At 52.6% G+C, this 69,693-nt stretch overlaps 3 protein-coding genes across 3 annotated transcripts in view; 2 read left to right on the top strand and 1 right to left on the bottom strand.

The window, feature by feature from the left end:
* LOC117436915 (E3 ubiquitin-protein ligase RBBP6-like) overlaps window positions 1–1,178 on the bottom strand; it is a 1,224-nt gene extending 46 nt beyond the window's left edge. Inside the window, exons 1-2 of the mRNA XM_034068989.1 lie at window positions 1,013–1,178; window positions 1–55 (exon numbers count right to left, since the gene is read on the bottom strand). The exon at window positions 1–55 is cut by the window's left edge and continues 46 nt beyond it. Of these exons, the coding sequence (XP_033924880.1) occupies window positions 1–55; window positions 1,013–1,178 (221 nt within the window). The remainder of the gene's footprint in view (window positions 56–1,012) is intronic.
* Window positions 1,179–27,346: 26,168 nt separating this feature from the next.
* On the top strand, window positions 27,347–53,744 carry LOC117436914 (hydrocephalus-inducing protein homolog). Its single transcript, XM_034068988.1, has 21 exons — window positions 27,347–27,362; window positions 31,298–31,518; window positions 33,181–33,300; window positions 33,909–34,043; window positions 34,593–34,792; window positions 35,274–35,398; window positions 36,869–37,070; window positions 38,565–38,736; window positions 43,608–43,707; window positions 44,789–44,907; window positions 45,274–45,426; window positions 46,318–46,360; window positions 46,921–46,958; window positions 47,284–47,461; window positions 47,944–48,074; window positions 49,703–49,862; window positions 50,711–50,838; window positions 50,926–51,117; window positions 51,513–51,662; window positions 52,378–52,493; window positions 53,735–53,744. The coding sequence occupies exons 2-21, from the start codon at window positions 31,312–31,314 to the stop codon at window positions 53,742–53,744; spliced, it is 2,679 nt and encodes an 892-aa protein (XP_033924879.1). The 5' UTR covers window positions 27,347–27,362; window positions 31,298–31,311.
* Window positions 53,745–54,524: 780 nt separating this feature from the next.
* On the top strand, window positions 54,525–62,397 carry LOC117436913 (hydrocephalus-inducing protein-like). The gene is made up of 9 exons (XM_034068987.1): window positions 54,525–54,553; window positions 55,251–55,463; window positions 56,814–56,977; window positions 57,235–57,385; window positions 57,632–57,862; window positions 58,479–58,703; window positions 59,169–59,320; window positions 59,414–59,623; window positions 62,229–62,397. The coding sequence occupies exons 2-9, from the start codon at window positions 55,437–55,439 to the stop codon at window positions 62,395–62,397; spliced, it is 1,329 nt and encodes a 442-aa protein (XP_033924878.1). The 5' UTR covers window positions 54,525–54,553; window positions 55,251–55,436.
* Window positions 62,398–69,693: the final 7,296 nt, after the last annotated feature.

Below are 69,693 nucleotides of genomic sequence, written 5' to 3'. Positions count from 1 at the left end.
ATTCTTTTAACGATTACCAATGAGTTTTTAGGAATCAGGGCATCTTCTGTGTATTCTGAAATTAACAGAAATACAGAAAAAGATATTCAAAAGGGCATGTATTAGTACATCATGAACTACACAGCACTTCAGAGAAGGCCTTTACAGGTACAGAAGCCAAATCTTATATGTAACATCGTGCTTTCATTGTCTGAACACACTAACAGTACCTTTCAAGGCATTTTCAGGTTTGATAACCAAACACCACCAGCTAAATCTTTTTCCTTTCTTAAAAACAGTTTGAATGCCAACAGCAAAATGGTCTCAGAGGTCACTACAGGACAGCCAGCTAATACAAGGGTTGCATTCCTGAACTAACTGAAGTTGCTTTTGCTTCTATTAGGCTACAAAACCAATAGATCTCTGGAGATACACAAACCACTCCAAAGTCTCATCTGCTCAGTGCTTTACATGTGCTTGATCAAGTCTGACGCTAAGACTAGATCCAACCACACCTAGGCTCTCTCAGGAGTTTAGAAAGCCAGGGGGTGGGTGCACTCTGAACTTTGTGTCTCAGTGGGAGGGTCTCCTCTCTTTCATCTTCGGTTTCTATGCACATCATTTTAGCTTGATTCTACCTTGATTTTCTTTTTCTGCATTCCATTAGACATAAACCATTGACCAAGCCTGAGACTAAGGCTAGATCTAGCTTCACCTAGGCTCCCCTCAGGGGTTTAGAAAGCTCAGGGCTCTATTCTGGACACTGTAAATCAGTGTGCACATTTGACAAACTGGTGTAGCCAGCAGGATGCCAAATCAGATTTCATTACACCACCCCACTTAGTCCCTGGCACTGCTTACCCTCTTGGTGCTCCTGCCACCTGGTGGGATGGGCCCAGGCTCACTCATGCTATGTGGGGATGAGCCATCAAAGGCAGAATGCAGCTTCTGCTGGCTGCGGCCATCATGGGGTGCTCTGCAACGTCACCAGCCAGGACATGCCCAAAGCCCTGCACCTGCTGCGCACACGTACCTTCTTTGGTCTGGGCATTGCTGATCTGCAGATCACAGTTGGCTGCCTTCAGCTTCTCCTTGCGCATGATCTTGCACTTGAGGTCGCAAAGGGAGATGTCGAAGCCACTGAAGGTGACCGTATCATAGTCCAGCTTGGAGAAGAACTTGTAGTGGATGCAAGACATGGTCGGGGCCAGGCAGTGCCTGCTCCACTACCGTGTCTAGCTCGGCAAATGACAGATAGAGGCCTTGCAGCCTCTATGAAGGTGAGGGCACGTGGCAAAGCCCACCGAGGGCGCTGGGGTGAGCAGCACGGGCTGAGCTTGTGCTGGCCAACAGCGTTCAGAGGCTGCAGCACTCTGCCACAGCCAGGCCCTGAGATATCAGGCAGCCTCGGCTGACAGAGCCTCACGCCTCCATCCTGGCTTAGTGAGGCCCTGGCTTTGCCACCTTAACTACTGCAGGCTATGGCGCTCAGCAAGCGAGCTGTGCCGTGATGTCGGCACCAGCCCCAGTCCTCCTCAGAGCCCAGAGGAGGAGAGCTCCCTGAAGCCCCAGCTTGGCCTCAGTGTCCTCTCCCGCATGCAGCACTCTGAGGATCGACCAACCAACCTCTATGGCGACTCAAGCACCTCTGCCCCAGCCTTCACCAGGTGCCACAACACAGTGCACCCGGGTGACCCAGCGCATTGTGACAAAAGGCTTGTATCCCGTGCAGTTCCGAGCACCCCAAAGGGGGGGGACCCATCACACCTGGGCCTGTCACTGCCCTGAGCTGCTCCTGTCCCTGCTGTCTCCCCAGCCTGACCTCACACAGTGACCATCCTCTCATCCCCCGGCTCTCACAACAGTGACACTCCCGTCAACATCCAGCCAGGGTGAAACATCCCGAGGGGGACGCAGCCCCTCTGTGGTGCTCGGCTGCCCGTGCCACAGAGCCAGCAAAGGGAGGGGACAGAACAAGCTGTTTGAGGGCATCTTAAAGAATCACAGACTTCAGTCAAAGCAGCCAATGACCATTTATGTTTATTGCCATTAACCAATGGATTTTCCCAGTGTCACACATCCACAGTTGCTTCAACTCTGGAGAAAAGGACTAAAAAGAAACAGATGTGCCACCAGCATTGGGAGAGGCTCCACCTTAGAATCAGTATCTCTTCTGAGCCCCTCACTCCCAACTACTGACAACCTGTTGCAGCCCTCTGGCAGAATGTAGCTCTAAACAGCTTTTGTATCACACTTAGGGGTTGCAAAACTAGAACAAGCTACTGCAAATACCTGAAGGCAATTAGAAAACGCCATTCCTGAAAGCACAAACAGCATTACAGCTCTACAGGAAGAAACCAAATGATTATCACAAATGGTAATATGGGGCCAATTAGCTCTAGATCACCTTTGAGAACTACCGGACAGAGTACACGCATTACAGATTATGTGCATTGCTGACTAACAGCCACTGGGGGTTTTATGTGAATCAGTACCACAAAAACAAAACTGACAAAAACAAGAGAAAGACTCATTAAAAATATGACATGAAGTAAGGCAGGGATTTCCACTAAATCTATTTGGGTGGCAAACTTCCTGACTCCCAGACAAAGGTAGAGGACTGTGAACTAAAAGGCGCTGAGTTGTCATACTCCCTCTCTTGTTCTGCTTTCTAATGATGTATGCCTGTTCTCACTGTTGTGTGACCTTATGAACTCAACTGAGGCCTTGAACAGTGAACAGTACAGTGTGACCCTGATGGTCAAAAGAAAAGGAGGGACTGACAGGAAAATCTCTTTCCCTAACTATTGTAGCAATTGGTCTTTAGAGTATGAAGCTGTACGAACTTTCTTCAAGTCCATATAGTTGACACTGTAAACTGCATAGCTGTGGTTCAGTCAGCACAACTAAAGAACACCAGCTCACTGCAAGGGGGAGAAGAGCAGCCCCAGCTCTGAAGAAGAAAGGATACCTCTGAACTACCCAGAACAGAGCAGCAGCCCAGCCCCTCTGACATCTCACTGAAACTCTCCCCTCACCTTGCAGCAGAGATAAGGTACGGCAGCAAGACCAGCTGCAGGGATGTCTTGCTCAAGAAAGAAGCAGATGGATGACAATGCCACACAATTAGAGCTGCTCTGCAAAACAGCACTATATGTGTGTGTTGAGTAGGCACTGCACAAATCACTGAACACTTGAAAGGTGTAACAATCATGTGTAAGAATCAGCCTGTTTAGTCTAGAGAAGAGGAGACTGAGAAGGGATTGTCATTAATGCACAGAAATATCTGAAAGACAGGTGACAAGAGGATGGTGCCAGACTCTTTTCAGTGCTACCCAGTGACAGGATGAGGAGCAATGGCCATGAACTAAAGCACAACAAGTTTCATCTCAACATCAGGAAGAACTTCTTTACACTGAGGGTGTCAGAACACTGGAACAGGCTGCACAGGAGGGCTGAGGAGTCCCCTCTGCGCAGACATTCCAAAACCACCCAGACACATTCCCGTGTAACTTGCTCTGGGTGGCCCTGCCTTGGCAAGGGGTTCAACTGGAAAATCTCCAGACTTCACTTCCAACCCTAACAATTCCATGACTCTGTAAAACCACATTCCTATGCCCCAGTTTCACTGGTACACCTCATGGCCATGAACAGAGAATTACTCTCAAAATTCCATATTTTGTGTCCTAGCCTCTCTCCTTGAATAGCACATGCCAGCTCAAGAATTTTAGACTCTTACTCCTCTCCCCATTCTGAAAGGCGTCCTCCAAGGCATTGCCCCTGGCGAGGCCCACAGAAGCCTTCTGTTCATGGGGGGACACTTAACCTCCATCATTGCACTGTCCTCCCAGGAAATGATCGCTCAGGAAGGACTCTCACTGAAAACACAACTTGAATAGGACTGCTGTGGGATGTGGGTCAGGTTGGCTATGGGGACTGGACAAGCCATTCTGTGGTGAACCAGAGACAGCGGGGGAAGTCCAGGGTAGCCAGCTGCCAGTGCTGGGGCTCAGCAGCCTGCAGGACACACACACACATTCCCAGCTGCTCACCAGTGCTGCTGACAGACATCAGGGGTTCTTGAGTTGCCACTGCTGGTCAGAAGGCTACATGCAGCAAAACATCTGCCTGCGTGATGAGGCCTAAAGCAGAAACACACAGTTAACAAAAGCATCCCCATGCACAAGGGAACCCTCTGGCTTCTCCCCCAAAAAAATCAACTGCATCCTCAGATGCATCATTTAAGGAGACAGAGGCTTCAGCAACAAGCCCAAGAACTTCTGACTTGTGCACCTGGCCACCTATTTTCAGTGCATGTTGCAAATGCTCTAAGGCAGCTCACTACCCCCATCCAGGTTTTAGAAAACTGTGCAACTACAAACCTCCTCCACTTACACCCTGAGCCACAGAAAAGCCCACAGAGGGCAACGGGAATGTGCTAACACCCTGATTAAGACATTCACTGCGCACTGTGCTGCTCCAGGTGTTGCACTGGCATGAAAGGGCACATTGTACTGTGGGACAGGAAGGCAAGGGGCAAAAGGTAACACCAAACTCCTTAAACAAGCAATGCTACCACAGTCTCTGCATCCTGCAGAGTCTTTTCTGAGATCTCAAAGAAACAGCCATGCTAATATGCCTCGTGGGACAGTGTGCACAAACAGCCTCTACCGGAGCACAAAACGGGATCCTTACTGGGCTCTCACTGAAGTCCCCACATCTCCAGGCTGGTGGGATATCGCCAGCACATCCGCACCTTTGATGTTCGGGGTCTACTACAAAGATGGTTTCCATTCTGTCACATCCTCTGAGCTTTAACAGCCAGCAGAGCTGCTTCACCTAGGGTCTGGGTACCACCCACACACATCACCTGCAGTCCAGCAGTACTGAAAAGACCCTGATGGCCTGTGTTAACACACTGGCACACAGCTGGGATGTAAATACCACCAAACCATCTCTCAGTTGCAACAGAGTACCAAATTTAGAAAAATTAGCCTTACTTCTGGTGAAGTTTCCCTTACAGACAGCTCATCTTCTTTGTGTATAAACTATAGTAAAGAACTGTTCACCAGAAGGTGAAGACAGGCACGCTATAGGAACAAGTTACTCTCAAAATACTCTTTCAACCACTTTTCCATTTGCTTACCAAAGTTCACAGAACACTGGAAAACAACAAAAAAGCAGGGCTCTCTCTCCCATTTGACAGAGCCCATTCTACCACACGTTCAGTCCAACTCCCTTGTGAACCCCAGAATAACAAACAAAGTCTTTCAAGTTTCTGGAAAGGGAGGAAGAGCTTTGAAGTGGCAAGACCAGAGAACATCCATGAAAGCACCAGCACACAAGTACACATCCTTATCACAGACCACCTGCCCCATTACCAAAGTGAGTGATGCTGTCAGTGTGCTTGCAGATCAGGGTCCCATGATCATCAGCACCAACAAAGTCAGTTGGAATTGGAAACGGGAAGAAAACCAGATGCAATTGGTCCGATTTCATTCAAGCTCAGGTACGTTCCATTTCACATTGACTGTGATTCACAGCAGGTCCCAGGCAACCCTCCAGATCCCAATGCCACCCCTGGGCAGGGGACAGAGAGGGAAAGATGAGGAAAGGGAGCAGGACACTGATTCTCCAAGAAAAACAAAGGCAGCAGGACAGGAAGGCAGGACAAAGGCAAAGACAGGCAAAAATAAGAGATGGGGAGCAGGACAGAGCTGGAGGTAAGAAAGCCAGGGCTGGGCAGGAGGACAGAGAGATGGAAGGAAAAAACCACACTGTGCTGCGACTGAGAAATAAGAGTGACAGAGAGCAGGACAGGGTAGTGGTGGTGGGGAGCCCTAAGAGGAAGTATGACAGAAAAATGGGGGGGACAGGGCAAAGACAGGGAGCAGGACAGAAACAGAGAGAAAATGAGAGGGATGGAGCAGGGCAGAGGTGGAGAAAGAAGGGAAAGAAGAGGAAGGCAGCAGAACTAAGGGAAAGAGAGAAAAGAGCAGGGACAGAATGCAAGACAAAGTGATGGAACAGAAAATCCTGATGGGCTTCAGGCTCAAGATGAAGGAATGAAAATAATGGGCACAGCAGGCCAGAATGACAGAGAGAGAAGCAAGAGAGAGCAGGGCAGCACTGGAGGACAAAACCAACTGTTGGGCATCAGGTCAGGAGAGGGAGAAAGACAAATTCCAGAGCCAGAGTGAAAGAAGGCACAGCCAGCTGGACAGAGAGGCTGAGCAGGAAAGGATGGGACAGGAAATGGGACAGAGAAAGAAAGAAAGAAAGACAGGAAAAAGGGAAAGAAGGACATGAGAATAATAAAAGAGTTGGGATCTGCAGAGATGGAGAAAGAAGCAGCAGGGAAAGAAGAAGAGAGGCAAACAGTGGGAGAGGGAGCAGGGCAGAGAGAAGTAAGGACTACTGGATTGACAGAGATCATCAAAAGACGTGGTGGGTAGAGGAAATGTGAGTGGGCAAAAAACAAATAGGGGCAGGGAGAGCTTGCTAGCAACACCAAACTGTGTGGTTCGGTCGATACACTGGAGGGAAGGAATGCCATCCAGAGGGACCCTGACACGCCTGAGAGGTGGCCAATGCCAACCTCATGAAGTTCAACCAAGCCAAATGCAAGCTCCTACACCTGCGTCAGAGCAATCCCAGCAATCCCAGCTACAGGTTGGGCAGAGAAGAGACTCAGAGCAGCCCTGTCCAGAAGGACTTGAGGCTGTCAGTCAATGAGAAAATGAACATGAGTGTGTGCTCACAGCCCAGAAAGCAACCGTGTCCTGGGCTGCATCCAAAGGAGCGTGACCAGCAGGGCGAAGGAGGTGATCCTGCCCCTCTGCTCTGCTTTCTGAGACCCCACTTGCAGCACTGGGTGCAGTTCTGGTGTTCCCAACATAAAAAGGACATGGAGCTGTTGGAACAAGTCCAGAGCAGGACACGAGAACGATCAGGGGCTGGAGCAGCTCCTGTATGGAGACAGGCTGAGAACACTGGGGTCTTCAGCCTGGAGAAGAGAAGGCTGCATGGAGACCTCAGAGCAGCTTCCAGTGTCTGAAGGGGGCCTATAAGGATGTGGGAGAGCAACTCTTCATCAGGGACCAGAGTGACAGGATAAGGGGTGATGGGTTCAAACCGAAACAGGGGAAGTTTAGGTTAGATATAGGGAAGAAGTTCTTCCCTGTGAGGGCGGTGAGGCGCTGGCACAGGCTGCCAAAGGAACTTGGGAATGCTCCATCCCTGGCAGTGTTCAAGGCCAGCCTGGACCGAGCCTTGGGTGACATGGTTTAATGTGAGGTGTTCCTGCCCATGGCACAGGCTTGGAACTGGATGATCTGAACGTCCTTTCCAACCCTAACTATTCTAGGATTCTAAAACCAGAGCAACAAACAAGACTAACAACTAAGAGAAAGAGAAGTGCAGGAGCAAGGAGCAGCTCAGAGGGATGGAGAAAGAAAGAGAAACATCAGAAGCCCTGCAGAGTGACGGAGGAAGGGTCTGGGAGCAGCAGACACAGCCAGAGAGAGGAGAAGTAGGCAGGGAGAAAGACAGAGACGGTGGGATACAGAATGAGCTGCAAGCAGGAGAAGGGGCTGGTAGAGAGACAGAGAAAGAAGGACTTGGAGAAGAGAGGGACGTGGAGGACAGCACAGGAATAGAAGAGAGGTCTGGGGAAGGGAGACAATGACAGCAAGGGGAAAGGGAGCGGGAGCTTGGAGAGATGAGAGGCAGACACGGCCCCAAGGGCCGGGCACTCACCACAGCTCCCGCTCTCCGTCCTGCCAGGGAACCTCTTCAGCCCAGGCCCTTCTTTCTCTGCCTCTCTGTGCTCTCCCCTTTCCTCCTGTGCAGGCCCAGGGCCAGCTGCAGGCCGCAGGCCGGGCTGGGGCAGCTCTCGGCGCTCTGGCAGTCGGGGTGCCCGGTGCCTGTGCCCACAGCGGGGCTGTCTCCATCTCCACAGGGGCTCGCTCACCTCAGCGCTGGCCCCGGCCCTCCCCTCAGCACAACCTGCAAGCCCCAGCACCAACATGGCCGCCGGCAGCCCCAGCACTACAGCTCCCAGCATGCCCCGGGGCGCTCCTCCTGCTGCCAGGCCCTGCTGGGCCACCGTCCCCTGGCCATAGGCCAGAGGGAGCAGGAGAAGGGCAGGAGCCGGAGAGGTGAGGAGCTCACCTGTGGGCTGGGGCTGTGCTGGGGTTGGTCCATGTCCCGTCTGCTTCTGCCCCACTTGTCAGCACAACCAAACATCTGCTTGTGTCCCTGACCAGTAGAGCTGAGCATCTGCTTTTGTGTCTTACCAGTAGAGCTGAGCATCTGCTTTTGTCCCTCACCAGTAGAGCTGAGCATCTGCTTTTGTCCCTTACCAGTAGAGCTGAGCATCTGCTTTTGTGTCTTACCAGTAGAGCTGAGCATCTGCTTTTGTCCCTCATCAGTAGTCGATGCCTTGGCATGTTAAGTACTCAAGAAAGACAATACTTTTATTTAAGCAAAGGAATTCCTTTAACCCCCTGTCGTGGTTTAAACCAAGTCCCCCAACTCCCAGAGGGTTAGGAAGGAAAATCCAAGGAATGTTGCCCCCACGGATTGAGATAAGAACGGTTTAATAGCTAAGGCCTAACACAATAATAATGATACAGCCAATAACAAGTGAAAAGAATACAACACCTCACCAGCCACCAACCCATAACTCACTCCACCCTGCCCGGCCGAGCACCGCGTGCTCCCTCCTCCATTTTCTCTCGAGCTCCATCCCTCCTGCTCTCTCTCTCCCAGCTGCATCCTGGCCATCACGTGCTATGGTATGGAATACCTCATTGGCTAGCCTGGGTCAGGTGTCCTGTCTCTCCTTCCTCCCGACCTCCCCTCCTCCACCTGGCTGGAAAAAGCCTTGAACAAAAACACCCCCAAAACATGCTGCTATCACCAACTGTTCCCAGCCCAGAAGTCAAAACACAGAACTGCACCAGATACAAGAAGGAAACATGACTGCCATGGCTGAACCCATGACATTATCCACCCCTTATTCCATACCATTCACGCCATGCCCAGATCCCACATTTCCAATACACCATCACTCTTAAGTCCACCCCTCGATCATGAGACATCTCTATGTTGCATCTCTGGAATGATGGCCTGAAGTATCTGGGCCCACCAGGCTCAAAATCATTCACCATCCCCTTCAGCAGTTCTACAGCTTGCTGCTGGGGACTCCATACAGCTGCCTTCCACTTCCAATGCTTCCAAAGCACTGGAGGGGCCCAGTGGATCAGATACTTGGCCATACTGTCCCACATGCCCTGCCACTCATGACTGTCCAGCCTTGGGAACAGTCTCCTGCTGCTCCTATGTGCTTGTCTAACCTTAGACAAGACCCAAACCTGACTCTGCTTAACTTTTGCGACTGGGGCTGATGTAGCTGCCCTGCTTGCCAGTTCTCCCACCACCAGCTTCTCTTCTCCTGAGTCCGGATCTTCCTCCTCTGCCTTGCTGGGAAATGCTGCGTGGTCTCCTGTATCCTGCTGGGGCTCGGCGGGTGACTTCCGGGGAATATTCTCGGCCGCTGTGGGGTTCAGAACGGCCGCAGGACTCGGTTCCTCCACTGCCTTGCTGGGAAGTGCTGTGTGGTCTCCTGCATCCTGCTGGGGGTCGGCGGGTGACTTCCGGGGGACACTCTCGGCCATCGGGGGGCTGGGAACGGCCACGGGACTCACCTCCCCCGCTGCCTGATCCCGCTGCTCAGCTACCGCCCTGCTCCACTCCTCCCCCGCCTGCTCCCGCTGCTCTGCCACAGCCGTTTGGCTCCCCGTGCCGCTCTCCCTGGCAGCCTCAGCTGCCGGCAGCTCCCGGGGCCGCTCCTTCCCGGCTTCACGCAGCCTCACGCAGATGGAGGTGAGGACAAGGACAAGGACGGCAAAGAGCAGCGGGACGGCCTGGTACAAGTCCAAGTCCACGGCCGTGTCCATCCCCCCCTGCTGCCGGAGCCCCACCGTATTACAAGTCTTCGACACAAAGTACAGTGAAACAAAAGCTTTAGCCCAAGCCCCATGATCGACAAGCACAAACACATCCAATCCATACACAAAGTACCCGGCAAAATCCCGAAACCACGAGATCCAGAGAAAAACCTCTAAGAGCCAATAAATCAGCATTGTGACAAGGGACCATAAATCCGCTCAGATCTGTTCTTATCTCAAACCCTCGGGCCCCACGTTGGGCACCAAAAATGTCGTGGTTTAAAGCAAGTCCCCCAACTCCCGGAGAGTTAGGAAGGAGAATCCAAAGAATGTAGCCCCCACGGGTTGAGATAAGAACGGTTTGATAGCTAAGGCATAACACAAAATCACTACTGACATTACTGTTGGGGGTCGAGCATGGGCGCTTGAACAGGCCTACAGCAAGCTGTGAGAAAGTGAACTTATGACCCCAGGTTAAAAGAGGAAGAAGTGTCAAGATCAGCAAAACAGGAACGCAATAACAGGATGCCAGTAATTGCAGAAGCATGATGTAACGCTAAGCTGAAGCGAAGGTGTGAAACCAATCAGGAGAGGTAAAGGGGAGCGTGTATCCCTCGTGGGCAAAGCGAAGCAGCCAATCAAGTAATGCGTGATCGCGTGTAAGACATTATATTAAGAGCAGCCTTGTAATCAATAAAGGGAGCATTTTGTGAACCTACATCGTGTCGGTGTTTTCTCCCCTCCACCTGGCCGCGGCACAGGGTGTATCACACAGGGTATATCACACTGGGTGTATCACACTGGGTGTATCACACTGGGTGTATCACAGTGGGTGTATCACACTGGGTATATCACACTGGGCATATCACACTGGGTATATCACACTGGGTGTATCACACTGGGTATATCACACTGGGTATATCACACTGGTTATATCACACTGGGTGTATCACACTGGGTATATCACACTGGGTGTATCACACTGGGTATATCACACTGGGCATATCACACTGGGTATATCACACTGGATATATCACACTGGGTGTATCACACTGGGTGTATCACAGTGGGAATATCACACTGGGTATATCACACTGGGTATATCACACTGGATGTATCACACTGGGTGTATCACACTGGGTGTATCACAGTGGGAATATCACACTGGGTATATCACACTGGGTGTATCACACTGGTTATATCACACTGGGCATATCACAATGGGTATATCACACTGGGCATATCACACTGGGTATATCACACTAGGTGTATCACACTGGGTATATCACACTGGGTATATCATATCACACTGGGTGTATCACACTGGGTGTATTACACTGGGTGTATCAAACTGGGTATATCACACTGGGTGTATCACACTGGGTGTATCACACTGGGTATATCATATCACACTGGGTGTATCACACTGGGTGTATGACACTGGGTGTATCACACTGGGTATATCACACTGGGTGTATCACACTGGGTGTATCTCACTGGGTATATCACAATGGGCGTATCACACTGGGTATATCACACTGGGTGTATCACACTGGGTATATCACACTGGGTATATCATATCACACTGGGTGTATCACAATGGGTATATCACACTGGGTGTATCACACTGGGTGTATCACACTGGGTATATCACACTGGGCATATCACACAGGGTATATCACACTGGATATATCAAACTGGGTGTATCACACTGGGTGTATCACAGTGGGAATATCACACTGGGTATATCACACTGGGTGTATCACACTGGTTATATCACACTGGGCATATCACACTGGGTGTATCAGACTGGGTGTATCAAACTGGGTATATCACACTGGGTGTATCACACTGGGTGTATCACACTTGGTATATCATATCACACTGGGTATATCACACTGGGTGTATCACACTGGGTGTATCACACTGGGTGTATCACACTGGGTTTATCACACTGGGCGTATCACACTGGGTGTATCACACTGGGTATATCACACTGGGTATATCATATCACACTGGGTGTATCACACTGGGTATATCACACTGGGTGTATCACACTGGGTATATCACACTGGGCATATCACACAGGGTATATCACACTGGATATATCAAACTGGGTGTATCACACTGGGTGTATCACAGTGGGAATATCACACTGGGTATATCACACTGGGTGTATCACACTGGTTATATCACACTGGGCATATCACACTGGGTGTATCAGACTGGGTGTATCAAACTGGGTATATCACACTGGGTGTATCACACTGGGTGTATCACACTGGGTGTATCACACTGGGTTTATCACACTGGGCGTATCACACTGGGTGTATCACACTGGGTATATCACACTGGGTGTATCACACTGGGTTTATCACACTGGGTATATCACACTGGGTGTATCACACTGGGTGTATCACACTGGGTATATCACACAGGGTATATCAGACTGTGTGTATCACACTGAGTATATCACACTGGGTATATCACACTGTGTATATCACACTGGGTGTATCAAACTGGGTATATCACACTGGGTGTATCATACTGGGTGTATCAAACTGGGTGTATCACACTGGGTGTATCACAGTGGGAATATCACACTGGGTATATCACACTGGGTGTATCACACTGGTTATATCACACTGGGCATATCACACTGGGTATATCACACTGGGTGTATCACACTGGGTGTATCAAACTGGGTATATCACACTGGGTGTATCACACTGGGTGTATCACACTTGGTATATCATATCACACTGGGTATATCACACTGCGTATATCACACTGGGTATATCACACTGGGTGTATCACACTGGGTATATCACACTGGGTGTATCACACTGGGTGTATCACACTGGGTGTATAACACTGGGTTTATCACACTGGGTGTATAACACTGGGTTTATCACACTGGGTATATCACACTGGGTGTATCACACTGGGTATATCACACTGGTTATATCACACTGGGTGTATCACACTGGGTTTATCACACTGGGTATATCACACTGGGTGTATCACACTGGGTGTATCACACTGGGTATATCACACAGGGTATATCAGACTGTGTATATCACACTGGGTGTATCAAACTGGGTATATCACACTGGGTGTATCATACTGGGTGTATCAAACTGGGTGTATCACACTGGGTGTATCACAGTGGGAATATCACACTGGGTATATCACACTGGGTATATCACACTGGGTGTACCACACTGGGTATATCGCACTGGGTATATCGCACTGGGTGTATCACACTGGGTGTATCACAGTGGGAATATCACACTGGGTATATCACACTGGGTGTATCACACTGGTTATATCACACTGGGCATATCACACTGGGTATATCACACTGGGTGTATCACACTGGGTGTATCACACTTGGTATATCATATCACACTGGGTATATCACACTGCGTATATCACACTGGGTATATCACACTGGGTGTATCACACTGGGTATATCACACTGGGTGTATCACACTGGGTGTATCACACTGGGTGTATAACACTGGGTTTATCACACTGGGTATATCACACTGGGTGTATCACACTGGGTATATCACACTGGTTATATCACACTGGGTGTATCACACTGGGTTTATCACACTGGGTATATCACACTGGGTGTATCACACTGGGTGTATCACACTGGGTATATCACACAGGGTATATCAGACTGTGTATATCACACTGGGTGTATCAAACTGGGTATATCACACTGGGTGTATCATACTGGGTGTATCAAACTGGGTGTATCACACTGGGTGTATCACAGTGGGAATATCACACTGGGTATATCACACTGGGTATATCACACTGGGTGTACCACACTGGGTATATCGCACTGGGTATATCGCACTGGGTGTATCACACTGGGTATATCACACTGTGTATATAACACTGGGTGTATCAAACAGGGTATATCACACTGGGTGTATCACACTGGGTGTATCAAACTGGGTGTATCACCCTGGGTGTATCACACTTGGTATATAATATCACACAGGGTATATCACACTGGGTATATCACACTAGGTATATCACACCATAGAGATACCATAGAGACATTATAGAGATACCATACTGACACCATAGAGACATCATACAGGCATTGTAGAGGTACCAGAGAGACACCATAGAGATACCATAGAGACACCATAGAGAGATACCATAGAGACACAATACAGACGCCATAGAGACACCATAGATATACAATAGTGACACCCTAGAGACCCCATAGAGACCCCATAGAGAGACCATAGAGACAACATAGAGACACCATAGAGACACCATAGAGATAACATAGAGACACCATAGCGATACCAGAATGACACCATATAGACACCATATAGGCACAATAGAGACACCATAGAGACACCATAGAGATACCATAGAGACACCATAGACGTAACATAGAGACAACATAGAGAGATACCATAGAGACACCATAGAGAGATGCCATAGTGACACCATAGAGATACCATAGAGACACCATAGAGATACCCTAGAGATACCATAGAGAGATACCATAGAGACACCATAGAGATACCATAGGGATACCCTAGAGATACCATAGAGAGATACCATAGAAACACCATAGAGATACCATAGAGACACAATAGAGACACCATAGAGATACCACATAGGCACCATGGAGACACCATTGTCACACCATAGAGGCACCATAGAGGCACCATAGAGGCACCATAGAGACACCATAGAGACACAATAGAGATACAATAGAGACAGCATAGAGGCACCATAGAGACACCATAAAGGTACAATAGAGACACCATAGAGATACAATAGTGACACCATAGAGGCACCGTAGAGGCACCATAGAGACAACATAGAGACACCAGAGAGGCAGAATAGAGACACCATAGAAACACCATAGAGACACCATAGAGATACTATAGTGACACCATAGACGTACCATAGATGAACCATAGAGGCACCAGAGAGACACCATAGAGGCATTATAGAGATACCATAGAGACACCACACAGGCACCACAGAGACACCATAGAGGCACCATAGAGGCACCATAGATACACCATAGAGGCACCATAGAGACACCATAGAGACACCATAGAGACGCCATAGAGACACCATAGAGATACCATAGAGACACCGTAGAGACATAGAGATACCATAGAGACACCATAGAGATACCATAGAGACATCATAGAGAGATACCATAGAGACACCATAGAGAGATACCATACTGACACCATAGAGATACCATAGAGAGACCATAGTGTTACCATAGAGACCCCATAGAAACACCATAGAGACACCATACAGACCCCATAGAGACACCATAAAGACCCCATAGAGACACCATAGAGACACTAGAGACACCATAGAGATACCATAGAGACACCATAGAGGCACCATAGAGATACCATAGAGACAGCATAGAGACACCATAGAGGCACCATAGAGACACCATAGAGATACCATAGAGATACCAAAGACATACCATAGTGACATCATAGAGAGATACCATAGAGACACCATAGAGATATCATAGAGACGCTGTAGAGGCACCATAGAGACACCATAGAGACGCCTTGGAGACACCATAGATATACAATAGTGACACCATAGAGATACCATAGAGATACCATAGAGACACCATAAAGACACCATAGAGATACCATAGAGACACCATAGAGGCAACATAGAGATAGCATAGAGGAACCATAGAGATACATAAGAGATACATTTGAGACACCATAGAGATAACATAGAGACATCATAGAGAGATACCATAGAGACACCATAGTGATTCCATAGAGACATCATAGAGAGATACCATAGAGACACCATAGAGACACCATAGGGGCACCATAGAGACACAATAGAGACACAATAGAGTCACTATAGAGGCACCATAGAGGCACCATAGAGACACCATAGACACACCATAGAGATACTATAGAGACACAATAGAGGCACCATAGAGACACCATAGAGGCACCATAGACACACCATAGAGATACCATAGAGACACCATAGAGACATCAGAGACCCCATAGAGACACCATAAAGACCCCATAGAGAGCCCATAGCGACACCATAAATACCCCATAGAGACACCATAGGGATACCATTGAGGCACCAGAGAGACACCATAGAGATACCTTAGAGACACATTAGAGATACCATAGAGACATCATAGAGATAACATAGAGACACCATAGGGGCGCCATAGAGATACCATAGAGACAGCATAGAGATACCATAGAGACACAATATGGACACCATAGAGATACCATAGATGCACCATAGAGGCACCATAGAGATACCATAGAGACACGATAGAGACACCATAGAGGTACCATAGGGGCAGCATACAAATACCATAGTGACACCATAGAGGCACCATATACGAACCATAGAGGCACAATAGAGACAGCATAGAGACACCATAGAGATACCATAGAGACACCATAGAGACATAGGGACACCATACAGACACCACAGAGATACAATAGAGAAACAATAGAGATAGCACAGAGACATCATAGAGAGATACAATAGAGACACCATAGAGATACCATAGAGAGACGATAGAGGCACCATAGATATACAATAGTGATACCATAGAGACCCCATAGAGACCCCATAGAGACACCACAGAGACACTATAGAGATACCATAGAGACACTATAGAGATACCATATAGACCCCATAGAGATACCATACTGACACGATAGAGACATCATAGAGGCACCACAGAGGCACCAGAGAGACACCATAGAGATACCATAGAGACACCATAGAGAGATACCATAGAGACACAATACAGACGCCATAGAGACACCATAGGTATACAATAGTGACACCATAGAGACCACATAGAGACCCCATAGAGAGACCATAGACACAACATAGATACCATAGAGACACCATAGAGATACCATAGAGACACCATAGAGGCACCATAGACACCCCATAGAGGCACTATAGAGACACCATAGAGATACTATAGAAAGACCATAAAGACCCCATAGACACCCTGTAGAGACACCATAAAGACCTCATAGAGACTCCATAGAGACACCATAGAGACACCATAGAGATTCCATAGAGATACCATAGAGGCACCATAGAGACGCCATAGAGATACCATAGAGACACCGTAGAGATACCATAGTGACATCATAGAGAGATACCATAGGGACACCATAGAGATACCATAGAGACGCCGTAGAGGCACCATAGAGACACCATAGAGACACCATTGAGACACCATAGAGATACCATAGAGACACCATAGAGACACCATTGAGACACCATAGAGATACCATAGAGGCACCATAGAGACACCATAGACATAACATAGAGACACCATAGAGATACCATAGAGACACCATAGAGGCACCATAGGGGCACCATAGAGGCACCATAGGGGCACCATAGAGACACCATAGAGATACCGTAGAGGCACCATAGAGACACCATAGACATAACATAGAGACACCATAGAGATACCATAGAGACACCATAGAGAGATACCATAGAGACACCATAGAGAGATAACATAGAGACACCATAGAGATAGCATAGAGACACCATAGAGAGATACCATAGACACACCATAGAGACACCATAGAGACGCCATAGAGGCACCATGGAGACACCATAGAGATACCATAGAGACCCCATAGAGACACAATAGTGATACCATAGAGACACCACAGAGGCACCATAGAGGCACTATAGAGACACCATAGAAGCACCATAGACATAGCATAGAGGCACCATAGAGAGATAACATAGAAACACCATAGAGATACCATACTGACACCATAGAGACATCATAGAGGCACTGTAGAGGCACCAGAGAGACACCATAGAGATACCATAGAGACACCATAGACAGATTCCATAGAGACACCATAGAGATACCATTGTGACACCATAGAGACACCATAGAGACACCTGTCATGGTTTGAGCATGTTTTGAGAGTGTTTTTGTTCAAGGTTTTTTCCAGCCAGGTGGAGGAGGGGCGGCCGGAGGAAGGAGAGACAGGACACCTCACCCAGGCTAGCCAATGAGGTATTCCATACCATAGCACGTGATGCCCAGGATGCATACTGGGAGACAGAAGGCTGGAGGGGGAGCTCTGGAGGAAAATGGAGGAGGGAGCACATGGTGCTTGGCCGGGCAGGGTGGGTGAGTTTTGGGTTGGTGGCTGGTGGGGTGTTGTATTCTTTTCACTTGCTGTTTGCTGTATCATTATTATTTGTAGTAGTAATGGCAGTAGGGGTTTTGTGTTATGCCTTAGCAATTAAACCGTTCTTATCTCAATCCGTGGGGGCTATATTCCTTGGATTTTCCTTCCTAACTCTCCGGGAGTTGGGGGACTTGGTTTAAACCACGACATTTTTGGTGCCCAACGTGGGGCCCGAGGGTTTGAGATAAGAACAGATCTGAGCGGATTTATGGTCCCTTGTCACAATGCTGATTTATTGGCTCTTAGAGGTTTTTCTCTGGATCTCGCTGTTTCGGGATTTTGCCGGGTACTTTGTGTATGGATTGGATGTGTTTGTGTTTGTCGATCATGGGGCTTGGGCTAAAGCTTTTGTTTCACTGTACTTTGTGTCGGAGGCTTGTAATACGGTGGGGCTCCGGCAGCAGGGGGGATGGACGTGGCCGTGGACTTGGACTTGTACCAGGCCGTCCCGCTGCTCTTCGCCGTCCTTGTCCTTATCCTCGTTGTCGTCTGTGTGAGGCTGCGTGAAGCCGGGAAGGAGCGGCCCCGGGAGCTGCCGGCAGCTGAGGCTGCCAGGGAGAGCGGCACGGGGAGCCAAACGGCTGTGGCAGCGGGAGCAGGCGGGGGAGGAGCGGAGCAGGGCGGTAGCTGAGCAGCGGGATCAGGCAGCGGGGGAGGTGAGTCCCGTGGCCGTTCCCGACCTCCTGACGGCCGAGAGTGTCCCCCGGAAGTCACCCGCCGACCCCCAGCAGGATGCAGGAGACCACACAGCACTTCCCAGCAAGGCAGTGGAGGAACCGAGTCCTGCGGCCGTTCTGAACCCCGCAGCGGCCGAGAATATTCCCCGGAAGTCACCCGCCGAGCCCCAGCAGGATACAGGAGACCAGGCAGCACTTCCCAGCAAGGCAGAGGAGGAAGATCCAGACTCGGGAGAAGAGAAGCTGGTGGTGGGAGAGCTGGCAAGCAGGGCAGCTACATCAGCCCCGGTCCTAAAAGTTAAGCAGAGTCAGGTTTGGGTCTTGTCTAAGGTTAGACAAGCACATAGGAGCAGCAGGAGACTGTCCCCAAGGCTGGACAGTCATGAGTGGCAGGGCATGTGGGACAGTATGGCCAAGTATCTGATCCACTGGGCCCCTCCAGTGCTTTGGAAGCATTGGAAGTGGAAGGCAGCTGTATGGAGTCCCCAGCAGCAAGCTGTAGAACTGCTGAAGGGGATGGTGAATGATTTTGAGCCTGGTGGGCCCAGATACTTCAGGCCATCATTCCAGAGATGCAACATAGAGATGTCTCATGATCGAGGGGTGGACTTAAGAGTGATGGTGTATTGGAAATGTGGGATCTGGGCATGGCGTGAATGGTATGGAATAAGGGGTGGATAATGTCATGGGTTCAGCCATGGCAGTCATGTTTCCTTCTTGTATCTGGTGCAGTTCTGTGTTTTGACTTCTGGGCTGGGAACAGTTGGTGATAGCAGCATGTTTTGGGGGTGTTTTTGTTCAAGGCTTTTTCCAGCCAGGTGGAGGAGGGGAGGTCGGGAGGAAGGAGAGACAGGACACCTGACCCAGGCTAGCCAATGAGGTATTCCATACCATAGCACGTGATGGCCAGGATGCAGCTGGGAGAGAGAGAGCAGGAGGGATGGAGCTTGAGAGAAAATGGAGGAGGGAGCACACGGTGCTCGGCCGGGCAGGGTGGAGTGAGTTATGGGTTGGTGGCTGGTGAGGTGTTGTATTCTTTTCACTTGTTATTGGCTGTATCATTATTATTGTGTTAGGCCTTAGCTATTAAACCGTTCTTATCTCAATCCGTGGGGGCTACATTCCTTGGATTTTCCTTCCTAACTCTCCGGGAGTTGGGGGACTTGGTTTAAACCACGACAGGGGGTTAAAGGAATTCCTTTGCTTAAATAAAAGTATTGTCTTTCTTAAGTACTTAACATGCCAAGGCATCGACTACTGATGAGGGACAAAAGCAGATGCTCAGCTCTACTGGTAAGACACAAAAGCAGATGCTCAGCTCTACTGGTAAGACACAAAAGCAGATGCTCAGCTCTACTGGTAAGACACAAAAGCAGATGCTCAGCTCTACTGGTGAGGGATAAAAGCAGATGCTCAGCTCTACTGGTAAGACACAAAAGCAGATGCTCAGTTCTACTGGTGAGGGACAAAAGCAGATGCTCAGCTCTGCTGGTAAGGGACACAAGCAGCTGTTTGGTTGTGCTGACAAGTGGGGCAGAAGCAGACGGGACATGGACCAACCCCAGCACAGCCCCAGCCCACAGGTGAGCTCCTCACCTCTCCGGCTCCTGCCCTTCTCCTGCTCCCTCTGGCCTATGGCCAGGGGACGGTGGCCCAGCAGGGCCTGGCAGCAGGAGGAGCGCCCCGGGGCATGCTGGGAGCTGTAGTGCTGGGGCTGCCGGCGGCCATGTTGGTGCTGGGGCTTGCAGGTTGTGCTGAGGGGAGGGCCGGGGCCAGCGCTGAGGTGAGCGAGCCCCTGTGGAGATGGAGACAGCCCCGCTGTGGGCACAGGCACCGGGCACCCCGACTGCCAGAGCGCCGAGAGCTGCCCCAGCCCGGCCTGCGGCCTGCAGCTGGCCCTGGGCCTGCACAGGAGGAAAGGGGAGAGCACAGAGAGGCAGAGAAAGAAGGGCCTGGGCTGAAGAGGTTCCCTGGCAGGACGGAGAGCGGGAGCTGTGGTGAGTGCCCGGCCCTTGGGGCCGTGTCTGCCTCTCATCTCTCCAAGCTCCCTGCTCCCTTTCCCCTTGCTCTCATTGTCTCCCTTCCCCAGACCTCTCTTCTATTCCTGTGCTGTCCTCCACGTCCCTCTCTTCTCCAAGTCCTTCTTTCTCTGTCTCTCTACCAGCCCCTTCTCCTGCTTGCAGCTCATTCTGTATCCCACCGTCTCTGTCTTTCTCCCTGCCTACTTCTCCTCTCTCTGGCTGTGTCTGCTGCTCCCAGACCCTTCCTCCGTCACTCTGCAGGGCTTCTGATGTTTCTCTTTCTTTCTCCATCCCTCTGAGCTGCTCCTTGCTCCTGCACTTCTCTTTCTCTTAGTTGTTAGTCTTGTTTGTTGCTCTGGTTTTAGAATCCTAGAATAGTTAGGGTTGGAAAGGACGTTCAGATCATCCAGTTCCAAGCCTGTGCCATGGGCAGGAACACCTCACATTAAACCATGTCACCCAAGGCTCGGTCCAGGCTGGCCTTGAACACTGCCAGGGATGGAGCATTCCCAAGTTCCTTTGGCAGCCTGTGCCAGCGCCTCACCGCCCTCACAGGGAAGAACTTCTTCCTTATATCTCACCTAAACTTCCCCTATTTCAGCTTGAACCCATCACCCCTTATCCTGTCACTCTGGTCCCTGATGAAGAGTTGCTCTCCCACATCCTTATAGGCCCCTTCAGACACTGGAAGCTGCTCTGAGGTCTCCATGCAGCCTTCTCTTCTCCAGGCTGAAGACCCCAGTGTTCTCAGCCTGTCTCCATACAGGAGCTGCTCCAGCCCCTGATCGTTCTCGTGTCCTGCTCTGGACTTGTTCCAACAGCTCCGTGTTCTTTTTATGTTGGGAACACCAGAACTGCACCCAGTGCTGCAAGTGGGGTCTCAGAAGAGCAGAGCAGAGGGGCAGGATCACCTCCTTCGCCCTGCTGGTCACACTCCTTTTGGTGCAGCCCAGGACACGGTTGCTTTCTGGGCTGTGAGCACACACTCATGTTCATTTTCTCATTGACTGACAGCCTCAAGTCCTTCTGGACAGGGCTGCTCTGAGTCTCCTCTCTGCCCAACCTGTAGCTGGGATTGCTGGGATTGCTCTGACGCAGGTGTAGGAGCTTGCATTTGGCTTGGTTGAACTTCATGAGGTTGGCATTGGCCACCTCTCAGGCGTGTCAGGGTCCCTCTGGATGGCATTCCTTCCCTCCAGCATATCGACCGAACCACACAGTTTGGTGTTGCTAGCAAGCTCTCCCTGACCCTATTTGTTTTTTACCCACTCACCTTTCCTCTACCCACCACGTCTTTTGATGATCTCTGTCAATCCCGTAGTCCTTACTTCTCTCTGCCCTGCTCCCTCTCCCACTGTTTGCCTCTCTTCCTCTTTCCCTGCTGCTTCTTTCTCCATCTCTGTGCAGATCCCTACCCTTTTATTCTTCTCATGTCCTTCCTTCCTTCCTTCCTTCCTTCCTTCCTTCCTTCCTTCCTTCCTTCCTTCCTTCCTTCCTCCCTCCCTCCCTCCCTCCCTCCCTCCCTCCCTTCCTCCCTTTCTTTCTCCCTTTCTTTCTCCCTTTCTTTCTCCCTTTCTTTCTCTCTTTCTTTCTCTCTTTCTCTCTTTCTTTCTCTCTTTCTCCCTCTCTCCCTTTCTTTCTTTCTTTCTCCCTTTCTCTCTTTCTCCCTTTCTTTCTCTCTTTCTCCCCTTTCTCCCTTTCTTTCTCTCTTTCTCCCTTTCTCCCTTTCTTTCTTTCTCCCTTTCTCCCCTTTCTCCCCTTTCTCCCCTTTCCCCCCCTCCTTCCCTCCTTCCCTCCTTTCCCTTCCTTCCCTCCTTTCCCTTCCTTCCCTCCTTTCCCTTCCTTCCTTTTCCTTCCTTACTTCCTTCCTTTTCCTTCCTTCCTTTTCCTTCCTGGAAAGCAGCAGCTGGGTGTGATAAGGCTTGAAGTAGCTGAAGGTACTATTGGATTGTGTTTTCCCAGTGAGGTTCAGGCCCTGATGCAGCTGACAGAAATGTGGCAGGCCTGGCCATTGAGCAGCTAATGCAGTGCCTGCCCTCGGCTGCCCGGCAGCAGAGAGGGGCATGAACAATTGGCCCCTGCGCCCAGAGCCGAAGAGCCAGGAGGGGATACTTCCTGATGTGTAGGCCTTCCTTTTGCACATGAAGGCCAGCACGGGCAAGTGGGGTGCCAGGAGGAGCTGTGCTTCAGTGCCCATCACTTCTGAAGCAGCTCGAAGCCCTTCAGAGGCTGCCAGGATCTCTTTTTCAGGGGATATAACCAGCCTTGGATCCTGTGTATCCCCGACTCCAAAAGCCGAGGGGTCGACCTGGAGTCTGCGCTGGAGCTTTCTGCCAGAGGCTCCAGGTAAGCCCATTCTCCCCAGTGTGGTGCAGAGCACATTTCACATCTTGCCCAGTGCGCACTGCCCAAGGGCATGAACTATCTCCTGGTTCATTTGTTCAGAGGCTGTTGTTGCTCAGGGCCCCATCTGCAATTGTTCTTCCTTGGCTCACTTGCTGCAGTTTACAATCAGACTGTAATGTGGGTTGTGCACGGGACCTGTGGGGCTCCTGAAGGGTGAGTGGGTCCTGCTGAGCACTCCTGGACTCTCCAATCAATGCATCAGCTCATGGATGGCAATCGGGGAGTCTGGGTTGGTGCCATCTTGCCACCGGTGCACTGCTGTGGTAGTGATTGGCACTTGTTGTTCTTCTCCCTTCAGCAGCCCCAGCACAGAAGGATCCTGTGAGAGACCAGGCAAGGCAGAGCTGCTGCATTTCCTCTGTCTCCAAGACAGCTCTACCAACAGCTCCTCAGTCACCTTTGGGCAGTGCCTGTCACAGGGGTTGGAGTAGCCTCAGTGCCTGTTGCTGACATTGAAATAGCTGTGCCACCTCTTGCTGAGGTAGCAGTTGTGGTGCCTGTTGTAGGGGTTGGAGTGGCTGCTGTGCCACATATCTTTTATTTGTATATGTGTGTCTGTATATTTCTGTGTGCCCTGTAATGTGATGAGGTGGTGGATTTTTCCTGGAAGCTTCAGCCCAGCCCTGGATCTAGGGCTTTTCTTTAGGGTATCTTAGAGCTGCCTGTGAAGGAGAAGGGGTATTGCAGCCCAGCAGAAATAATGGCAGAATCCCAGCCCCTCCAGCATGTCTTTGAAACCCTCCCACTGTCCCGCCCAGCATTAGTCAGTGTCTCTTGCAGGACTGGTCCAGGGACATCTGAATCAATAGGCAGGAGCAGGACTGCAGCAGAAGTAGCATGAGCGCCTGGCAGAGTTGGACTAGGACTAGTAATTGGTAGTGAGGGTGGTAGTGTTTGGTGCAAGTGTGTGGTACGTGACTGTTTGTATGGTGTGAGAACCCTGTGTAAAACCACATTTGGGGTTCCCCAGTGTGTCTGGGATACTCTGCTATCAGGGCAGTAGAATCTCCATGAAGGTTTCATACAACTTTAGGATAATACTGCACAAGAATTGGGAAAAAAGAAACCAAAACAAAGAAACCCCAACAAAACCAAACCACAAAACCTAAGTCAATGAAGAAATAATCGAAGCTTTTGTGCATTCTTTATAAAACAATCTGAACTCATTTGAGGTTGTCTGTTAAGAAGGAGGAAAAGAACTGTTAGAGCTGAACCCAGTGCAGTGATTGGGAGAAAACTCCAGGCACAAACTTGCCAACAAAGTTTCCAAGCTGACAAGCAGGTATTCTTCATTGCGGCACCGGGAGACATGGGGGAGAGCTCCTCCTGCCGTTGTGTCCCCCTGTTGCTCCACAGGCCATCCTTATGTAGTCCCTGGGCATACATACATAGTCATGACGCTACGTGTGGATTATGTTGTTTTCCAGAACATTCCTCGCATGCGTACAAAAATGTGGTGGTCTCTGAGGGTATTTACTTCTTCCAACAATCTTCATCACTTCTGGCAGAAGTTCTAATCCAGGTCCTGGAAGGATACCTGTCGGTAATAGTAAAATTGGGTATTACAGCACCTAAGGTGCCTGCCCCCTTCCAGCTGGGGGGGTAGAGTCTCATAAGCATTTTCTCCACATAACCAATACCATCCTTTCCGTTTAGGAATGGGCCACCACTGAACCAGGTTACCATCTATATTAATAGTGTGGTTGCAATTTGAATGGTGACCCACATCTGTGGCATTTGAACAAGCATGATCTCCTGCCCTGGTTCCTGGTGTAATACATCTTTTTGCACAGGTGTGATATTTATTGCCTGGATTAGGATTAACTATTCCAAATGTTAACCTTTCGTTTGAATACAAATTGCTAGTGTTCACCCACAGATTTGTCCATGGAACAGTGTTAGGAATTGGAACTCCAGTTCATGGGAGTTCCAGCCTTTCTCCTGATTTAGGCAACTGTGCACACACCCAACAGCCACTACGATTAAAAACTGCAGTAACATTTTGCATTAATTTCAGGTATAAATTCTGGTCCCAAGCTTGTGCACCAGTTATCATACGAGTCCAAATTACGACTGACGCAAGTTCATACGTAAGGGTCCTGAAGCTTCAATCTGCCACATCTCTGGTTCTGGTGCTTTCTTTATTCTTGAATACTGTATCCGAGCAGGTTGTTCCTTTATCTTCCCTGCTGTAAAGGTGGTCAGTAATATCTGGTACGTTCCGCTCCACTTCTCCTGTAGAGGATCTCCTGAAAAATTCTTAACATAAACCCAGTCTCCAGATCTGAAAGGGTGAATGGGATAATCCAAACCTCTTGCTCTTGTCCCTGCTACTCTCTTATTTATCTCCTCCAATTGTTTTCCCAGATAGATCAAAAACTCACAGAGCTAGCTCTCTCCGACTTCCTGAAGACTTTCTGCTTTAAACTGGGACTGTTATGGTCTTCCATATAAAATTTCAAATGGGCTAACCTCTTCTTTTGACCGAGGTTTAGTTTGAATTCTTAATAGAGCCAGTGGTAACCTTGGTACCAATAGAATTTCATTTCCTGACATATTTTCCTAATCTGTTGTTTGATCAGATGGTTCATCTTTTCTACGTGCTCACTGGCCCGAGGCCTGTATGGAACATGTACTTGCCAATCAACTTCCCCCTGATCCCGGAGGGATGTGAAGGAGAATGGAAAGAGTGTAACTCCCAGGGGCTGAGGTAAGTCAAGTAACTAAGGTATAACACAAACCACTGCTGCTACCACCAATAATAATAATAAGGGAAATAACAAGGGAAGAGAATACAGCTGCTCGTGAGGATCAATGTTTACAGATATGTAAAGGGTGGGTGTCAGAATGATGGTTTTTTTCAGTGATATCCAGGGATAGGACAAGGGGCAATGGGTGTAAACTGGAGCATAGAAGGTTCCATGTGAACGTCAGGAAGAACTCCTTTACTGTGAGAGTGACAGAGCACTGGAAGAGGTTGCCCAGGGGGGTTGTGGAGTCTCCTCCACTGGAGATATTCAAGGCCTGCCTGGACAAGTTCCTGTGTGATGTACTCTAGGTTACCCTGCTCTTGCAGGGGGTTGGACTAGATGATCTTTTGAGGTCCCTTCCAACCCTTGGGATTCTGTGGAAAATGAAGATCTGCCCCTCTGCTCCCAGTGCCCAGAGGGGATGTGCTGGCAGTCAGCACGGAGGTCTCGATCCCATCAGAGCTGTAGAGTCTGACAGAACCTGCATGGCAGAGAGCAGAGGCTCTCGTAAGGGATGCACTGGCTGCCCTGTTTAAAAATCAAAGCCCTGGCTTGGGTTCCAGCCCAGGAGAGCCTCTGCACAGCTGTTGTTTGACAAAACTCCCAGTCTTTTTGGCCAAAGACTTTCAGGTACAAATGCAGTCAAATAGTTGACTAAGCAAAAGACAATCCAGTGGTCCATTCTTGAGCAGAGCAACGATTGCTTTGGGGTTTTGCTTGAGTTCAGACAGTTGTGGCTGTGACATGGTTGTAATGGGCCTGTGAAGGCACCTGCCCGGGGCAGGTAAAGCCACATTCATCTTTGCTTTTATTTCTTGGTGCCTGCTTCAGTTTGGAAGCTCGTTGCACAGCAGGGCTTGTGCCTGCAGCCTGCCCAGCACCTCTGAGCACAGCGTGCGTGCTGCAGGGAGCTGCCCCAGCTGCCTGTCAGCAGCAAGAGATGGGCCTGTCCCTCCAGTGCTTCCCAAGTGATAAATAACCCAAGCTGCTCCTATCACAGCTTCTGAAGAGCCTGTGGGGCTTCGTAGGTGCTGGGGTTGTGGCCGGTGCTCCTGTGGGCTCAGGTTGAAAGGCAGGTCACGGGCTGGGCTTGTCCCCTCCCTGTGTCTCCTGGTCAGATCTTTCTCTCCCTTGGTTCAAATCACAGACCCACGTGCCGGTGTTTGAAGGTGCCCCACAGGAGAAGTAGTAGCCCTGCTGTGGATGACCAGCTTGCTGCAAAGGCAGGAGCCCAGGAGCCCAGTCCTGCTGCAAATGGAGCTGCCAGGGGATGTCTGAAGCTGCAGATGCCAACCAAGCTGTGGTGGAGCAGGTAAAGCACGTGAGGGCTGTTGTTTGTCTTGCTCAGGAGAAGGTGCAGGGAAGGAGTGCTTGTGGCAGCTGGTGTGGTCCTTGGAGCTGACCATGGGAGGATCTTGCTGGGCTGTGGGTGCTCGGGTGTAAGCATGGTTTGAAATGTGTGTGATGGCAGGAAGTAAAGAGCTGCCATGTGCTCAGGCTCTGAAGGAAGCTCTGTATCTTGGGGGAGGAGAGGAGGAGCCTGTACTCCCTAGGCTGTGGTGTGTCTTGGTGCTGGGTGGCATGGAGAAGGCCCCGGCAGGAGGGAGATAAGAGCTGGGTGTGAGGGAAGAGAGACTGAGCCCTGCTCTGGCTGCGTGACTTTGACTAAGCCCTGGTCCTGCAGTGTGGGGGTACTGTAGGATGTTTCTGTCCTCAGTATCGTGGTGACTTTGATGGTTTTTAGCTGCCAGTGGAGACATGAGGCCAAGGCAGTTATGATTAAGGCAGTGTCAGCCCCAGGAATGACTGTTGAACCATTCTGTAGCTGCTGCACAGTTATCAGTGCCCCTGACATCTGTCCGCTTTCCTGTTTAACCTGAGACGTGGTGCCAGTACCTTGCTGAATTGGGCCCGAACCTCCATCCAGAATGCGCCCATCTTTCTGTGCCCTGTCTCATGGCAGTCACAGCCTTGGTTGCTGCCCTGCTCGTGTCAGAGATTGCCCCTGAACTGTGGGTAACTTCTTGAATGTTCTGAAATTTGCAGCAAGGCAGCTGCTGGGTTAAATGGTTTCACAGTGTGAAGGGAGAAGAAGAGCAAGGAGGCATTACACTTGTTGGGCCCAAGTTACTTCTGTTTTGTTTTAAAAAGTGATGGAAGGAAAACAATTCCTCAGTTCAGATTTGACTGCACAGCTGACGTCAGGGTCTCCAAACTGGGGTATTTGAAATGCTGTCTGGATTTAGGAAAGGAGGAGAGAAGCCTTTGCTTGAGCTCTCCAGTTTTCACCTGGATTCGTGGCTGGACATGATGCGGGACATGTTTTGGAGTGTTTCCACAGGCTGGCTGCCTGGAGAGCCAGTTAGCACTCGGGGCTCATCTCCTCCCTGGCTGGTTTGTAAACCCCCAGATGCTGAGTGTTGGTTTCAAAGTGAGGGCTCCACGTTCCCCACCAAGCAGACGTGAGGATTTGCTTTGCCTGTGGCCGAGAGTCTCATGGGAAGCTTTTGTTTCTGGCAAAGGCTGTGCTGAAAACGTGTGAGGCTCCTGGCAGCTGAGATGCCCCAGGAAGCTGGGTGGCCTTGGCTGGTGCGTGTGCCCGTGTGCGCAGGCTGAATGGGTACAAAGTGATGGATGGGTGCTCAGCAGGGACAGCAAGAGGGGTCACCCCAAAGGCAGCCTGGCCATGGCTCTGGTGTGAGTGGGCTCCTCCTGGGCCAGCAAAATAGGAATTAAATGGTTGCTTTGTAGTCAGTGTGGAAGCTTTTTTCTTTACTCCTGCAGCAGGGAAATGATTGGCTCATGTGCAGTGTATAAACCAATTGATCTGCCGCTCACGGAGCGTGAACAACTGGTGCTGTAAGGTGCACTTTAATGGTGCTGCAGCCCTTCAGTGCGGGGCAGACATTGAAGGCGTAGGGGGGCTGCAGGGATCTGCAAGGCTGTAACTTTAGCAAGGCCCTGCAGTGGCCGTGGAAGCCAGCAGAGGAGAGACAAGGCGGCCGACAGTGATAGCGAGAGAGCTCAAGGCAGGAAGCAGCAGGGTCTCCACTCCAGGCTGGAGCTGGAGAAATCCCAGAGCCACAAGTGGTGGTGGCCTTGGTGTGGAAGTGGTGCGGGAGGGTGAGCACGTTCTTTCCGGGGCGTGTGGACCTCTCCTATTGTGACATAGAGGGAGCTGCTGCTGCTCAATGCACTGAGGCAGGAGCAGGCTTGAGCTACTGTCAGGCTCTGAGCTCTGCTTCGTGGAGGCGCTGGTGAAACCCTGCCCTAGCTGGCAAAGCCAGAGCGTTGAGGAGAGGGGCTGGGCAGCCCAGGTGCCAGCCCTGTCCTTTGGTGCCCAGGTTCCCCTGGCTGTTGGCAGCCCAGCAGCAGTTCCCTGCTGTGCTGGTGGGCAGCATCCCCACCGAGGCGGCTCCTGTCCCTCCAGCTGCCCACAGGTGCCGAGCAGTGCGAGGGCATTTGGGAGCCAAGGCCCTGCAGGGAGGAATCCTCCAGGAGAAGCGTGAATCAACCGTGCTGAGGTAGCGTCTGGCCCTGGGCAGGGAGGAGGCAGCTCCGTTGGCAGCAGGGATGGGGCAGTTGTGTGATAGCCGCAGGATTTAAACACCCCTGGGCTAAGAGCAGGGCTGGGCAGGTAGAAGGGCTTGAAGGGGCTGTGGAACTGCCGTGCGACTTGCAGCGATGGTAGAGACTTGGAGCTAGGCTGTAGGTCCTGCAGCAAAGGGAGCCTTGTCTGTGTGAGGTGGGGAGCAGGGAGCCCCGGGGTGGTGGGCTGGAGGGGTGCTGTGTCCTGGGTGCTGGTTTGTCCTGCCCCAGCAGGGAGATGTGCCCGACTGCTCCGTTGTGCTCCTTTCCTGCTCCTCTGGGAGGCTGGTCCCTGCGGGCTCTGGGGCTGTGGAAGAGCCTTGCTCCAGGGCTCAGGGGAAGCTGCTGGGCTGGCCGGGCTGTGGAGGTTGGAAGCCCTCTGGAAATAAGCGTTGTGGGGGTGACGACAGGATTCGTTTCAAGTGAAGTGAAATCACAGTTTGGAGAACTGGGACGAATAAGGCAGTTAAGAGCCGGTAATAAACCCTGAAATCAGATGAATGTTGGATCATCCCCATGAGGTTTCTCCCCTGACAAGCAGTTCTTTCCAGCTTTAAAGGCCACTCTTGCTGCAGCAGGTCCTCCTGAGCAGAGGCAGTGCAGAGCTCTGGTGTTTGTTGCAAGAACAAAAGGAACCGGTAGCCTTGTTTCCTGAAGCTGCCAAGGGCCCAGCACCACAAACACCGTTTGTGCCGTGCTGTAGCTGTCTTGGGCGTAAAGGCATGAAGTGATTGCCTTGCGTGCAGGGTGTGGGGGAGAGTCGAGGGGCAGGGAATGGCCATCTTTGCCTAGATGCTGTCTTGCTATGTAGAGCAAGTGCACACAACAGAGGTGCTGTGGAACACAGGGAAGCAGGAGGGAATATCCTCCTGGATTTTCCTTAGATTTGAGCTAATTGCTCCTGTGCCTTTGATGGTTTCCTGCTTCTTTCCTGCTGTGGCAGCCTGGAATGGCTGTAGGGAGCCTCGAGTTTGGGTGTTACCAAGTGAAAATGAGGGCATCCTTCTGCATGGAGAAGTGCTCTTGGGCAGTGGGGTGGTTTCCTGCCTGGAAGGAGCCGTTTTTGCCAGCTAATCTTTGTAACTTCAAGCAGGCAAAGTAGCCCTGAGTAACTCTGGTTCTTAACCAGAGTCTTGAGCTCTGTGCTGAGTTAGTTAGAAACATCAGCAGGGTCCTTGCAGAAAGGGTGAGGAGTGCCAGCAGCCCCTGGTGTGTCTCCGTGCCTGGTGGGACTGCACCCAGAGCAAAAGGCTGTTTTGGCTCAGGGGCTGTCTGTTGTGGGGTTTTACGTCTATGAATGGAGCCTAAATGTGGTCTAATGATGAGTGAGGGTGGGGAGGCCATCCCTGCGTTCTGCGCTTAGGAAGGATGCCAGAGGCTGGAGACACGGCTGTGTCCTTTGGGTGTGCCAGGAATGGCGAGGCCCTGGCACAGATTGCCCAGAGAAGCTGTGGCTGCCCCATCCCTGGCAGTGTTCAAGGCCAGGTCAGATGGGCCTTGGAGCAGCTGCTCTAGTGGAAGGTGTCTATGGCCATGGCAGGGGGTTGGGAGTGGGTGAGTTTTAAGGGCCCTTCCCTAAGGTTGTGGGTTCCAGGCTTCCATGGGTGTGGGGTTTTAAGGTTCTGGGGTTGTGGATTGTCCAATTGTTGCTTCTTCCAGGTGAGCTCTGCGACATGGCCAGTGGCAAGACCCCCCGGCCCATGAGGTCCTCCAGAAGGGCGGATGGATTCCAGAGCAGAGTGGTAGCATCTCGTAATCCCAAGCTGGTCAGAGAGGCAGAAGAGTCTCTCAGCAGCAAGCAAAGGCTGGCGAGGCCTCGGGAGATGAGGCGGCCCCGGACTGCCCAGCTTCGGGACATGGGTGAAGTCTGCCATCAAAAGGTATCCTTTCCCTGGCCTTTTCCTTGCTGTTTGATGTGCTATTTGAAGAGGGCACGTGGTTGTGGCTGACTTGCCTCCAGCTCACCCAAGCAGCTTGATGATTAGGTCCTGTTGTCATTTCCTACTGGTGGTGGTGGAGTTCTTTCTGCTGGGGGAAAGGCAAAACATGTGTTTGCAGTGAGCCATTGAAGTCCTGATCTGCAGGAAGCCAATGGAACCTGTGCTGCAGTTGGTGGGTTTTGCTGGAGTTGAGCTACCGTTGCTAAAGCTACTGGGGGTAGGGCTGGGGCAGGACACAAGGGCAGGAGCTGCTGTTTCTCATCCTGCTGTTCAAAGAGCCACCTCTGGCTTTGTTGTAGTCAACTGCCACGTGCTTGGGGTCACAGGACTCCCTGAATGGTGGCAGTAGTGGCCTTTGAAGGCTGAGGGCCTGTGGCAATTACTTAAGCTGTAAGAAACCCAATTGCGTCAATGCATGAACGGGTTGGAAGAAGGCGTGGGAGCCTTCCAGGGTGTTTGAGTTTTCAGGCTGCTGGATAGCCAGGGAATCGCCCTGGGCAGAGGAGAGTGGATGCGCTTTCCCTGGATCAGTGCTCTCTTAGATGGATGTTTAAAGCTGCTTTTCTTGCAGGACTGCTCAGTGTAACAGCCAGTCCAGGTGGGTGGACGACTGAGGTAGGGCTGTTGAGCAGAGAGTTGCCAGCAAGTGAGCTGTAGCACATCAGTTCAGGGTTGCCCCAGACAGCACATGAGGTGGGAACACGTAAGACGGGCGCCCAAATAACTGGCAGTGCTACAGCTTCTGGCCTCAGCCTGACCGTGGCTTTTGTGGGGCAGCGCGAGACCTGCCTGTGTGTCTCGAGTGGCAGCAGTGCAGCTGGGAGAGGGGAGACCAAGCAGGGAGGAATTATCTCCAAGTAAAGCCTCTGCTGGGTCAGCATTTGTTCTTTGTGTGTACTTTTCAGAGCTGCTTCTGCAGTGCTGTTAACTAAACCAGCAGTAATAGAATCCAGTGAAGCAGCAACTTTAAAGCTCCTGGGGAAAGGGGATACAAATTGCAGCCTAGCTCAGGTTGCCCAGTAATGCTGGGGAAAGAGCTGAATTTCATCCCCATCCAGCATTCACCTCATTTATCTGTTTCCCAACTGCCCCGTTACTTTCTTGTTGGCCTTTCCTCCCTCGTACTGGTGTCTTCCGCCTGGTTTCTCGGCTCTCCATCAAGAAAAGATATGTGGGATGTGTGGGACTCAGTGTCACTGTCCCAGAGGGAAGTTCACCCGCAACTTGTTTCCTGTGGAGGCTCATGGAAACTGCTGGGTTTTGCTTGCTCCCTGAGTGCTGGTGGCTGTTCCAGCAAGTGTCTGGAGTTGAGCGAGCAGCTTAGCAGAGGGCTCTGCTGGAGGTGAGCGCTGCTTTGCCTGTTGGAGAAGGCAACCTGAAGAAAGAGCCTCCAAAAGAGCTTCTTAGCTTGAGGCTGCTCAACATGGTCCAGAAGCCTTTGCTGAGCTGAGAGCAGAGGTGGGTGAGCTGCCATCTCCTAGCGTGAGCTGGGCAGATGTAGTCACCAAGAGACTGTATTTACTGGAGATGAGTGTGGGCTCTTCCTTCGTTAAACTTTCTCCCAGCAGCTGAAGCTCTCTCTGCTCTGTCTTGCATCTGCAGTTCTCAGCCATTGAGTGGGACCAGAGGTCATTCCAGCCTTTCCCATCCGAGGTGGTGTTTGAGAACTACATTCCCCACCAGTTCTACATAGCGTCGCTAGCTCTGAGGAACAAAGACAGGGTAAGAGCTGGGCTGTGGAGGTTGAGCACTGGGCTGGAAGAGGAGAGCAGTGGAATTCACATGGTGTGCAGCAGAGCAAGTTCCCTGCTGCAGTGCAGTGCATGCAGAATAAAATGTCTCACCAGCGTTATTCTGCAAGATGGGGAAATGTTCCCATGCTGGGGATTCTGGTTTTGGCCGTGCACTGGTGGTATCTACCCAAAGGAGCTCTTTGAGCCAGCATGCTTCCCCTTGAAAGCCCTGGACTGATGGGATTGTCGAGGGCTGTGCAGTTCTTGCCTGCTGTCATGCTTTACCTCGAGTGTGCACCGTGTCCTGGTGGCTCTTTGGTCAGTCTTGGTTTCTGGCAGGCCATGTTTTCCTCTCTCAGCCTGTTCAGCCACCTGTGTGCAAGTGCCTGTCAAAGCACAGGGAAGAGCAGTGGAAAGAGGCTAGCTTAGCAGGAGCAGTTAAAGGGGATTCAAGTCCAGCCTTGTGTGTTCTGTGCGTGTACCTTCAGAGCTAAAAGTGTTTTGGGAAGGTGGTAAGGAGGCTGTCACGTGGCCTGTCCTGGTCCCTTCTCAAGTTTCCCCAAGTGACAAAATCATAGTTGTGTGTCTTTCGTGCAGGTTCCTCGTCTGCTGAACGTCATCCTGGGGAACTCTCCTTACTTTGAGTTGATCAGCCCGAGTGATGAGGACTATAAGGTAGCCCCGGGCATGTCTTCAACCTACCGCATCCTTTTCCGACCTGATGAGAACAAGGTGAGAGTGGAGGTCCCGAGAGATGATGCCTTGAGGGGAGGTGAACCTGCAGGGCTGGATTCCAAAGCAGGCATCTGGTGTGGGTTTTGAAGAAGTGTCCTGGGTTCAGTGGGGTTGCACTGGATCTAGACCTGGGGGAGACTCTTTGCTGGTGCTGAAGGTTGTGCTCCCATAGGCTGGAGGCTCTTGCCTATTTCAGGCTCTTTTGTCCTTCAGTGGTGGAATATTTAATGGAATGTCTGTTGGCTTGAGGGCTGAGAGTCTGCTGCCTGTGCATGGCCTTTTACTCATCTTGTGTTTGCTGCTTAAATGTAGTTGAATAGTCTGTCCTATCCTCAAGCAGCATGCCTCTAGAAAACTACAGAGGATCTGCCCCATGGTCCCTGGCTGCCCCTGCTTGTGAAATAATGTGTAATGAAAGGCCATGAAGGTAAAAAGTGCGAGTACATTATCGAATGCTACTGTGAGAGTCACAGAAACCAGCAGCAGTTCTTCTGGCACGGGCATGGTGCTAAAGGCACTGTGCTGAGCTTGTTTCTTTCCCTGCAGGATTATTTTGAGGAGCTTATCATCATCACAGAGAGGGAGAAGTTCTTTGTGCCTATCCGAGCCATAGGTGCCCGAGCCAGCCTGGACTTCCCTGAGCAGCTGAACTTCTCCGAGTGTCCAGTCAGGTTCAGCACCCAGAAGACTCTGCTGGTGCGCAACGTGGGGAAGCGGGAGGCTTGCTACAGCATCACCACTCTGAGGTAAAGGAGCTCATCTCTTGTGCAAAATGCTGTTGTGTGCTCATGGAGTTGTAAACAGTGAGAAAAAGGAGGCAGAGCATGTGTTGAGAGCTCCTTGACAAGGGTTTTAAGAGTTCCCGAACTTCAGCAATGAACTATTTCAGTCCTGATTTGCAATAAAGAAATGGGAATCATTACAAAAGTTTAGGTGAGCTACAGAAAAACCGTAGAATTGTGAGTAACTGGATGGCAGAGGTGAAGAGCTGAGAACTGTGTGCAGAGGATGGTGGGCTGAGGTCATGTTATACCATGGGATCCTCTGCAGGGTTCTTCTGCATGGGATTCTTCAGCAGGGAGAGTCACCCGCTCTGTTTCTGATCCTGGATGCTCTGGTTTTCTTGTACCACCTGTGGTTTGCTTGCTCCTTGCTTGCACAAGAGAGCTGAAGTGAACTAGACTGCAAAGTTAACGGAGGGCCCAGATCTCTCTCTTTGTGTTGCAGCCCTTTCTCTGTGGATCCCTCCATTGGGACTCTTGGCGTTGGAGAAGCGATGCAAGTCACGGTGGAATTTCACCCACCAAAGACCGGTGTTTATACAAGTCCCATGATTGTTCACTATGACACTGGTAAGTGCTTGGTGCACCCTCTGTGTGTCCTTCCAAAGAGAGCAATGTCTGCCATCATCGTCTGATGGCTTCATTGTTCTGTTGAATCCCTTCTGCAAGACTCCTTCACGCTGGGTAGAGCAAAGCTTCCATGCTGGCTGCCAGATATTGTTGTGCTGGAATATTTCAGCCTGTAACAAGGCAGCAGATCTTCCTAAGCACAGTGCACAGGGGGCGATGTGGAATATTCTGGGTGCTCCGTTGGGGAAGAAGGCATAGCAAGGAGCCTGATTGAAAAGGAGATGGCTTTTAACGTGCAAGAGAGCTGTCTGAAGAGCCTACAACTTGTCCCATAGAGCTCTCCTGACTGGTCATTGCTTTTCATCCCGATGTGTTGTGTTACAGTTCCTGGCAAGGCCTTTGAGGTAGAGACCCTCTTCTTGTGATGTGATCCACGGGTACAGTGGGTGCTCTGCCGAGAGCTGGGCCACGCTGAGGTCTTGTGACTGTGAGGAGCAGTAAGTGTGGCAGCGGTAGCCATTAGGGTGCTCTGAGCTTTGCTGTAGCCTGGGAGTGATTCTGTATAACCCCCCTTGTGAGCAGCAGTTATTTAATGGTGAGGTTTAGGAAGAAGCTGCTGCTAGGGCTGGAGTCAGTAATGTGAGGGTGTAATGATGTCTGAAGGTAGGTTGTGAACAGCACCTTGGAGAAACCCTTGGGAATGGCTGTGCTGCTGTGCGTGTTGCTCTGATGCTGGAAGTCTCCAGCTTTCCAGCAGACACTTACCCTAGTGAAGGGACTCACTTCTCCAGTGGTGAAGTGGTAACAGCAGCACATTTGACAAGGGAGAATGTGCTGGCAGTGGTGAGGCACTTGGCTGTGAGAGCAGCAGGAGCAAAAGAAGGAGTTGGCAGATGGATCCGAGGGCCCCATAGCACCCTGTTGAGTGCAGAGCTCAGCACAGAAGCTGCTCTGTACTTGCCATTGTTCTTTCTGCCCTTGTCCATTTAATTTCAAATGCTCCCGCTTGGTTTCTGAGATGAGAGCTATGGCCAATATTTGAGGAGCAGGAGATGAGGATGACACGAGAGTGGGGGCATCTCCTGCCTGCAGGAGAGCCTGGGCAAGCCATGACTGAGGTGGGCTCCTCAGCGTCACTGAGTGACTTGGATGTAGAATTCCCTATGACCTGAGTGGGATGGCAGCCCAAAGGGCACCCGGGCACATCTGCAAAGTCTCACTGTAAATGCTGTCACCTTGGGGATAAATCTCCACGAACACCCCCCAAAATAAGGTGCCTAAGGTGGTGCCAGGACATCCTCATGCCATATCATGTGCAGCTGTCAGGATACGATAAATGTCCTGATGTGGGGAACTGCTGATGCAGCTCAAAACTGCAGCTCTTTCTCCTGTTGCCTGCAGATTGCCCCGTTCCTTGTACTTCCATCAGCAAGTGAGATGAGCCAAGACTTTGCCTTTGCTTTGTTCCAGGTGAAGACGTTCACAAAAGCCTCTGTGGAACAGCTGTAAATGCCGACATCAGGCTTGACAAGAGCTCCTTGACAGTTGAGAAGACTTCCCTCACGCTGTCAAAGCAAAGTTCCCTGGTCATCCACAACCAGAGTGGCATCACGGCCCACTTCCAGTGGAAGCGTTTTGTTGATGAGGAAGAGGAGGAGCGGCAGAAGCTGAGGTTTGTTTGAGAGATTCCTCCCAGCAAGATAGATGCACCAGGGGAAAACTAACACACAGCCTCAGAGGGCTCCTGGGGCTTTTGAAGGGATAAGGGCAGACAGAGCCATGCACAGTGTGGAGCTTAACCCTTGCCATTCCAGTCCCACCCGTGCTACAGCTGAGGATGATGTTTTGGGAGAGAAGGTTGATTGCAATCACTGGCTTGCCTCAGAGGGCAAATTCACGTTTGGGAGCCACAAACTATTGAGTTCAGAGCTGCGTGCACTGCGGAGGGTCCATGAGACTGAGGCAGGTGTCAGCACTCGGTACCTGGGACTGCACTGAGCAGTAGCACTGAAGAGCTGCAGGTGGCACAACTCTTATGATACTCAAGCAGTTTCTTTGCTAAGGTGTCAGGCTCCTTTTCCAGCCACACGCAGGATACAGTGCTTGGTTGGCCCAGAAGGTGGAGGCCGTCCTGCTGTAGGCTGGGGAATTGCCTTCCAGTGTCCTGGTTTCTGGCCCAAGGAGGTGTTTCTGGCCTTGCTCCTCAGCTGGGCAGATGTGGAGGGGGAGGGCTGTGCAGGGAAGGGAGGGCAGCCAGGACTTGGAAGTGCTTTTGGGCTTCAGCAACCTGTGTCCTGGTGGTGAGAGATGGGGCAGGTTCTTCCAAGGGTGCCTCTGGTGAAGCTTTGAAATTGCCATTTCAGGCAGCAGAGAAACACTGACAGCCTGTGGGGATGAACTGGAAATGAGACTTAAAAGCTTCTGTGACTTGGGGAATCCTTGTGCAACTTTTCAGGCTCCCAGTAAGGAGCAGCCACTGTGCAGCACTGCTCCCCTCTCATCTCCCGCTTGTGATCTCTAACCACTAGAATGATTTCTGCTGCAACCAGCAATAAAGGCAGAGGTTAACTGCATTGCAGCTCTGCAGAGGAGGCCAAAATGAGGGAAAAGATGAGGTGGTTCAAGGCTCAGCATAGGGTTTGCATTCAGAGATGCTGGTCCTGACTTCTTTCCTGGGTGATGCTGGGCAAAGTCCCTTCCTCTCTTGGCACCTCTGTTTTCATGCACAGAAACCCGTTTGTGTCACTGAAGTGGTGGGATACCAAACCCATTGGTTTGCTTTGGAAGTGCACCAGGATCCTCTGGCGCAAGGCAGTGCAGATACTGTCTCCTCATCCCTGTTGGGTGCAAAAGGGAAGGGGAAAAGTGTGCTGCTGGTAACGTGCAGCTGAAACCTGGTTGCTTCTCCCCTCCCAGTGCAGGAGGCTTTTTCTTGAGGGCTGCCAGCTTTAAGAAACCTCTGGTGAGCTTGTCAGTGAGGAGTAAAACTCGCTGCTGTGCTGGGAATAATGGGATCCATGGGGGAGCCTGTGTCTCAGGGTCAGCCCCGTGCTGAGCTGCTGCTCTTCCTCACCAAGTGCTTTGCTGCTCGTGCACGGACACGACAGGCTCTGCAAATCTGCTGCTTCTTCAAGGATCTGCTTGGTTCGTCTCTCCCATGGCACAGGCTGCAGAGGCAGGAAGAGGACAAGCTGGTTGATGTTCCTAAGGAGCAGGGGGTGGTCCCCCCTCTCAGAGAACACCCTTCCCTTCCCGTCTGCACCTCCCAGAGCCAGGGGACAGAGGTGCAGGGAGACTCCATGCCTTTCTGCAGTGATATTTTCACCATTGTGCCCATGGTAAGTGATGGCTGAGAACCTCCCTTCCTGCTCCTTGTCCTTCTCCTCTCTGAATGAGGTCCCTTGGCAGATCCCACGTCAGCTGCTCCATGTGCCAAGAGAGGAGACATCAGGTTTTTGGTGAGGCTGGGGGCACTTGTTGCAGAAAGCATTTCTGAGCAGCAGCAAGAGCCGACCCCAGGCTGGGCTCTGCTGCAAGGGCTGTGAATGAAGGGCACTTCATGAGTGTCCTCACAGTGTTCAGAGGTATCAGTTACTCTCTGTAAGGACACATTTCCATGTAGCGCATGGGGGTGAAGAAAGGCCACTGGTGCACTGTTAGTTCACATCCTGACCTGCAGAATGAAATGATCTCCTGTGGAAAGGAGTCCAAATTGAGCCCAAGTTTAATCGGGGGGACAGCGATCCATTCCTAAAACCTGGATGTATACCACATCTGAGTGTCCCTTCCAGTGTGGTCTGTGAGCCTGGACACGAGGTTGGCAGGTTTAAACAAGCTTTTTGAGTTCTACTGCAGATAGGTAGAGAAAACTGCTCACTTTCCTGGTGATGCAAGCAAAACCCCCATGTCCTTCAATCAGCCAGAGCCGTTGCTGTGGGTATTCACATGGTCTGAGCTGAAGAATGGCTGCTGTCTGAGCAGTGCAACATCCCTTCTCATCTTGGAGTGAAGCCTGGAATAATCCCAACCTCTTCTTTCTTTTCCAGTGGGTGAAACTAGTTTATGTTTTGATTTTGTTTTTGAGGAAGGGGCTGCTGTTCTCTTCTTGCTTGCTCCTGCAGCACATGTAAGGCTGAGAGCCACCAGTGCCAGCACAAGTGTGGTCTCACAGTACTGTAGCTGGCAGCAGCACGATGTGAGCAAGAGACTGTGTCAGAGCAGCAGGGATACTGGGGAGAGTGGGAGCTGCTGAGCTGAGCCTTCAGAGCATCCTGTGGTGTGTGAGCTGGTTCTGGAGTGTGCCCCAGGGCTCCTGCTTCATTCCAGTTGCTGTGTCTCCACAATGAGCTTAAGCTGCTCTTGAGCTCCTGAGGTGCATTAAGGGGAGGTCTGGAATTGTGTCTGAGTCCTGTCCACATCAAGATGCGATGATGCAGAGACGTGAAGTGTAGCTTGGCCCCCAGCTGTGAGTGGAAACCTTTCCTAAATGGCCGTGTTCCTGTTACACGGTTTGCTGTAGGGCTGAATCAAAGCAGGCTCCTGCAGGAGTCTCTCCCCTGCTGTCTTGTGCAGCGTTATCAGTCTCTTGATTTCCATGAATTCCATTCTTTATGGAACAGTCCTTTTCCCATGGAGAGTCTTGCTGGTGTCTGCGTTCCCCCTGACATGTGCGTGTCTTTACTCCAACTGACAGTATTTTCCCCTCTTTTACACATGTAGAATGTGCAGATCCCCTGCCACTGACTTCCAGACCGTGTTGTCTGTCGATGGCCCTGTAACTTTGAGCTTGGACCAACCCCCTTCTTGCACTGCTCTTGAATGTGCTGGGGAGGCCCCCCCAGAGGTGGGACCTTGCTGCCTCGGACGTCCTGGCCAGAAGCAGCTGCTCTCTTGTTGGCACCAATTGCCTGTGGTTTGTGGGAGCACCCTCTAGAAATCATCAACCCCTGGTGACAAGTGACTGGAGGAAGTGATTGCTTGCAGAGGTTAGGAAGCTGGTGGAGGGACAGTGGTGTTGGAAGTGCTTTGTGGGCAGGATGGCTTTGCAGGGCTTGTGCAGAAGCTTTGCTAAGTGGAGCACCAGCTGCCTGTATTTCAGGTGTTGCTGTCTGCAGAAGCTGCCTCAGGTCACTTCAGCATGTCTAGGGTTAAGTCCTGGCTGCAGATCAGACCAGGACAGAGGAGGCAGTGCTTTGGGACTTGCCATGTGAGGGGGAACATTTGGAGCAGCTTCCAGGCCCATGGGGAAGGAGCTGTTGTGCAGGATATGGAAGTGCTGCTGTTGTTGATCCAGAGGCTGGGCCAGCAGGTAGTGGTGTTGTTTGTTCCTGCAAATGTCCACCTCAGCTGGGAGCCAAGCTGGTCCCCATCCAAATGAGAGGATCCTGCAGAGCTCTTCAGGTTTTGGCAGAGGCCCCATTTCCAGTGGGGGCTGAGAGTTGAGTCATTTGTGGATAGAGGCAGATGTTGGCTTTGGCACTGCCTTTCTCCTGAGTGCCCTGAACTAAGAGGATGCGCTGTGGATGTCATGACTGTGCTGCCTCTGCCAGCTCTGTCTTTGGGTATTGTTTGCTGTGAGCACTGGCTTGGTTTCCATGGCTCACCTTCCACCTCTGCAAAGCAAAGCAAGTGGCTTGGGCAGCCCCAGCTGGTGGTGGGCAGCTTTTGAAGGCCAGCTTCTTCTTCGGCAGCCTGGGGGGGTCTCACAGATTGTCACCATTCAGGGGCTGAGGAAGGAGCAATAGGATCTGTGTGTAATTAGCATTGGCTCTCGCCCAGGGATCACTTGTGTAGCTGTGAGTCGTGGTGTGCCATCCCCTCCTGGGTGCCATTGCTTTCTGGTGCAGCAAAGCCAGGGTCCGAGAGCTGAGGGGTTTGTGCTGTATCACCAGGCAGCCACCGTCTGTGTTTTAGGGCACCTGCCATCACAGCCTGAGCCTGCCGTGAAGCCAGGAGTGTTGCAGTGTCCTGTTGAGAGCACTGCAGAGCTTTATTGCTGTCCTGGGTAGCATCCGTGGTAGTTCTCTATACTCTGCTCAGCTGCCATCCTCTAGAGAACCTGCTCTCGTGGGCAGAGCGCTGGCTCCTGAGGTGTCCCGAGGCTCATCCGCATGTGTCACCAGTGTGCAAGGCTGGGGGATGAAGCACATCCTTTTATCCAGCAGTTCTTTTTTGCTGGGGAGTAGCAGGCATGTGAAGAACCTCTTCAACAGCCTATTGTAATTTCCCGAGAGAAATAGTGTTCTGCTTTTGTGGTCTGCCCTAGAGCAGTAATGAAGGGAGAAGTGCTGAAGGGTTTCCCAGTATAGGTCTGTCTTTCAAGAATGTGGTGTGGCCATGGAATAGTAGGATAAAGTGTAACTGATGATGTCTCCTGGCCTTCCATCATCGGAGGTAAACGCTCTGGCTTACAGCTTCCCTGCTGATCCAGGGAATGTCTCTGTGGAGAGACTGCCAAAAGTTTCCATGCCAATACACTGAATCCTGCTGGATGGTGATTTCCTGTCAGGAGCTCAAGAGACCTGAGCCTGCTAAGTGCTGGGTCAGTTCTCTTGGGATGGAGGCTATGAATGCAAGGCTCCAGTGGGGGTGCTGTATCAGGATTGTTCCTGAGAGCTGTGCTGATCCCTAGAAAAGGAGAGGCTTTAGTGCTAGCCCATAAGCTTGTTCCTCAGGTGCCTTAGAGAGGTCTAATCTGGCTGTGCCTTGGGACCCAGCAGCACCTTGGATGTATGGAGATGTGTCCCTTGTGATGATCGTGGTGCCTCACTGGATGGCTTCGTGGTGCTTGGTGGCCAGCAAGGCATCATCCCTGGCAAGGGGGTGTGTGTGCTGCACCCTCCTCTGATTAGCTTGTAAAGGAAGCAATGGCACGTGCCCAAAGCTCTAAGCTCCCTCCTGCACTAGTTAAAGAGTGTGTACAGAATGATGCCAGCAGTCAGTGTGGTCTTGGTATGGAGCAAATCATGCCCCCAGGGCCTTGGGCACTCGCAGTAACCCTGCTGGGCTCTCCTTTGCACTCCTCACTGTTTGAGATGCACCTTTGCAGTGTTCTCCAGGTTCTTGCTGAAGCTGTACTTTTTGGTGCAGTGGCAGCTCAGGGTTGTGATGTTGAGTTTGGGTTATCTGGGGCCGGGATCAACTGCAGAGTCAGACAGATGCCTTGAGGCCCTGAGCCAGCTCCAGCTGCCCTGGCTAGAGGAATGGGGATGCAGGAATGGGAGGAGGCCGGGGCAGCAAGGGCTTTGTGTCATGGGCAGTGTCTCCTGTCCCACATGGGGACTTTGTGCAGGTTTTGAGAAGAATCCAAGTGACTTTACTCTTTCAGACTTTTGCAGTTACTGGTGGTTGGTGTTTGAAAGGGTTCTTCTCTGCCTGTCCTTGCCTGTGTTCTCCTGACTCAGAGCAGGTTGTGCATCAGGGAACTACTTGCAGCTGCAGGCCAATAACTTCCCATGTTGTAGCTCTTTAATTTTTGTGGGGCTGTCCTCTAAGCTGTCAGTGCTGTGTCAGTGGCAGAACCGTAGCTAGTAAATACTGATGCTGCAGGAGTGCTGGAGGCTCCAGTCAGTTCAAGGCTCTTCTGGACAAATTCCTGAGAATAGCCAAGAGCAGAGTGGAATCAGAGCCTGGCTGTGCTGATAGAAAAATGACTCTGTTCTTTTTATCTGCTTCCGTCAACTCAATATTGAATTCCTGTAGAGCGTTATTACGGTTGCCAGAGGTGTAGCTACTTACGTCAAGTGTATTTGTAATGCTAGGGGCTGAAGGGCTGTACGAGGTGCCTTTGCTTCAGGCAGTTGGAGGAAGTGAGAGCCTATAGAAACCAGGGGTGCCTGCTGAAATGTGTGACAAGGCTTCCTGGGCCTGAGCACCAGTGCCAGGATCCTGTGGGAGAGCAGCAGAGAGAGAAGACCCTGAGGAAGCACCAGACAGTTGCAGAAACTGGTAGCGTGGCCCAGACTTAAATCCCTGAGCCAGAGCTCAGTCTCTTCTGAGGGTAACAAAAGCTCCTTCCGGGTGCCAGTAAAGGCGAGGGACTTTGGAAGGTGTTTCTGCAGCTGCTTCCAAGCTCTCCTCTAAATTCTGTTGGCAAGTGTTGCTTGCTCCTTGCTCTTTGCTGATGCTCTAAATAAAGGCTTACAGGGCTGTAGTGGCAACAAGAATGTGCTGTTTGAAGATAAATGGTTTGCTGTCACTTCTGTTTCAGGAGGGAGATATCTTGCCAAATTCTTCACTTGAAATCAATGTGATCTTTAAGCCCAAAGAAGCCAGAGTCTACCAAGAGGCAGCCTACTGTGACATCTCAGGTACAGCTCCTTCCTCCTGCTCCTGTACCCACAGAGGAGGTACAAACACTCTTCCAGCCCACTGGGATCTCGTGTAGCTCTGGAGGGCTCAAGAGGACAGTGCTGGCACATGCTGCTGTCCCTGCAGCTCCCGGTGGTCTCCTGTCCGAGGCCAGGGCTCAGGATGCCTGGCTCTGGCTTCCTGACCCCAGAAGAGACAAAGCAGTGAAAGAATAAGCTTTCCTGGCACGGGTTTGCCAGCATTTGCAACACACACAGCTTTAATGAAGGAGCCCCAAGAGCCTGTAGACCATTTACCTCCAAGATGAGTCTTGGTTGTGTGGCTCTCTCCTCCTCCTGGTGCTGCTCGCCTTGTGTGCAGAGTAGAATGGGATGGCAGTGAGATCTCGTCCAAAATTTGAGCCAGGATTCAGGCTTCAGTGGCTGAGAGCAGCTTTCAGACTGAAGATCTTGTGCTCTGTCATCTCTAGCAAATCTGAGGGAAAGAAGCCACCCTGGAGTTTGGCTGTAAGCCTTGAGATCTCAGTTGCCTTTGCACCAAGGGATGTGTACGTTAGCAGTACATGTCTGGCTGATGTGATCTGCTCAGTGAGAGGGCTGGTTTTCCAGGGCTGGAGTGATGAGACAAGGGGTGATGGGTTTGAGCTTAAACAGGGGAGATTTAGTTTAGATATCCAGAAGGAATTGTTTGCTGTGAGAGTGGTGAGGCACTGGAACAGGCTGCCCAAGGAAGTTGCTCCGTCCCTGGCAATGTTCAAGTTCAGGCTGGATGGGACTTGGAGCAGCCTGGTCTAGTGGAAGGTGTCGCTGTCCATGGCAAGGGGCTGGAAGTGGATGATCTTGAGGTCCTTTCCAACGCAAACCATTCTGTGGTTCTCTGAGACACCATCCCAGGGGGTTGGTTAGAAATGAGAAACCAGCCCCAAGGCTGATCTCCTGAGGGACGAGATGGGTCCCGTATCTTCTCCTGGAGCATCTGGAGGTGGTTCCATGCAGGCCAGGGACCGGCAGCAGCAGTGAGACAACCTGGAAAGTGCTGGGTAGCAGAAGGAATTGCACTCACAGAGATTTCCCTCCACAGGCTGTGAGACCAGGCTGCCCCTGTGCATCAGCGGGGAAGGCGTCGGGCCCCAGGTGGAACTCAGCTGCGACCAGGTGAGCGTCGGGAAGGTGTTTGTTGGCTCAAGCCACAGCTACGGGGTGAGCAGGACGGGTGGCAGGGCATGGGGTGGATCCGGATGGCTCGTGGGCAGCAGTGAGCCTGGTGGAGGTGTTGGATGGGTCTGAATCAGGTTGGTGGTGCTGAGCAGGTCCTTGCCACTGCAGGTCAAGTGGAGTGCTCTGTGTCAGGGGAATAAGGCCAGAGTGGCTCTGTTTGTGTGAAGTTATCCCTGCTTTGCATGAAAAAGCCCTGAGGCAGAACTTGTCCTGTTGTATTTGGCAGCAGCGCTCAGCATCTTCTGCCTCTTACAGATGTTAATTGCTAAAGTAGAAAAGAAGTGAGCCTTCAGTAAGTAAAGAGGATTCTTCATGTATTTCCATGTTGCTTTCTTGCTGCTGCTGCAGGTGCTCCTGCTCAACAGAGGAGTTCCTGAGGCTCCCTTCAGCGTGGTGTATCCGGAGAGAGCTCTGGACTCCTGCTACGAGGTGGCTCTGCGTGGGGAGGCCTCAGGCATCAGCTACCTCCTGGACACCACCGAGATCGACTGCGGGCTGCAGGTACCGCACGCTGCTCTTGTCAGAGCTCCTTGTCTCCAGCCATGACCCCTGCTGTCCCCCCGGGTCGAGGGCTGCTGTCCCCCCGGGTCGAGGGCTCTCCCCCCTTCCCAGCTGCTCTGCTGGCTCTGTGGCTCGGAAGTCCAGCGTTTGGGTGATAGCTCCAAGCTGGTGTTTAATGGCCATCTCCAGCCCAGCCCAAAGCTGGGAATCCCTCCTCTTGGAGGGAACTACCGCTGCCTCCTGGGGCAGGCAGGATCCCAGTGTTGCTCTCCAGAGGGATGTGTCCCTCAGATGTCCATCTGCTGATGGGCTCCTAAAGCCAGAGGTGCAAGGAGGTGCTCTCTTTCAATGCTCCTGATTCATCGGCCAAGGAGGCAGCTGACTTGGGCTTCCAGTCACTGTAGCTGGATAGAGTGTCCCAGAATAACCCTCACTGTACTTCTTTCCAGTTACAACCCCACAGCTGTTTCCAGCTGTTGGCCGTGTGTGCGTTGCCCTGTCCATCTCCATTTTGGCTTGTATTTTGTCCACAAATACTAGTGTGCAGGAGCCTTTTCTCCTTAAATGCCTCAGTGTCTCCTCCTGTGTTTCAGCTCGCTGTTGGGTGACACCTTCAAGTGCAGAGGGCTTGTGTCCCCTACTTGGTTTCTTCCTGATCTTTCCATGGTTGTAATTGCACCTCTGCCACAAATACCTGTCCCTGTGTAGGGCTCAGAGGTACCCTGCAGTCGCGGGTTGCCCGGGTTAACCCAGAGAGCCCAGTGCCCATCTCTCCTGTGCGCTCCCTGCTTCTGGGCTGTGTTCCTTTGCTTTCGACCCAATGGAAGAGGAATGAAATTGTGAGCAGCAGACGTGTGCCTGTAACTTCCTGCTCTTTTGTCCTCTCCTCAGGTGTTTAACAAAGTCTCGGAAGCAGCAGTGACCCTGCAGAACAGTGGGAAGCTGGGATTTGCCTTTGTGGTGCTGAGCCCCGGCACAGGCACTGCAGCCAGCCCTCTGCCTGGCGTGCCCCTGGTCGTGCCCAGCATGGTGAGTAGCACAAGGGCTTCACCCGGCCTGTGTCAGGCTGCCCAGGAGAGAGTTTTGGGGGAAAATAGGGGGAATGAGCACACAACCCCCGTCCAAAACCAGGCAGGAGAGACGGGGCTGTGAGCGATTGCTGCAGAGGCAGAGGAGGTGCATCGAGCACAATCCTAATGTAGCCCCTGACTGGCCTTGGCCGCCACTGGCTCTGCTGTCCTACAGCAACCAGCAGTGGGAGGCACGATGGTTGCGGGAGCTCTTTGGAGCTGAGTGCTGAGCTCTCTGGTTGTGCCATCACTGGAGCATCACTCCATCCCAGTTGTCATCCTGCCTGGGTGTCTTAGAGCTGGAGCAGTGTTCCTGCCTTGGTGCCCTTTTGCAATGGGAAGAGGAAGCAAAGGGCCGAGTGGCTTCCACCTTCCTCAGTGCTTGTCCGCCTGAGGGATGACACGCTGATGTCCTCTCCTGCAGGCTGCTGCCAGGAGCTGCTGGCCCTGCTGGAAGTGCAGGCCCTTTGGTGCTCTTGCAGAACAGCTGGTGAAAGAGCTTTGGTTTGTTGTGCCTGGCTCTGGCTAGCAGAGGGTAAACCCTGTCAGCAGAAGAGCTGTGCTCATGCTGAGCAGAGGGCAGCCTTGCGAGGCCTCTGAAGGACATACTGCATCTTGGTGTAGGAGACTTGGGTGTTTGGGTACAAGAAAGCTGGAGGTGGTGATGTCTGATGTTTCCTTATGTATGAGAAGCTGTCTTGTGTCCTCAGCGTGTCTGTGGTGTGAGCCATCCCTCCACTGAGTCCTCTTTGGTACACTACCTCCCTCCCTCTTCTGTGCCCCGCAGGGTTACATTGAACCTGGCAAGCAGCAAGTGCTGAAAGTCTATTACCTGCCAGGAGTGCCTGGAGTCTTCTGCAGGGCTTTCCAGATCCAAGTGGGTCACCTGGAGCCAGCAAAAATCTGCCTGAAAGGAGAAGGGACCTTTCCCAGGATCCACTTGGACCTGCCCAGGAACATCAAAGGTGAGCACTGCCTGTCTGCTCACCAGGAAGGTCACCTGGCTTTCCCCCATGCCATATGCCCATAGGGCAGCTCATGGGCACCTGCGCCAGGCCTGGAGGTTTCAGGGCTGTCAGGCAAACTCAGCCCTCTGGTTGCTTCCTTGGTCTCTGGCAGACGAGCCCGTGTGGCTTTGCCGCAGGAACCATCCTGCACAGCTTGCCAGCGTATGGCAGAGGTCTGGGAAGACGAGGGCTGGGCAGAAAAGCACAGGGAAGCTGCAAGAGAGGCTGGCAGGGATTTTGACAGAGTTAGGTTTGCATCACGTTGTGGGGCTGAGATGCTCCTGTGTGGCGAGAAAGACGGCTGGGGGTGAGAAGCAGCAGGATCGCCTTTCTCTCCATTGCTGGAGCAGTTTGTGTCTGCGTGTTGGGGGAATGGGGCTTCCCGTCTTCCATGGGATTTGTGCTGCCCCACTGCTATTGGTGGTGTTCTGTGCTTTCAGGCAACGCCAAATATGAGAAGATCCTCCAAAAGGCCCAAGAAAAGCTGGACAAAGGCAGCCAGAGAGACGAGGCCATTGCTCTGGGGGAGGCTGTGGCAGCCGAGCCCCGCATGGACGACTCGGGCACCATGGTGAGTAGAGCTGCTGCCCTGTCCCACACGTGCCACCCTCCTGCGTGTCACTGGAGCCCCTGCGCCCCACGGCCCTGTGCCCAGGGCTCTGCTGGCACTGGGTGCCTCCCTGCACAGCCCTGGCCACGGAGTGTGTCAGCTCAGCGTGCCCCATGGGCTGCCCACCTCTGGGAGTTGTCCCTCCTGGAGATGCACCAGCTCCTGACTACCCCAGGACGATGCTAAGGGCTGTGCTCAAGCAGTTGGGTTTATGGTGCTCTGAAGGACATTCAGGTCGGTGCTGGGGGTTTTGTTGCTCACCGGCCAAGCCCTGCCAGCTTTACAGCGTGTAAAGCAGCAGCCTGAATGCACCCTGAGGCTGTGCTGTGTTCTGGATCTCCGAGAGGCCCCAGCTCTCTCATGGTTCCCTTTCCAGGAGAGCTTTTGTCCAAGCTGCTTTGGCACTAACTGGGGGCAGGGACATACTTGGAGCTTTGGAAGGTTTCTGGCTTGTCTGTCCATGTGTCCAGATCAGCTTTGATAACTGGGCAGGGAGAGACACTGGAGTTCATTTCTTTGGAGCTATTGATCCTGCCTGAGAGAGCAGGAAGTGTCCCAGACACTGAGCAGTGAGACAGAATGACTCCATCGCCTCTCTCAACAAGAGCAGGGTGGGATCCTCCACCTGAGACAAGCTTGTGCCTTGGGAAGGACCTTTGCTAAGCAGCCCCTGTCTTTACTTTCCTCAGTGGGATGCTCAGCTGCAGATGCAGATGGAGGAGATGCTGATGGAGGAACATGCCGTGGAGCAGCAGAAAGCTCTCAGCTCCCGTCCCCAGGAGGACACTGCCTTTCAGCAGCGTGTACATCGGAGGCTTCTCAAGTTAGTAGGGAGTCCTGTAGCCTGTGTGCAGGGGCCCCGAGGGTAACAGCCAGCAGTGCAGGCCTGCTCCTGAGAGCTCCTTGTGCCTCAGAGCTGGGAACAGCTGCGGACTTGAGAAGGGGCCTGATGCTGAGAGCTATGATGTGTTCTCTGTGGGCAGCTCGGTGTCCTCGCTTGCACAGTGCTCCCCTGAGCTCTGGAGGTGCTCCCCTCCCCACAGTTGGTGGGTTCTGTTCTCAGAGCTGAGGGGTGCAGACGAGCAAGCCCTTGCAGACAGCACAGGCACCAGCCCTGCTGACCAGCTCTGAAAGGAGCATCTCAAAGGCAGCGTCTTTGTGCCAAGAAACAGACCCCACTATGCAGGAAGAGCAGGGAATGGTCCAGATCCCTTATGCACTTTACCAAGTGGGATTGCCTGCCAAAGGCCTCTGCAAGGAAATGCTATGACAAGGTCCTGAAGCAGTTTCAGGCTTGGGCTGGACACCAGCTTAGCAGTTTGATTGAGATCAGTGGAGATGCAGTGGACTTCTCTGCAATGGCTTTTCGCAGCATAGGAACTGTGTCCAGTACCCACTTTAAAGTCACTCGAAGATCCCATTGGTGGCTGATAAATCCTAGGCCCTGCACTCCCCATGACTTAGCCAAGTGTTATTACTGGGTGCTCAGGCCTTGGGTTTCCTGGGCTTGGCTTGAGCTTTCAGAGCAGTGAATACAGAATTATCCACTCCATTTGCTTCTCCAGCCCACGCCATGCTGGGGTTGACAGAGTGTCCTTACTCCTCCTTTCAGAGCTGAGCTGCCTGAATACATCCTGGACCTTGGCTATGTTGTTCCCGGTGACATCCACACACACATGGTGAAGATCACCAACACTGGGCACTTCCCTGCATCTTTCTGTGTCGATGGATATGTCCTGTATAACACAGGTAACCCATGGTGGAGAGGCTTCACAGGGGCTTGAAGGAGCTACCTCTGACACATCAGCTGAAGCCATTGGTCACGGGGAGATTTGAGTACTTCCTTGGACAGCTTTTTCCTCCTTAGTACCCCCGTGCTGGGTGCCCTGTTCAAGAGCCTGACTTCTGGTGAGCAGTGCCCAGAGACCTGCTCTGCCTGTGGCTGCCCTAAAATCTGATTGCAGGGGCCAGAAGGGCTGATCACCTTGATCGCCTCTCAGCATCTTCTGCTCTTGGCTCCCGTGAGCATCATCCGAGTTTCTTTGTGCACTCTGAGGGTTTATGTTGCAAACAGATGGACCCTCTGTGGTTGGGAAGTGCTTTGTTTAGAGTTCATAGTGCCAGAGCACTTCTGCTCAGCCTTTATTGACCGGCCTGTGGGATCCTCTGCTCTATGGAAACAGGCTTCCCAAAGAGGCCTTGAGGTAAGGCTGCAGCTCCAGCACATGGTGACTGCTGTCTCTGCGGGGTGGCCAGTCGTCTCTTCTAAGCCGCTGTCAGGGAACACCCCAGCATTTGGTATCTTAGGTGGCAATTCTCCTTTGGAGAGGTCTATGCATCCTTCCCTGAGATGCCTGATGAAGGAATTGCTGGAGTTCCTCAAGCAATGTGATTCCTTTTTACTATGTAACCCCTGGATTCTGGTTGTGAATGTCTTTTTGCTTTGGGCAGTGCCAAAGGGAGAAGAGCAGCTTCTCTGGAGATGCAAAGGGGTCTTTCCCAGAGCTGCCAGCCAGGACATCCCTGTGGCCTTACCGTGCTTCTGAGCCATTTCCTGTTGCTTGCATATCTCAGCTGCTTTATTTTGCTGTGTTCAGGCTTCAGCGTGTGCCTGGAGTGTGTGAAGCGCCTGCCCTCCTGTGAGAGCAAGACATTTGAAGTGTGCTTCGACCCACAAAGTGCCAACTTGCCCCTAGGAAAAGTGGATGTGCTCCTGCCCATCAAGGTACTCCAGCTTCTGGGGCAGGCAGCAGGTTGGGCACAGCAGCGAGTATCAGGTGGGCTCTCAACCGGATGCTCTGTCCTTCTGTAGGTCAGAGGAGGCCCCACAATCCAGGTCCGCCTCCGTGCCATGGTGGCTGAGCCGTCCCTCTGCGTGTCCAGGGACAGGCTGGAGTTCTCTGCTGTCCAGTGTGGGCAGTGCCAGGAAGAAACCATCCAGCTCCACAACACGTTCCAGGTCCCCTGTAAATGGTCCATCAGCATGACTGATCCTGTTGAGGAGGTAAAGCACAGACAACGTGTAACACACAACTTCTCGGTTGGGTTCTCTTTGCCTCTCTTGCCTTTTGTGCCCCTCTGGCTGCCTGAGCACTTGGGCTGCAGCTCGCTTGAGGAAGCTTTTGAGGGTACAGAGCAAGGCTGGTTCACCTGGGCCTGTTCACTAGCTGATGCTTCACTTCTCTGCTGTCTTCACCCATTCCTCCTCCTCTGAGGACACTGCCTCCCCATCTGCCTGCCCTGCCAGCATGTTTGCCCTCCAGTTCTAGGCAGTGGTGGCCACGTCTGGGTGGGATGAAGGTGCTTCCTGCACCGTGCCAGCATCTCGGAGCACTGCAGGAACCGAGGGTCTGTCCTCACAGACCAAGGAGACCTCACGCCACTGGTTTCTGTGCGCAGGTGGACAAACATCTGCCAGGGAGCGAGCACCAGAAGCTGCTGGAGGAGATGAAGTCTGTGCCCTGTGGCTTTGAGGTGCTGCCCTCAGCTGGAAGCCTCGCTCCAGGACAGCAGTGCCACGTCCAAGTCCGTTTTTCACCCACGGAAGAGGTGAGATTGGTGGGTGTCACGCCAGGAGGTCTGGCAGGGCAGTGTGGTAAGGGGAGGCCAGCCCAGGGAGCGGGGGATGAGCTCTGCCTCCACGTGGAGCTTCCTGCGCCTCCGTTTCCCCTGCACGTTCCCACGCAGTTCGGGAGTCAGCTTAAATGATGGAGCATTCCCAAAGGCAGTTTGCATGTGGCCACCGTGACTTGGAAACTGGTAGCGTGTGACAGGATGGACACAAGTGCTTCCATGCCTGGGGACAGTCCCAGGGATCTCAATTGCTCATGGAGATTTCAGCGTCTCGTGTCTGGCTTTGACCAGAGGCAAGCACTGAGCAGAGAAGATGATCCTTATTTGTGTCCAGTGAGAGCTCAGGTGCCTCTTGCACACAGCTGATGTTTGCCTGGTGCTGCAGTGCCAGGACTGTGTCTGAGAAAGCAGACCTTTCTCATGAGCGTTGCGCTCCCCCATGCCCAGGTGAAAACCTCTGATAGCCCATTTTAGATCCACCTGGGAGCCAACTGTCCAGTTATGCACCAGAGCAGGACTCGCTGCAGTTCCTGAGAGCCATGCAGATGCTGTAGCCCCTGCTCTAAGTAAATACCTGTTTTGGGTTCAGCTTGGAGGTGCTGACAAGACCCCTGACCCTGGGCGATTGTTGACTTGGAGGTGCTGTCAGCTGGGGCTTCACGGAGGAGCTTTCTGTGCTGCTTCTTTGCAGAAGTGCTACCGGGGCGAGCTGCAGATCCAGATTTGCCAGAGCAGCCAACGCCTGCAGGTGCCGGTCTTGGGACGTGGTCTGGAGCCACGGCTGGAGTCCATCCCCGCAGAGCTGGAGCTGGGACCACTGCTGCCCCAGAGCCATGGGGAAGAGGGGACAGTGGTGGTGAAGAAGCCCTGTGAGGTTTACTCAGTGCAGTTTGAGCAGCAGCACCTTGCTGAGGAGCAGGTGAGGGGGAAGGTCTGTGCACACTCTGTAGATTCCCAGCACTCCAGCGTGGCCAGGCTTGTGCAGGGAGACGGGGGCAGTGTGCAGGGCAAAGCCTGGTGGCCTTCCAGGGTTAGCCAGCTCTGCTGGCAGGCTGCAGAGGGACTTGGATAATCCCTGCCCCTGGGGGGAAGGAATGTGGGAGGGGATGGCTCGGCTGGGGAGCCTGCTCACATGGTGAAGGTCAAGAAACTCATCCTGTCTATGGTTTCTCTTCCTTCTGTGCACAGCCCCTATGGACACCAAAAGATGACAACAGCCCCAACAGCTTGTTGCTGCCTCTGTGTGCCCCGGGAGAGAAGCTGAATGCTGAGGCCCAAGGAAGGGGCATAAAAATGAAGGTGAGATGAAATCTAAAGGCTAAAACTCCAGGTGGCAACCGGCAGGGTTTTCTCATTTCCTCCTCTCTTCCCCAGCCTCCCATGGTTTGGGTTTCTGCCACTAGAGTGGCAGAAAGCCTTTTCTCCTTCTTTCCTTTGGCTTGATATCAATCCCTACCGCCTCAGGTTGACGTTGTGGATCCACCAGGAAAGGTGGTGAAGCTGGGAAACGTCTGCATTGGACAGACGGTGAAGAAGATGGTCACCGTAGCCAACAAGAGTGCAGCCCCTCTCACCTTTAAGCTGAGGGTCACGTCCACCGTGCCAGAGTTGCAGGAAGCTGGGGTAAGGCCCATTCCTTCTCTGCAGAGCACTTTGGTGTGCCTGCAGGGAGCGCTGAGCTGCTGTGGGTGGGAGCTAGTAGGTAATGACTCAGGTGTGGGCTGCCCTGGCTGCCTGTGCCTGCCCTGTCCTCCCTGCTGGCACTGCATTGGCAGCAGATGCCTGCAGTGTGAATGCTTCAGCTGAGCTGGGTGCCAGGACTCCCCGAGAGCCAGAAGTGAGAAGGCAGCACAATTCCTCTAGCCTGTTTTAGACACATCCATCAGGATGCAGCCATGTGTTTTAGATCTGGAAAGGTGAGGGAGGTGAATCTTGAAAGAGGGAGAGTTGCAGCTCTGTTGGAACGTATGTGAAAGCTTTAGAAGACAGAGTTGACCTCGCCGTGACCAGGTGGACACATGGTAGAAAACACCTTTGGTATTCCCTAGGAATGCCTAGGAGGGAATGAGTGGGACTGGGGCAGTGCTGGTGGGGACAGAAGAGGAATTGGAAGCCTCTTCCCTGAGTGTGGTGAGGGAGGCTCCACAGCTCGCTTGCCAGATGAAATAGTCTCCACTCGTTTCTTCGGGTAGGTTCTGTGCTTGAAGCCCAGCAAGGATCTAAAGCTGAAGGGCAGAGGAGACACCTGCAAAGTGGAGGTGACCTTCTCCCCGAAGCGCCGCATGCAGCCGTTCAGCGGGGAAGTGCTGCTGGAGTGCCGCGGGCTGGTGCGCTCCCTCTGTGTGGTGCGGGGCTCCTGCCAGGGCAGCCTTGTGAGCCTGGACCAGGACCAGCTCAGCTTTGGAGCCGTGGTGCAGCAGAGCTACACGTGCCGGCGCGTCGTCATGCGGAACGCGGGCGACACGAGAGTCAGGTAAAGCAGTAGGTCCTGCCCAGCCTGAAGCCTTATTGCCAGGTGTCTCAGTCAGGCCTGAGATGTGGTGGGAAAGCCCACAAGAGACTTGGAGCCTCACACTGAGGCTTACACTGCTTTCACAGCTCCCCGTGGCTAATCCTTCTTTCCTGTCCTTGTGCTTTCCTCGGCAAGGTTTATGTGGGACGCGGAGAGCTTCAAGCCAGACTTTTCCATCAGCCCCACAAAGGGTTACATCAGCCCAGGGATGGATGTCCCCTTGGTTGTGACCTTCCGCCCCTCGAAGCTGAGCCAGGCTGTCCAGTACGAGGGGCTGCGGTGCTTCATCCAGGGCAGTGAGGCGCTGCGGCTTACACTGACAGGATCCTGCGTGGAGGCCCCTGGCCCCAAAGAGGTAACGCAGCAGGGACAGGATGGGCCCCTGGACCCCAGCATCTGCACCACATCTCTCCCAGGGCAGGAACTGAAGGACACTTGTGAGCACAGACTCACTGGTGCTGGGGTATCCCAGAGAGAAACTGCTGGGCAGGATTGCCAGAATTCCTGAGCCCTGTCATTGCCTTTCTCCCCTGTTCAAGGTGCTGCTCCTCCAGTGAGCAGCTCAGCTGTCCTGGCTCTGCACTGCAGCACCCATGCCATGTATCCCAGCACTGCACCTGCAGCCACACTTCTCCCCCCTGCTGGGCCAGGGGAGGGCATTCAGCTGTAGGAAGGGGCAAGGCATCTGCATCCAGTCCCTGGGATGGGGCAGCCTGGGAGCTGTTGGCTCTTGCTCCCAAAGAGAGCGTGGAGCTCCTCTTCCTCCTGCCCACGAAGGAAGGGGCTGTGTGGCTGCAGATCTTGTCCTTGCACAGGAGTTTCCTTTCAGGACTCCCCGTTTCCTTTCACCCAGCATGCGAAAGGCTTGTTCTGCTCCCTTCTTCAAGAGCAACCAGCTTGATTTACTCCAAAAGCTATGGCCAAAGCGTAATTTTTGCATGTGACAAGGAAAAGCTGCTCCCTGTGCTCCAGGTCCTGGTGCAGAGCCAGCGTGAGAAGAGTGGGAAGGGTTGTGGGTACGACCCAGCAGCCTCTGTGCTCCTCTGTTACAGACGCTGACTTTCAGCTGCCATGTGCGTGAGAGGCAGAGCCAGACCATCCTCCTGTCCAACCCGAGCAGCGAGGCCTGGACCCTGCAGCCCATCATTGAGGGGAAATACTGGAAAGGGCCTGAATTGATCCATCTGGAGGCCAGGCAAAAAGAAAAGGTCTACCAGGTCACCTACAGACCCCTAACCATGAGCTCTGAGAACAAGAAGCACCAGGTACGTGAGCTGTGCCAGCGTGTGCTGACCCTCGTGGCATGACCCTTGTAGCTCACCCTGCTTTGGGCAGGAGGTTGGCCGAGATGACCTTCAGAGGTCCTGTCCAAGCTGAAGGTGTCCTGTGCCCTCTGTTGGAAGCTGGGTTTTGTGGTGGCTGGGGGCCAGGCACGGGCAAAGGGCAGTTGGGAACTCGGGCCTGACACCAAATGTGTTGGAGCAGCTGACCTAAAGAGCCAGGCTTTCTGAAGGCCAAGAAATGAAGTTTGTTCTGCGCAGCTCCTGGTGGCTGCTTGTGGCAGCCCAGGGGGCTCAGAGACCCCCACGCTCAGCGCACGGCTGCACAGGCTCTCCGAGCCCTGGGCACAACCACTTGTGCCTGTCCTTGTGCAGCTTGCAGGGAGCAAGAAGGGCAAAGCTGCCCTGCAGTTTCTCAGTGCCCTCCTGGCCGTGAACAGGCAAGTGGGAAACGAGAGAGATCTCTTGACAGTCATGCAGGAGCTGTGGGAGGAGCCCTTCCTGCAGGTCTCAGGCTGGGCACATGGGGGTGACTGGCCCCTCTGCAATGTTTTCTGTGCCACAAGCTCATAAATCCAAGGGGTCAGTTCAGAAGGGCTCTGGGGTGCTGGAGCTGCTGGGTCCTTGTCCCGCTCCAGCTGACCTTACAGTAGGCCAGAAATGAGGTCAGAGATTTCTGGTCTCCGTCTCCAGGGTGCTCAGCAGATCTGTGCCCTTAGGGTTGCACGTGCTCAGCATGTCTTTAACGTAGAGCCTGCGTGAGGAGTCTTGCAGCTTTCAGCTGCTGTGGAGGCAGAGGAGATGGCAGAGGCAGGTGTCTGGGATCCACTGGCACCAAGAATGATCATGGATATGAGCTTTCCATGGCCCACGGCTGGTGGGCCCCTGTTGTGCCAGCTTAGAGGCTGCTGTCTGGGCAGTGCTGTTGGGGCTAAGGCCAGCAGGACTGAGGCAATGGAGCTCATCAGGGATGGGCACCCCCTGCCCAGGGCTGTCCCTGCATGAGCACAGGCTGGCAGGGACGTGCCCAGGTGAGTGTGGCCAGTAAGGGAGTGTTGGGATGTGCAGAGCAGCTCTGCTGCAGGGCCCGTGTCTCCTTGCTTTGCCCAGAGATGCTGCCTCTGTGTCCTGTAGCTGTGCCATGTGCTGTGGGCCATGCACCCACTCACAACCAGCTCTGAGCAGGTGCGATGCTGGTGCCTCCTCCTGCACGGGACAGGGCTGCAGGCAGAGCTCTGCCAGCTGGGCGTGCTGGACATTGCTGCAGTGAGAGCCTGAGGCATGGGGCTGGCCAGGGGTGCTCCAGAGCCGACTTGTCCTATTCGTTGTCTGTAGGGCTCCATCTTCTTCCCCCTGCCGGACGGGACAGGCTTACGCTACCACCTGGAAGGAACTGCTGAAGCCCCCAGGTGTTCAGGGGCCATTTCCCGGCAGGTTCCATGCAGGAAGTGCCACACGGAGCTCATCCCTGTGTCCAACTGGCTGCACAGACCACAGAGGTGAGTCCAGCCCAGGAAGTCTGGAAGTGCCTGGAAGCTCCTTCCTGAAAGCTTGTCCCTCTCCTTGGCCGTGTCTGGCCATACCCACGTTCTGCCTGTGCAGAGGCACCCTGGAGGGCTTTCCTCCAAGGGGGATGAGAGCTGGTGCCCTGTGCCTGAGGCACTGAGGGTGAGAGGGGCTGTATTGTACCCCCACACGATGGGTATCCTATGGGAGTCCTTCGTGTTGACCTTCACTGCGTCCTTCTCACCCACAGGTTCCTGGTGGTTATTGACATGCTCAAACCAGAGAACCTGGAAAGCAGTTCTGTGCTGCAGGGGTGTTCCTACATGGACGTGCCAAGCTCTGTGAAGAAGGACTACCAGCTCACCTTCCTCTCCTGCAAAGAAGGAGTCTTCAGGGCAAAGGTAAGTGAGGACACTGGTCTGCAGGGCCCTTCAAGGAGCTGTTGGCTCACCAAGAAGCTACATGCCTCTTCATACCTCCACGTGCACAGGGCCTATGAAATACCGCACGTGCTTTCTGTGGTCTTGTGCTCTTCCTCGGTGGGTGCTCACAGCCATTCCTGGAAGCAGGGCGCTGAGCTCAGTGGGCTGTTTTGGGTCTGTTTTCATGTGTGGAATGAGCAGCCCTTCCCTTTCTGTCTGATTTAGGTGACCTTCCTCAATGAGACAACCGGAGAGTACTTGTTCCACATGGTGACTTTCAAGGCGGTGGCTTCAGGACCCATGGGCACTGTTCAAATGAGCACCGCTGTTCGGCAGAGAGTGTCCTCCAGCGTCAAGGTGGACAACCCTCTGCCTGTCCCGGTGACGTTTGACATCAACTGCAAAGTGCCCGACGTCAGCGTTCCCCAGCACTTTACTGTCCCTGCACAGTCGAAGGTAGGGGCAAAGCTCCTCCGGCTCCCTCTGCTCTCCCTGCTCCTGGCTGCAGGGGATGCTCTTGAAGGCTGATGCCTGAAAGGAGCCATGTGGGGCTTCCTTCCGTGGTGGCAGCTCCCTGCCGATGATCTAGAGAGGGAGCAGTGTGCGAGAATATCCCCAGTGGGCATCATCCTGTGCTGGTGGAGCCTGCCCTGCTGCCCCCTGGAACACGCTGCAAGTGGGCCTCACGTGGCAGGTCCTTGTGCCACGTGCCCCTCATTTAGTGTGGTGCTTCCAGCTGTGAGTGGCTGCAGGACAAGCCTCAGGCCATGGCCAGGTTGTCTGCAGCCTGGATTGACAGGAAGTGGTGTGTGCCCTGGGGGAGCACAGGGGCTTTTTATGGTGGGAAGCTTCTGGCATCGTGCTGGAGGGCTGTGAGCTGTTGGGATCTGTCCCTAAGTGAACCGTCCCCCAGAAGGAGCAAGGCTGTGCCCGAGAGAGGGGAGTCAGAGCGGGGAAGGCAGCCCAGCCTTCTGGCACTGCCTGAGCACAGCAGGGACCAGCTGCCCCTTGTCAGGCACACGTGTTCCCTGCCTCTGCCTGACAAAGTGGCTTTTTCCTTCCTTCCTCCCAGGCGGATCTTGTCTTGGAGTATCAGCCCCTGCAAACGGGTGAGAGCAGCGGGCAGCTGGTGCTCCAGAGCAGCGACTTGGGCTCTCTGTTTTACACGCTGCAGCTGAAAGCCACCTGGAGCAGGCCAGAGAAGCCCGTGTATTTCCGCACCAGGCTGGGCTCCCGTCAGACCATCACCACCAAAATACGGCATTTTGCCCAGCAGAAGACCGAGTACCTCGTACAGGTGAGCGCGGCTGCCGGGGCTCTGGCTGGGAGGCAGCTCCTCTGGCCAGCACCAGCCCTCTCCACCAAGGGCTCCAAGTGCCTCTGGCTTGGCGTGGCAGAGCCAGGGTGGCCATGTGAGCCCAGGGGTCTTCCCACTGGTGTGGGCTTGTCACCAGCTGCACTGTCCTCCCTTGCGGGCCTGTGTCTGCTGCCCTGGTTGGAGCTGCTTCTACAGGCACCACGGTGCCTGGGCTTGCTTCCCCCTTGCAGCCCAGGTCTGGCAGTCAGGTGTCTTGGGGCTTGGGTGCAGGGTTGTCCCTGCTGGGCACGTTTGCACAGTTCTCGTGCCCATTCCCCGCAGGCACTCACCAGGAGTGTGGTGTGGGTGGGCCAGGCCAGGGCCAGGGGACCATCGTGTTCTTCCCGAGGTGCTGGCTCTGCTGTTGTGACCCACCCCCCATGGTCTCTTGTCTCCCCTGCACAGACCGACTGTGCCGACTTCCAGACGGCAAAATCCATCAGTGCGGCACCCGCCAGTGCTGGGGGCTCGGACCTGAGCATGGAAGTGACCTTTGAGCCCTGCCACCTGGGCGAAGCCAAGGCCACGCTGCAGCTCAGCTCTGCATTGGGCGGGCAGTACTGCATCCCACTCATCGGCCTTGCGCTGCCCCCTGAAGCCCAGGGCCCCTTCCTCATCCCAGCCGGCGGCACCACCTCCATCTCCTTCAGGAACGTCTTCCGGAAGGCCACGGCGTTCCAATACGCAGTGAAGCACCCGGGCTTCACCGTCAGGGCCCCCGAGGTGCTGCGCGCCAAGAGCAGCACCACCATCACCGTCTCCTTCGCGGGCAGCCCGGCTCCTGTCACCAGCAGGCTGGTGGTCTCCTGCCCTGGGGGCTCCTGGATCTACCACCTCCGGGGCCTGCCCTCCCCCCGCAAGTGAGCAGCTGCCCCCGGCCCTTCCTGCCACGTTCGTGCTCTCTGGAGCAAATAAATGTCATTTAACATCCTCCCACACGACGTCCTTGTCTCTAAATGGGAGAGACGTGAACTTGCTGGATGGACACCCGGTGGACAAGGAATTGGCTGGATGACTGCACGCAGAGAGCTGCGGTCAGTGGCTTATGTCCAACTGGAGACCAGTGAGGAATGGTGTCTCTCAGGGGTCGGTGTTGGGGCAGACCCTGTTCAACATCTTTGTCGGTGACACAGACAGTGGGATCGAGCACCCTCAGCAGGTTTGCTGACAACACCGAGCTGTGTGGTGCAGTCAGCGTGCTGGAGGGAAGGGATGGCATCCAGAGGGACCTGGACATGCTGGAGAGGTGACCAACCTCCTGAAGTTCAGCAAAGCCGAGTGCAGCTCCTGCCCCTGGGTCAGGGCAATCCCAAGCACAGCTACAGGCTGCAGGGAGAAGTGATTCAGAGCAGCCCGAGGAGAAGGGCCTGGGGGTCAGAACATGAGCTGGCTTCAGCATGGGCTTGAGCCCAGAAACCCCCTGTGTCCTGGGCTGTATCACCACCAGCATGACGAGGAGGTCAAGGTAGGTGATCCTGCTCCTCCACTCTGCTCTCATGAGACCCGCACTTGGAGCACTGGGTAGAGTTCTGGTGTCCTCACCAGAAGGACGTAGAGCTGTTGGAGCAAATCCAGAGGAGGGTCATGAGGATGCTAAGGGGGATGGAGCAGCTGCTGTACAAAGACAGGCTGAGAAAGTTGGGTCTGTTCAGCCTGGAGAAGGGAAGGCTGCATGGAGACCTCATAGCAGCCTTCCAGTATCTGAAGGGGGCCTACAGGGATGCTGGGGAGGGACTCTTGATCAGGGCCGGTAGCAATAGGACAAGGGGTGATGGGCTTAAAGTGAAACAGAGGAAGTTCAGGTTAGCTAGAAGGAAGAAATTGTTCCCTGTGCGGGTGATGAGGCAGTGGCACAGGTTTCCCAAAGCAGTGGTGAATGCTCCATCCCTGGCAGTGTTCAAGGTCAGGCTGGACGTGGCTTGAGCACCATGATCTTGTGTGAGGTGTCCCTGCCTGTGGCAGGGTGTTGGAACTAGATGATCTTTAGGTCCTTTCCAATCCAAACAGTTCTATGATTCTGTTATTCTCTAAGATTCTTTGGGAAAGCATGGTTAAGACTTCAGGTGGTTCCCCTTAAAGGTAAAAAGTGGAGAATGAAGACCTTAGGCCCACTGTAGGAGAGGATCTGGCTCGAGACCATCTTAAGAACCTGAACGTGCACAAGTCCATGGGACCTGATGAAATCCGTCTGCGGGTCCTGAAGGAGCTGGCAAATGAAGCTGCTAAGGCACTGTCCATCATATTTGAACAATCATGGCAGTCAGGTGAAGCTCCCAACGACTGGAAAAAGGGAAATACAAGCCCCATTTTCAAGAAGGGAATTACAGAGCAGTCAGTGTCACCTCTGTGCCTGGCAACATCTGGGAGCAGATTCTCTTGGAAGGCATGCTAGGGCACATGAAAAACAACCAGGTGCTTGGTGACAGCCAGCAGGGCTTCACTAGGGGAAAATCCTGCCTGACCAATAGGGTGGCCTTCTATGATGGGGCTACGGAACGAATGGACAGGGTTAGAGCAGTTGATGTCACCGACCTGGACTTGTGCAAAGCGTTCAACACTGTCCCACACGACATCCTTGTCTCTAAATTGGATTAGAGACATCAATTTGATAGGTGGAGCACTCGGTGGGTAAAGAACTGGCTGGATGGGCGCACGCAAAGAGTTGTGGTCAATGGCTCAGTGTCCAGCTGGAGACCAGTAACAAGTGGTGTTCCTCAGGGATCGGTGTTGGGACCGGTCTTGTTGGACAGCTTTGTCGCTGACATGGACAGTGGGATTGAGTGCGGCCTCAGCAAGTTTGCCGATGACACCAAGCTGTGTGGTTCGGCTGATCCACCGGAGGGAAGGAATGCCATCCACCTCATCGCGGATGTGCCTGACTAGAGCCTGCGGCCGGAGCTGGGAACGGGCTCCAGGCAGGAGGGGGCTCCGGCCGGGAACAGAACAGGATGTGTTCAGAGGCACCCCCGGCTCCAGCTGTGGTCCTTGCGCCACCTGTGCCCTGTGCTGGGCAGAGCCTCCCGCACACTGCGGGTGCCCCGTTCCCATTCCCAGCCTGTGCCCTGTGCTGCTGGAGGAGGAACTGGAGAGGCCATGGGAAGTGGGGCTGAGCTCTGGCTCAGGGTTATGGCTCCATAACCTCATAGCTCCACAGCACCATAACTCCATAGCCCCATAACCTCATAGCCCCACAGCACCATAACCCCATGGCCCCATAACCTCATAGACCCACAGCACTATAACACCATAGCCCCATAACCCCATAGCCCCACAGCACGGTAACAACATAGCCCCATAACCCCATAGCTCCACAGCCCCATGGCTCTATATAGCCCCAGAGCCCCATTGCTCCAATGAACCCCATCCTCTATGACCCCCAATGATGACCCCATGTCACCCATGACCCTATCATACCCATGACCCCAATGACCCCATGACCTTGATGACCCTCCATGACCTCCATAGCTGCCCTGTCCCCATGACCCCGGATGACCTCGTGGCCTCCATCCCCCCCCCCGTGTCACCCGGTGCAGCAGGGGGCGCTCCGCGGGTCCGCCCGCCGCCAGGGGGCGCTGCCGCGCGTGACGCCGGCCTCGGTGGACGCACCCTCCCCACAAGCCCCGCCCCGCAGTAGGCTTGCAGTTGTGGGGTTGTTATGGCTGCTTCCCCCATAAGCTGTGGAAGGCTCCTGCCACATGGTCAAGGGCAGAGGCATCGCAAGCCTCTCGCCAATGCACCTTGAAGAGTTCCTTTTGCAGGAGTGTAAACATTACATCAGCCAGAGCCAATGTATCAAAAGGAGTCATGAGTTTGCCTTTCGTGGCTGTTTATAATCAGCTTCTTGTACAAGATGACGCTAATGCCATATTGCATTGTGGGTTTTCTGAGCTCCTTTAGCAGCTCCCAGCACATTGACTCCCATGTGTCAGGTGCCTGACTGCAAACAACTACAGGGAATGTTAAATTCAACAGCTCTCCTTCAGCTGTGGCTGGCATTGAAGAGGCCCCAGCGAGCAGCAGGATCATAGTCCCCTGTCTCTGTCAAGAACTTTTGCCATGCGGGAAGGACAGAGGCAGTGCTGGCGGGTGGTGCAGACTCTACAGGCTCCATGGGAGGGTCAGGCCTAGAGGCTTTAGTGGAAGCCAGCGCACCCGCAGTGGCTGGAGCTGCTGTCGCTCTATTAGGGTCATCGGTATGACGATGCACCCGCTTCAACGCCTCATATATTAAACACCAAGCTGTCATTAACTCTGCTATCCCCTCGAGAAGCAGCATCCCATAGTTTTTCCTTTGCTTGTTCCCAACTGTGTAATTGAAGGCCATAGCAGAATGTGCAGTCAGCCCTTGTCCCTTTAACCAGGACAGAAGGGATTGAACCGGCTTCTCATCCTATTGCTGAGGTGAGCAGCTCGAGAGAAGCCTTCAGCACCAGAGCGGGGGGAGCTCAGTGCCCAGGAGCCTCAGCTCAGAGCGGCAGCACCCACCCAGGGAGCCTCAAGTCCTCCCCAGGCCTCGCCCAGGAGCCGGCAGCTCCGCTGAGGTGAGCAGGGAACCACGGGGGGAGCCAGGAGGGAGGCACCGGCCCTGGGGGGGTGAAAACCGGCACAGGGAGAGCGAGAGACCGGGGGGGAAATGGGGAGGGTTCAGGCAGCTTGTAGGTGAGTGGGATGGGGAGCATTGACCTCATGGCCACAGCTCTGGGAGCACTGACCTCATGGCCACAGCTCTGGGAGCACTGACCTCATGGCCACAGCTCTGGGAGCACTGACCTCATGGCCACAGCTCTGGGAGCTCTGCCCTCATGGCCACAGCTGCTCTGGGAGCACTGACCTCATGGCCACAGCTGCTCTGGGAGCTCTGCCCTCATGGCCACAGCTGCTCTGGGAGCTCTGCCCTCATGGCCACAGCTGCTCTGGGAGCTCTGCCCTCATGGCCACAGCTGCTCTGGGAGCTCTGCCCTCATGGCCACAGCTGCTCTGGGAGCTCTGCCCTGGCTGTCCCGGCTGTGCCCAGCGCAGGCACCCGGACAGAGCCGAGGAGAGGGGAGGCTGCAGGGCAGAGCTCGGGGTGCAGAGAGCGCCTGCGCTGGGCTGGGCAGGGAACGGGGCCTGATGGGCAGGGCTGCACTCGGTGCTCCCTGGGGCAGGTCCTGCTGCTGCAGGGCTGAGCTGTGGACGCCATTAACGGACTGCAGGTGTGAGGGGAGCTGAGAGGGAGCAGGACTTGCTGCAGGCCCAGGCTGTGCAGGGGCCTCAAGCATCCCCTGAAGCTCATGGAGGAAAGAAGGAGGCCGTTAACGAGGGAAGCTGGGAACTAGTAACAACAAAACCAACACAAACAGGAGGAAGAGGCAGTTAACAGCAAGGGGCTTCCTCCTGAATGTGCTGTACCCACCCAGAGCCGCTTTGCTGTCCTGCAGGGGGCTGATGAGGAAATACACTTGCATCAGAAACACCCAGCTGGTGCACTGGTACAGAAGAGCTCTACTGGTGCCACCAGGAACAAGCAGCAGGTTGTAGCAGTAGGGGACTCGGCCTTGAAAGGGACAGAAGCGCTCATCTGTCCTCCTGACCCGGTCACAAGGGAGGTGTGTTGCCTACCTGGGGCACGGATCAGGGATGGTGCTGAGAGGCTGCCTGCTCTAGTAAGTCCCATGGACTATTACTCGCTTCTAGTGATACATGTGGGTGCTGGGGATAGAGATAGTAGTAGCCTAGAGAACATAAAGGACTACAGAGCTCTGGGAGAGGTGGTCAGGGGCTCTGGAGCTCAGATAGTCTTTTTGTCAATTCTCCAGGACACAGGGGAGGCCCTTCCAAAGGCAAGGAGGATTGGACAGGTCAATAAATGGTTAAAAGGGTGGAGTCATAGTCAAGGGTTTGGGTGTCTTGGACATGGGCCCACGTTTGTAGGCCAGGCCTACTGGGGGCTGGTGGAGCTGCTCTGATAGAGAAAGGGAAGAGTGGCTTTGCTGGGAGGCTTGCCAGGCTGGTCAAGGATGCTTTAAACTAGATGTGCAGGGGGAGGGGAGCATCATTCCATCCCAACACACCCAGGCAGTTGCCAGCACCTATAATAAATACTCTGAGCAATGTAGTGATATTCCAGCCGCTCCAGCCAATGAGCCGGCTTCATTTGGAGCTCAGCTCAGATGCCTCTGTACAAACGCCTGTAGCATGGGGAATAAACAAGAGGAATTGGTGATGTGGGCACATCTACGGGGCTATGATATAATGGGCATCACAGAAACATGGTGGGATGGCTCCTTTGACTGGAGTGTTGGAATGGAAGGATACAGGCTTTTTAGGAAAGACAGGCCTGGTAGGAGGAGAGGGGGAGTTGCTCTTTATGTTAGGGACAGGCTAAACTAAACTAAAAAAAAACCCAACCACTCTTCATTTTGAACTTGTCAAATGACATGTTTCAAGAATTTCAGCATGTTTTCCAACATTCGTTTGAGTCGAGATATTAATGAACTCTGGCCCTTTCCTCTGAGCTGTCCCTTTCAAAGAAATGTCAACAATTTTAAGACAAACTGCCTGGGAAGCAAAAGGAAAATATTGTGGAGAGATTTTTTCCTTCTTTTCCTCCTCTGTTTAAAATAAAACCAGTAAAAGTATCTACCAGCTTGTCCTTACTCATCTGGAATACTATGCGGTAAGCCAATTGCATGACCTGTTTCAGGACCAGTGCCAGCAGTATGCCTCTGTTTATTTCCTTTCTGACTTATGCTTTGTGTGCTCAATTTCTGCAGTCAATTTCTGTAACTGAAATATAAGCCCTTGAGAAATCAAAGCTAACAATAAACTGAAATATTGACAGGCCCTGAACTGCCCTGCCCAAATTGCAGTGCTTGAAAAGCAGAAAAATAGAATCAAGAGCCTCTAAATGACTGTAAATTATAGTCTGTCCATTTTTATTGTGGGGCAATCACAAGACTATTGAAGTAGAATCATAGATTCCCAGCAATGAGCTATTTGTAATTACAGTTACGCATACCAGGATCATGTCATTACGATTTTACAGTCAAGTACACATTATTAAAACAGTTGTTACATTTTCCTTAAAAACAGTTTTGCTCTCAATAGGAATTATTTTCTTGAAAGCACTGCTCATTTTCAGCAGCTTGGAATTGGCATTATTCATGGAAAAAAAAGTGTGTATGTTTATGCGTGTCGGATGTAGCTGTTTGAACACACATGCACATACACGAGCTGTGTACTCATAGCTGTTTATCTTTTCAACAGTGAGCCTTCTGGCTTCAAAACAGTTCATTGCACAAGTTCTAGCTAATAAATGAATTGTTTATTACTTACTGTATATATCTGTTTTCAGGAAATTGAAAATGAATTGAGTAATAGGATGTGAGTAGAGCATTGTATTAGTATATCTGTCACAGAGAGCTGTGACTGCACTGCAGCAGAGCTGTGAAGTCATTGGCTCATCTTTGCTTTTGATGTCTTTAGAGTACAAAACTCTTTATATTGCAATTTATAAAAAATGTTTTAGGACTTCTGTAAAAGAATGAAACACTGATGTGCACTAAGGACACACAAAGGACAGGGCTGTAAGTCAGGTGAACCTATACGCTTCATATTTTATACATGATATTTTAGGTAAGGATACTACTGTTTGTGGTAGATGGCAGAATCATCACAGTAAAGTAGAAAAAGCAGATTGTGTAGATTTTAGCAAGTGATAAATATCCTCCATGGTGATCTGGAGAAGAATAGTGTAGTGTAAAAAAAATGACTCATTTATGTGTTACTGTCTATTATTATTGTTATTCCCCATGACTGGAGTGATAAAGAGGAGGAAATTCAATTGGGATAACATCCTGTGCAAATATGAATTAAAATCCTCTTTCTGATCCAAAAATCTTGCAAAGTAAGAAGATGAGAAATGTGAACAGAGGAAGTGGAGAGGGTTACATATGCCTTTACATCACATTGCCTCTAATGAATGCTGAACACACATCATGAAGGTTTGTAGTTGTATGGGTCAGCTAAGGGGGAGTGCTCCACGCAGAATAAATAAACCATATGTGAATGCCATCTACATCTGATTAACTTATGGTTGGTCCAAGTTAGATTTCAGTTCATGACTCAGAGAACCTAATCTGTGTGTCCTTCCCAGTATTTCCCAGGCACAGCTACAGGTTGGGCAGAGAAGAGATTCAGAGCAGCCCTGCAGAGAAGGACTTGGGGGTGTTGGTCGATGAGAAAATGAACACGAGCCAGCTTCAGTGTGTGCTTACAGCCCAGAAACCAACCGTATCCTGGGCTGCATCAAAAGAAGCATGACCAGCAGGTCAAAGGAGGTGATCCTGCTCCTCCACTCTGCTCTCATGAGACCTGCACTTGGAGCACTGGGTAGAGTTCTGGTGTCCTCACCAGAAGGACCTAGAGCTGTTGGAGCAAATCCAGAGGAGGGTCACGAGGATGCTAAGGGGGATGGAGCAGCTGCTGTACAAAGACAGGCTGAGAAAGTTGGGTCTGTTCAGCCTGGAGAAGGCTGCATGGAGACCTCAGAGCAGCTTCCAGTATCTGAAGGGGGCCTACAGGGATGCTGGGGAGGGAATATTCATTAGGGACTGCAGTGACAGGACAAGGGGTAACGGGTTGAAACTTAAACAGCAGAGGTTTAGATTGGATATAAGGAAGAAATTCTTTCCTGTGAGGGTGCTGAGGCACTGGAATGGGTTGCACAGGGAGGTGGTGAATGCTCCATCCCTGTCGGTGTTCAAGGCCAGAATGGATGAAGCCTTGGGTGCCATGGTTTAGTGTGAGGTGTCCCTGCCCATGGCAGGGGGTTGGAACTGGATGATCTTAAGGTCCTTTCCAACCCTAACTATTCTATGATTCTGTGATTCTGTTTAGCAAACTAAGAGTCTGTGAGGATACATATCAAAGGCAGCATGCTGACTCAGCTGTTTGTCTGTGGTACAGTGGGATAACTAGAAGTCTTGCTAGGTCTGTTTTTGCTCTGTCCAAAATAAGGAATATTTGCATTTCTCTCAGAGGCAGGAGAAATTAGCATCCTTTACTTGAAGTGTTCTGTTAGGGATTTAACAATGACACTGGCATTTATACCAGTTGTCATTGATGAATGTCTCAGAAACATCAACTTCTATTTCACATTAGTTTCGTTGCACAGAATATGTGTTTTGCTTTACTGAAAAGACTATGTTTTTGTTTTGAAGAGGAAAAATTTTCACTGTGCAGGCAGAAAGTGTTTTCTACAGTGCTTACAGAGCAGATTCTTCCCAATCATATGGCTACTGGAACAACCCACTGGAATTAACAATTGATAATGTAAATATTAATTCAAGATCCACAGTTCTGTCAAGATATTAGGACTTATCCTAGCTTAGCCTCCAAGTCAGTGCTTTCAGGGTAACTTATTTGCTACAGAAGGTTCCAGAATGTGTCTACCACAGTGAAGAAAGTGGCCAGATGATGGTAAAGACTAAAATAAAACAGACTGATTGATGGTACAGGTGAATCCCAAGTCATTCATGCCAGACCAGTAAAGGATCACTTGCTGTTGTTAGGTTTTTAGGAATACCACCATGTTGCAGCACCATGTTTTAAATAAAATCCGTCAGGCAATCCTCACATTACAAGATCAGCATCACTTTGGTATCTCTTTGGTATCCCTCCCAGGACTCCTCCTTGCCCTCCCCGAGAGCCCCCAGGGCAAAGCCAGACTTGGCAGAGACAGCAGCCCTGGCAGCAAGCCCAGCCTAGGTCCAGAGTCACCCCTGCCTCCAGCATGGCTTCAGCCACCGTTGCTGACATCAGTCCAGCTTCCTGCACGAGGCAGCTGGACATGCAAGTGTCCAGGCATCTGGGGGTGGTGAAGGGGAACAGACAAAGGACTCCTGACAGCCAGACGTCCTATGGTGTCTGCCCACTGCTCCAACACAAAAGCAGTCTCCAACAGCCCCCAAAACCAGATCCCCCTATCTCCCAGTGCCCCTCACCTGCCAGCACTACCACCTCCCAGTACCGCCTGCCTCCCAGGACCATCTTTCTCCCCAGGACTCAGAGCAGGGGTCTCTAAGCAGAACTGTCCCTGCCCCCTCGCCATCCCTTGGGTAAACTGGGCTGGGAATGATCCCTCTTCCTGGGGCATGAAGGATCCCGGGATTAGGGAACAGTGGGAGGTGGGAGGACAGCTGCAGTGTACTGGCAGGTGGGGATAGTGCCGGGTGACTGGGATCTTCAGTCACGAGAGGCAGCGGGGAGCACTGGTGAATGCTGGGCACTGGGAGATGAGGGTTCGGCTTGATGGAGTGCTGGGGTGGTCACAATGCCCAGCTACAGCCCACCCCATTTCCCATGCACTGCAGGCCCCTGTCTGGTCCAGTCCCCAGCCATGGCCTCCCCAGTGCAGACAACAGAGCAGAATATCCCCTGCCCTGGCCACCAGCCTGCCACTGCCTGGGGCCACCATACCCACACAGATCACTGCAGTCCCACTCTGCAGAGCTGCCTCCAGGTGGTGGGTGCCAATGACTCTGTCCCCAGCAAGGCTCTGGCTGCAGCCGCCTCGCTGGATGGCACTTAGACACTGGTCACCCAAGGCCCTTGTCCCCAAGGGATGTCCCTTCAATGCCCTCATCCTTGGCCAGGCCAACTCTGTCCCCAAGCAGGATGTGGCCATCCGGAGGGACTCGGAGAAGCAGACGCTTGTCCACAGGCAGCCACTTGGAGCTAATTGCAGGGACAACAGAGTTCCCATGGCAACAGGAGAGATGTTTGTTCTTGTCATCCCTCCTCTGTGTGTGTGTGGCTGAGAAGCTGTATTTGCCCAGGGCCAGGAAGTGCTGGGGTGGTCACAGTGCCCAGCTCCAGCTCACCCTGTTTCCCATGCACTGCAAGGCCCAGTCTGGTCCAGGCCCCGTGTTGCCCCAGGGGAGCCCAG

Source organism: Melopsittacus undulatus, chromosome 13 (genome assembly GCF_012275295.1).
Source record: "Melopsittacus undulatus isolate bMelUnd1 chromosome 13, bMelUnd1.mat.Z, whole genome shotgun sequence".
In the NCBI taxonomy this organism is placed as follows: Eukaryota; Metazoa; Chordata; class Aves; order Psittaciformes; family Psittaculidae; genus Melopsittacus; species Melopsittacus undulatus.
This window is presented reverse-complemented; position numbering and strand designations above follow the sequence as displayed.

What these genes read in the sequence shown, in the direction of transcription:
- LOC117436914 (XM_034068988.1), top strand. Translation starts at nt 31,312, where the DNA reads ATGGCCAGTGGCAAGACCCCCCGGCCCATGAGGTCCTCCAGAAGGGCG. An exon ending in TTTTCACCATTGTGCCCATG is followed by an intron (nt 38,737 to 43,607) that starts GTAAGTGATGGC and finishes CTTCTGTTTCAG; the next exon opens with GAGGGAGATATCTTGCCAAA. An exon ending in TGGCCCTGCTGGAAGTGCAG is followed by an intron (nt 46,959 to 47,283) that starts GCCCTTTGGTGC and finishes TGTGCCCCGCAG; the next exon opens with GGTTACATTGAACCTGGCAA.
- LOC117436913 (XM_034068987.1), top strand. Translation starts at nt 55,437, where the DNA reads ATGAGCTCTGAGAACAAGAAGCACCAG. An exon ending in CTGAGAACAAGAAGCACCAG is followed by an intron (nt 55,464 to 56,813) that starts GTACGTGAGCTG and finishes CGTTGTCTGTAG; the next exon opens with GGCTCCATCTTCTTCCCCCT. An exon ending in AGACCGAGTACCTCGTACAG is followed by an intron (nt 58,704 to 59,168) that starts GTGAGCGCGGCT and finishes TCCCCTGCACAG; the next exon opens with ACCGACTGTGCCGACTTCCA.